Source organism: Girardinichthys multiradiatus, chromosome Y (assembly GCF_021462225.1).
Source record: "Girardinichthys multiradiatus isolate DD_20200921_A chromosome Y, DD_fGirMul_XY1, whole genome shotgun sequence".
NCBI classification, from domain to species: Eukaryota; Metazoa; Chordata; class Actinopteri; order Cyprinodontiformes; family Goodeidae; genus Girardinichthys; species Girardinichthys multiradiatus.
In genome coordinates, this window is record NC_061818.1 from 10,991,577 (window position 1) to 11,052,524 (window position 60,948).

Consider the following 60,948-nt stretch of genomic DNA (forward strand, 5'->3'; position numbering starts at 1 on the left):
AGTAGGATGTTATTGCTATTGTAGCAATGTGGAACCTCAAATATCTGACCTTTTTCACTCAGTCATGTGAAAACATTTCACTCGATGATTAAACTATCACATTGTGATTAATGATTAATCATGATGTTAAATTTAGCTGAAACAATCTTTTCCTAAAGCATGCAAGATATAATGTTTTTATAACCTTGCTATCCTGTTATATTTAAATCTGTATATTTAGATGCTGGTCAATACATGTCAAATGATCCTCCTTGAAGTATTGATTCTTTTTACTAGTTTAAAATTCAGGTAGCTTTTAATGTGAAAGCATTCTTGTGAGAGATGCTTCTTAGACCTTGAATAGACCGCAGCTCCAGCCAGTGATGTTCTCTTTATGTATTTTGGAACAATCTGTCCATGAAAACACGTACAATAGTGTTTGAAATAGATAGATCAAGTTTTCTTAAAAGCCATCTAGTGCAACAGGGCTCACTTTCCTAAATTCTTCTGGTGGGACCTGAAAGACCTTTCTCCTTTTGAATTTTCTTCTTTCCTCTTCAAATGTTTTAATAAATAAATCAGGAAAGAGAAATTAAAATCACTTCATCTTAAGTTTACTTTACAAATAGAGACAGAGATAAAGTTATGCCTTTAACTGGCTAATAATAACCTTAACATATATTCCCCTTTCTCTGGAGTTTTCCTTTAAATAGTCAGAATTAGTGTTCATGTGTTCTTTTGTTTACTGAATGAATCATTCAAAAATATATCAGTGTGATTAGTAATAATTTTCTATAAATGATTAGTTCAGTGTCAATATTGTAATTCTCAAAATCTACTTATTTTTATATCATCTAAAATTTAAAGTTTGTAATAAAATGGCTCCTTGATTAATGAAAATAACTTCAGTATGATTATTGATTGATTTGAGACTGATAAGGAAAAATACATTTTATAATTGAGACATGATTAGAATTTTTGGATCAGATGTAACTGGACACACACTCTCCAAAAAAATTCCAAGTTAGTTTCTGTACATCAGCTAGAAACAGCTCACTAACTCCAGACTGATAAAACGTTTGTTGTCTAGTCTAGTCTTGTCTAGTTTGTCTAGTTTGAACGCCTTTAGATGGCATGATGTTGCATTCACGATCTTTTAGCCTGTTTCATGTTGTCTGGCATGTTCTGTTTTAGTTATTCTACAGGTCGGGCAGTAATCATTCTGTACAGATCTAGAGCAATTCAAAATGCTGCCCTGACTAGCTTACAATTCAATTTCATGTTTCGTAATAAATCATCCTACACTTGTTCCAAAAAGCCCATCCTGGTCAAAATGACAATCAAATCACAGGTTCTGGTGACATATCTGCAGGAACGTCTCATGGGTTTCTCAAGATTTTCAATGACAGTAACTTTATCACCGCAACCATTTCAAAAGTCTGCACCAACTTTGGTCGTTCATCATTTCAGTTTGTTGGTGCAGAATGCGCTGATGACTGTAAAGAAGCAAATGTAACATGACAAAATGTGAAAAGATTCAAAGGATGTTAATAATTTTGCAAGTCACTGTAGAGTCCACAGTCTACTTTATTTCAATCTGTTCAGAATTAGTACAGTCCACATTATTCCAGTTCAGGTTATTCTAAAACAGTGTCTTAAAAGATATAAACAGCCAGTTTGTGAAATAATAAAAAAGCCAAGCACCAAACTTCATTTAACTCCATAATCATTTGAACAGACCTGACAGATTCCTGGCTCTCCACAGGGGGCACCATTCTTCTAAAAGCCATACATCTCACATCCTGAGCATGCATTAGGCAACAGTACAGAGAAGAAAAAAATACTTTTGATAGGAACACTCCTCCAGGAGTACACAAAACGTGGCCGTCTACCTGGACAAGCTTGCTCTGGTCATACAGGAAGAGCTGCTTCCAGAAACATGGACAACCTCTCAGGAGTAGTGTTTCATCTCGTGCTGGATCAGACTAGTTAGGCTCAAGGTGAACCTTAAAAGTCATTATCTGAGCAAGGCACCAAGCTCTTTATGTGAATATCATCTAATGAAGTTTGAAGTTGTATTATTGTAAGCCCCACCCAAGCCTCCACACATTGACCCAATAATATTTCTCTACAAGATCAATAATTTGTCATCAAACAACCTCAGTCGCTCAGTTCAGATAAAGCATGAGGTCATGTCATTGGTAAGAGGACTAACAGTAATATTATTTAGGGGTGGCAGGGGTCAGCATGAGCTGGGTTATTGTGGTTATTCTTTAGTGTGTGTTCTGCAAATCTATTATCATTATGTTTAGGAGAACCAAAACCTGCTATGTCCATAAATTGCACAAACTGGAGATGCACAAGAAAGGTACTGGGATCTGTGGTGCATTGCACTGCTTCGTGCATCATCGCCTGCAGTGAAAATAGAAAATGGTGGGTTGATGTATTGAAGATTTGCCAAAGGACAGACATGTCAGCTTTTGTATGTGGTTAATCCATGTAGAAGTGCTGTTGCTCAATGAGGATAATCCATAATATTTTCCCAGGCATCCATATCTGCCTCTAGTATGATCATCTAGGTTAGAATGCAAGCAGTTTGGTTGCTTTTAAACTCTCTACTGTGCTCTGCTGACCCATATGTTGAGCACTGATGAGGCTTTCTGCATAGAGATGTTCAGTTGTATCATGTAGAGTGAAATGCAATATTTCACTTTATATATTATAGGTGGAATTTATTTTTTTAAAGATTAAATGATTTTATTTTCTATGTCCCACTGGGATATGATGCAGCTGAGCCAATCATTATTTCAAATGCAGACTCGGAATCAGGGAAGTCTAATATTGTTAAAGGCTTGCAGGCTTGGGTTCTCCCTCCTCATGTCTGCTGTGCACCTATTGCTCAGATATGAGGCTCCGTGTTCTAAGAAAGGAGGCGTAAACGAAAGGGTACAAGGAACCAGAAAGGAGACCAGGTCTAGATGTGTCTCATTGTCCAACGCTTTTGTTACCCGGTGTTGTGTGGGGCTTCCCCATAACATCTCACTCTTTTTCCTACATCTCCAACCATTTGATCATTTTTACTTGGTGAGCAGTGTAAATGAACTTTTCCTGCTTCTTGGAAGCAGCAGAAAAGATTATATAAACAAAAGTGACATACCTAAAGGTTTTTTTTTTCTGCATCAGCATAATATGTATTTGCATTAGGATATATTGTTGTAAAAACAGTACCTAAAAGTACAGAAGTATCTTTATTCTTTTTGATTATCTCAAAAAACACCATACAAAAAACGTGTTATGTTTGCAGATGTGCTCTGTCCTCTGATTAGTCTGTTTCTGCTGTTACAACAAACTCCGTGATCTTCATCTGCTGTGACAACAGAGGGTGTTTTTCAAGAACCTGTGCTGAAAAACAGTCATATTTTCTGTTATTGCACAGCTACAAGAAAAGCATTTATACTTGAACAATTTTTTAAGTGACTTTCTTTATTCTTAATAACTTAAAAACAAACTTTATTAACCATTAACATGAGAGGTGGAATTATGTTTAAGTGGATGGTGATGTCTAAATGGGACCAGATCTCACTCTAATAGAGCATCTTTGGAATAAGGTGAAGTATCCTGGATGTGCAGCTGACAAATCTACATCAAATTTGTGATACTACTATGTCAATATAGAACAAAATCTCTGAGGAATGTTTCCAAAGCCTTTTTAGGTCTCTGACATTTAAGACATTTCTAAATGCAAAAGAGATCCAGCCTATTGAGGTAATATAGTTCTCTCATTGTGCTCACTGACATGGAATTATTAGTGTATTTTGCAATGGAGGACCCATTATAGACTGTAATATGAGACAGGATCACTACCAGTTGCTTCACAGCTGTCCTGGAAGTATTGCATTTTATGGAGAAGCGAGGAAAGATCTGGTTCATGAAGATCTTCATTAGGGAACTTGACACCAGCGCTGAAGGACTACAACTGGCCTCATTTTTTCCCCTTAGATGGTAAAGTTCAACTCTGACTTGCTCAGTGTACTCATCGCTCATAAACCCTCTCTCTTGTCCAAATCATTTCTCTCCCTCCCTGGCCTCGCTTTGTCACAGTCCCTCATCCTCTGCCTGTTTGACGTTTCTCATGTATAAATGAAAAGATATGGCCCTTCCATGTAGCTTCCGTCGCACCTCCCTCCTGTCTCTTGCCACCAGTGCGTCAGGAGATGTGGGTCACACAGGGGGCAAACTTCATTTCCGCAAATGAGGACAAAAAAAGAAATCTTGACACGCCGGTTAGTTAACAACCCCCTGCCCCTCTCTCACCCCAAACACACACACACATGCTGCAGGAGCAAGCTCAGACCTGTTTGTAGAGCTAATTAACATTAACTTGCTTTGTGTGCGGGTATGCGCACATGTGAGCCCATGCACGTGTATATATTTGCTTTCCTGTGCGCGTAGGTAGGCTCAGTGGCCTAGTTTTGGCTGAATAAGGGAGAATACTGTAGGCCGGATAAGGAGGCAGGGGTTACAAAGGACGGGTATAGATAGAAGTGAGGAAACGAGAGGGTGGGACGGCAGGAGCAGGGGGGAGGCAGCCAAGTAGGAGTCATTAGGAAATCAAGCGCTCGTGTCTCTGGTGGGTTTAATGTGTGTGTTTGTAGCTCGGTTTTTTTTCCTCTGAGGGTGTCATTACTGGTTGTCCCATTCTCAGAGGAGTCCGTGTTTACACAGCATGGTCTCTGAGCTATCAATGTGGGAGTCAAGCATACATAATCACCATGGCAACCAACAGATGCATTGTTTGCATTCACCTTGAGCCTGTTTAGATGGATGCTCAGGAGTTTGTTTTAGGCTGCAGTACTTTGAATGTTCAGGATTTGTTAATAAAATTCCCTGTTTAAGCTTTTGCATTACAAAGCTCCATTTGACACCCGGGATGTTGAACTTCTTAGTAGGACTAAAGCATGTTGCTGGTTGGCAGTAAATCAATTACAGTGCAGTAGCCAGTAAATCTGTATTCGTGCAGTACCCAATAATGTTATGATCCTGGTTTGTGAGTGTGGTTGGTGCATGTGTGAGTCTTCCCTTTGCACTATAGAACCCGGTTTGGGGCACGGCCGGCCGTTCGCAGATGGTGCACTGCAGTCTCCTTTATCAGGTGTTGGAGATTTAAGGAGCTGTAGGACGACTCCTAATGATCAGTTTTGATGGTATAGTCAAGCCTTTGAAAATGATTCTGTTTAACACAAAACCTTCAGGATCTCCTCTCCTTCCCTCAACTCCGTCCTCTCACAACAACTCAGCTGGCCTGAAGAAAGAAAATGTGTTTTTGGTGAGTTGTTCAGAAGGGTCCTACCAGTAACACCTATATTAGGTTCAATTCAATTCAATTCAATTCAATTCAAAAATACTTTATTAATCCCAAAGGGAAATTAAATGTTGTTGTAGCTCAGTATGAAGGTTGGTTACATTACCCCAGTATCATGAGAAAACAACCCAATAGGATTGTTGCTTAGAAATCAGTGGTTCCTGACTTTCATCCATTTTCAAGTATCTCCATGTGGTTGCTGTTGAGCAAAACTGCATTAAAGTTGAATGAGAAACAACATTTTGTAGCCAATAGAGGATAGATCATGTATTTCACAAGTTGGACCTTAATCCCAACCCCTTATGTCCTGCCTTTATATGCAGTACAAACAAAGATATTCGAGCCTAAACATGTAGATACTGAATGAAAAATGTTGTATAAGACAACAGCTGAGAGTAACTGCTTTCTAAAGATATTTTTTCAGCACTAGTGGCCTTTATTTTTATTTTTTGACAGTAGGCAGACAGGAAAGAGGGGCAGAGAGAGGGTGAAACATTTGGCAAATGTCGCCGGGTTCAGGACTCAAACCCGGGACGACCACTTCAAGGACTGTAGCCTCTGCATATGGTCGCGCGCTTAACCCCTACACCATCAGCACCGCGCCAGAGTAACTGCTTTCTGAGTTTAAAAAACCAATAATCTTTCCCCAGGCAAAAATCACAGTATCACAAAAGAACAGAATTTTGCAATAAATAAATAAGTTTTTCATTTTCCTTACAAAATCTCGTTAAGATATTTTTAGTGAAGACCGACGATCTCAATTTCAGTGGATCTATGATCCCTCTAACTGTTTATCATAGCCTTGAAAAAAACCAGGAAAGTTAATGTTTAGAAAATTTAATGGTGTTAGATTATTACTTTCAACAAGCAAAACATTCAGTTGCAAATAAAATACACGAGATTAGATTTAAAATTACTTTGACTGAAATAAGTTTATTTCTGATTGGAAATCACACTCTCTCAAATGAAAAGCAAAGCATGGTAAAATTATTTGATCTTACTTACATTTCATTACATCAATCAAACCCTTCTTATAATTGCTCACCAGTTTTTTACATGTTTCCACTGATGATTTATCTTTGGTAAAGAGCTCCAAGTCTTTGAAGTTGGAAGGCCCTCTTTACCATCACCCTAATCTTATGCTACCTCCACAGATTCAAGTTGGGATTCTGCCCCCAAAACGTTACCTCCACTCAGAAGAAGCATGTTAGTAAAATTTACATACTATTTTAAACCAGGTGTATGAATCATTTTCAGCTTTTATGAGATTGACAGATTCTAACCAGTTACATGTTGTTAGTGTGTGCCTGTGTGTTGGGGGCGAAGGCTTTAGGGACCTCAAATTCTCACATAAAGAAATAGAATCCCTTCGAGGTTGCATAGATGATTCACTCCTTGTACCACCAGCGACACCATCAACATGCAAGCATCCACACAGAGCAGTGTGCCATATCATAGCTATGCAGATGATGGCATGCTGTGTGGGTGTACCTGCAAAAGAATAGAAGGATTTCTCTCAGAGGACACAGACACAAAGGAAAAGAGGAGAAGGAATGACACAGTTAGTAGCTCCTCTGCCAGTTACTCCCCACTTAAACATTTTGTTAAACACAGGCTTTATGTTTCTCCTCCTTGGAACATTTTTGTCTGTCTACTTCTCCCCAATATTTAAATGAATATATCAAAGCTTTCATTTTCACTGGTAACGTTTCATCTTATATCGCTAATGTTGAACATAGTCATAGTTTCAACTTATTGACCAGAATTCTAATTGAATTTCCTCTTTCCAGTTTCCTCCTTCAGCTCATGCAAGAGAAGACCAAGATATTTCAAGCAAGCCATCAGATACAATCTCTCTTGCACAGGGTGGTCTTTCCTGAGGCCTCCTCCCTTGTGGGTCCAATGAGTAAAATAAGTACTAAACATGAATTCACATGACATGTTGGTAATAACCCCAGTACTCCAAGCATACGCAGAAATCAAAATAAATTAGTCCAAAAAATTATGTGTAAGTATTGAAAATGTGAAGAAAATCAGTTGAGAAAAGCACCTTGTGAGAGGTCATAAACATTCCTCGCCAACCAATTTTAGAAGTTCGTCATTCCCTGCGATGTCTGGTTAACAACTATTAAGAATTCTTATTTTTCAATGATTATTGATTTATAATAATGTTTTCTTAAATGTCATTGTATTAAAATAACAATGGCTGTTTGAAGAAATTAAGAATTAATTTCTCAAAACCTAATTGATTTCTAGTTTGGTGAATAATACTTTCAAAAAAATATTTTATTGAAGTAATATCCTATTAACCAATCTGATTTGTTGTTCCTAATTTGGCCTCACTCCAAGACAAGCCTTAGTTCCTACACGGACATATTCACACTGAACTGTGATATCACTGCATAATTTTACCGGATACATTTATTTTTCACTGTTCCTTTAATTTTTATATTTTAGTAGTTATCCTTATTCTTTCATTTTAGCTCAGTCGTTTTAGTTGAGTGTTACTCACCTAGTTAAGGTGTTTGTTGACTAAAATATTTTAAGTCTGAGTTGGATTATTTTTGTTTATACATTTATTTGCTTTGGAAAATCATTATTTGTGTTTATTCTACATTAGTGTGCAGAGCCTACTATTCTAGAGCACCTGAGGTCAAATGACCTATTGTTCTGTAATACCATGCCATACTGGGCGATACTCAAAGGACAACACCTGACAGACTGACTTATTGTTCAGCTAAGGGATTCTGATCAGGTGGTGCCCTGTTTTAACAGTCTGACTGAAAATGTTATATTCTAGCTTTATTAATAATTGTGTTCCTAATTGTTAATTAATAATTATAATTATTAATAGTTGCTAATAGCCAAACCAAACATATTTTTGCACAAAAGATGAGATATGTTGAAGTTGTAGATACCAAGAAAGGTTTTTCCACATATTATGGAATCATATCTGTTGTGAGGACGACAAGGAAGTTTAGCAGTGAGGCTGTGGAGAATCTCCAGGCGTGTTTAGGCTGTACAGACTGGGATGTGTTCAGGACTACTACCAACAGTCTGGACGAGTACACAGAGGCTGTGACTTCCTACATCAGCTTCTGTGAGGACAGCTGTGTACCATCATGCACCAGGGTGAGTTACAACAACGACAAACCCTGGTTCACAGCTAAACTCAGAAGGTTAAGACTGGATAAGGAAGAGGCCTTCAGGAGTGGGGACAAAGACATATACAGAGAGGCAAAGTACAAGTTTGGCAAGGCAGTGAAAGAGGCCAAACGACTGTACTCTGAGAAGCTCCAAAACCAGTTCTCAGCCAACGACTCTGCGTCTGTCTGGAAAGGGCTCAGGCAGATCACCAACTACAAGCCGAAAGCCCCCCACTCCATCAACGACCGACGCCTCGCCAACGACCTGAACGAGTTCTACTGGCGCTTTGAAAGACAAAGGGACAGTCCTGCAACCATCCCCCATGACACCCCCCAACAGCTGCAGCCACAATCCACCACCCCCACCTCCCCAACCTCAAGAGGGGCCTTGGCACCTCCAACCCCCACCCTGAAGTTCCCCCCCACCAGCCCCCTACCCACGCCGAGGACGGCTCTTTCCATCCAGGAGAGGGACGTCAACAAACTCTTCAGGAGACAGAACCCCCGGAAAGCTGATTCTGTCTCACCAGCCAGCCTGAAGCACTGCACTGATCAGCTGTCTCCAGTCTTCACAGACATTTTTAACACCTCACTGGAGACATGTCATGTGCCAGCCTGCTTCAAGTCCTCCACCATCGTCCCTGTTCCCAAGAAGCCAAGGACCACAGGGCTTAATGACTTCAGACCCGTCACCCTGACCTCTGTGGTGATGAAGTCCTTTGAGCGCCTTGTGCTCTCACACCTAAAAGACATCACCGACTCCCTCCTGGACCCCCTGCAGTTTGCCTACAGAGCCAACAGGTCTGTAGATGATGCAGTCAACCTAGCCCTTCACTTCATCCTCTGGCACCTGGACTCCACAGGAACCTACGCCAGGATCCTGTTTGTGGATTTCAGCTCTGCCTTCAACACCATCGTCCCAGTTCTGCTACAGGAGAAGCTCTCCAAGCTGAGTGTGCCCGACTCCACCTGCAGGTGGATCACTGACTTCCTGTCTGACAGGAAGCAGCGCGTGAGGCTGGGGAAGCATGTCTCTGACTCCCTGACCATCAGCACCGGTTCCCCCCAAGGCTGTGTTCTCTCTCCTCTGCTCTTCTCCCTGTACACCAACAGCTGCACCTCCAGTCACCAGTCTGTCAGGCTTCTGAAGTTTGCGGACGACACCACCCTGATCAGACTCATCTCTGATGGTGACGAGTCTGCGTACAGATGGGAGGTGGACCATCTGTTGGACTGGTGCAGCCAGAACAACCTTGAGCTCAACGCTCTAAAGACAGTAGAGATGGTTGTGGACTTCAGGCAGAACCCAGCCCCACCTGCCCCCATCACCCTCTGTGACTCCACAATTGACACTGTGGAATCTTTCCGCTTCCTGGGAACCATCATCTCCCAGGATCTCAAGTGGGAGCCAAACATCAGCTCCCTCATCAAGAAAGCCCAGCAGAGGATGTTCTTCCTGCGGCAGCTGAAGAAATTCAACCTGCCAAAGACTATGATGGTGCACTTCTACACAGCCATCATTGAGTCCATCCTCACCTCCTCCATCACCATCTGGTACGCCGCTGCTACAGCCAAGGATAAGGGCAGGCTGCAGCGTGTCATTCGGTCTGCTGAGAAGGTGATTGGCTGCAGTCTACTGTCGCTCCAGGAACTGTACACCTCCAGGACCCTGAAGCGGGCAGGGAAGATTCTGGCTGATCCCTCCCACCCTGGTCACAGACTCTTTGAAACTCTCCCCTCTGGCAGGAGGCTGCGGTCCATCCGGACCAAAACCTCACGCCACAAGAACAGTTTTTTCCCATCTGCCACCAGCCTGGTTAACAAAGCCCGGAAACCACCCTGACACTCTCCCTTTCCCCCACACCCCCCATTTTTTTGCTGACAGGACACCTGTAACTTGTAACTCTATGCGTTACATTAACGTTCAGCTTGGACTCCTGCTTTACTTGCACAATGATCACCTGCACTGTTGTATTGCTCTTGCATCTTATACTGCTCTATATTTACTCTCACTCACTTAAAACTGTGCACATATATTTATATTATATTGTAGATATGTTTATACTGTTTAATTTGTACTGTATTGCACCGACTACGCCAAAACAAATTCCTTGTATGTCCAAAAACGTACTTGGCAATAAAGCTTTTCTGATTCTGATTCTGATTCTGAAGTGTGTTGTACTGTACTTATTCCCTGTTCCAGTTACAATGTCCATTTATAAAACAGACTTTTGAAGCTAATGGAGCCTAACATAACATGTCTGATAAAGTGGATTGACATTTACTCACATGGACTATTTTACCTAAGTATCATATGCAAAAGCTGGTTGGATGTATAGGTATGCATACTGTGCAGTACATGTCATAATCCTGAAAGTGTTTCACATTACAGCCACAGACTTTAATTAATTTTATGGCAAACTTTTTTCCTAATAGAGTAGCACAACATGATACATAGTTTAAACGTAAAAGGACAGTTTTCAAGGATTTTCACAGATTAAGAACATTTGAAAAGTTAACAAGAGACTCAAATTTGTCTTTGCAAAACACTTTGCAGAACCACATTTTGCTGCATTTAAAGCCACAAGTGTTTTGGGGTACATCTCTAACAGGCTTCCCTGTCCCCTGCTGAAGAAAAGCACCTCCAAATCGTGATGCTGCCCCCGCCATGTTTTACAGTGTGGCCAGGGCAGTGTGCATTTTTGGCCACACAGTGTTTTGCACTTGATCAATTTTTGTCTCATCTGACCAGAGCATTGCCTTCTGCTTCATGTGTCCCATGCTTGTGGCTCGTGGCAAACTGCAAATTGGACTTCTTTTGGCTTCCTCCTTGCCACTTTTCCATACAGGCCAAATTTGTGGAGCCAGTCCTTCATTGTCTAATTGGATCTCTGCAGCTCCCATATAGTTACCATGGGCCTTTTGGCTTATTTTCTGATTAATGCTACATTTAGTGCTTTCCATTCTCAGATGATGTGGTGTGAAATCGGGATATTATTTATTAACCTAAATTTGCTTTAAACTCCTCCACAAGTTTCTCCCTGACTTGTCTGCTATGTTCCTTGGTCTTTCTTTGTGTTTGATCTCTAATGTTGTCAAATAAACCTCTAAAGTCTGCACATTTTCCTTCCACAGGACAATATGCACTACTTTGTGTTGGTCTCATAAAACCCTGTATATTATGTTATATTTACAACCCTTAGAGTATATGAAAGGCGATACACGTTTTATGTCTTTGATCATTTTTGGTACAAATAATTAAATATAGTCTTTACAATGTCTTGGAACAAGCAGCATTTTAAATCTTAGCAACACAAAGTATATTCAATATAATCCCAGGAACCCGCTTACAATCAGAACCAGAATCCAAAGGATCCACTGTGTGTCACTACCACACACTAAAGCACCCCCAGGGGTCCTGTGAGTCCACACATGCATATGTCAGAGCTTTTTTGTTTTGGCAGAGCAAGTGGGTTGCAAACAACATTAAGCATTTAGTTTTAATTTTCCTTATAGCTGTTTGGACCTTTGACAATACTGTAGCTCCTGTTTTTTGTTAGCTTCTGGTTTGTTCCAAAAAATGCATTAGTACCTTTTTGTTTAATATGCGCTGATTCTAAGACAATAGACTAACAGTGTCAAATCCAGGTGTAAATAAACGACTTAAAAAGGCCACTTTTATTAAAGATAGATTTCAGAATTGCAACTCTAGCAAAAAGCAATTTCTACAGCCAGTATGTTGGTTTTGAAAGAAAATAGGTTCTTTTTGCCAGGCCGAAATAAACCCTACGCACAAGAGTATATTTAAGTACGTCTTTGTTTTGAGCCATATGCCTGTGAATGTGGCTTGTCTTAATAAAACATGGTGGTGTGTTGTTAATCTTTAATAGTTCTGTCGTTTAGAATTAACCCAGATGAACACACATTTAGGGCAACATCCTCACTCTTGCTCATATTCTGCAGTTTCCCAGAAAAACTAGATTATCAACAGCAGTTCGGTGGAAAAAGGTATTTATCCTCCTTACAGATTTCCTTTAATTTTGCTTTTTTTTTTTTATGTTTCAGATCCCCAATAAATGCCTTACAAAGATATCCTGAGCTAGTAGAAAATGCAATTTCAATGTTTTCATGTGTAAAAGTAAAAAAGCAATCCAACACATCCTAATTTAATTTGAAAATATAATTGGTGCCTCTTGTTAAATCATAATTAACTTTAATTAACCACATTTTGTTTTTCAGGTTCACTAGCCACACCCAGGCCTGATTACTGCCTGACCAATGGAATCCATAACTTAAACAGAACCTGTCAACATGAAGTAGGTTAAATGATCTCAAACAACAACACATCAAATGTTGCCAGACAACCAAAATTACCACAATTAAGAGTGCATCAACAATTCATCCAAGAGGTCACAAAACGACCCAGGACAACATCTACAGCACTGCAGGCCTCACTTACCTCAGTTGTAATCGGTGTTCGTGATTCAAGACTGGGGGAAATGGGATCAATGGAAGAGTTACAAGGCAAATAACACTGCTGTCCAAAAGGAGCACAAAGACCGGTCCCATTTGCAAACAACATTTTGATGATCAAATTAAGAATTTGGGGAATATATTCTGTGGAATAATGAGACGGTGTGGGTCCTGTTACATCTGACATAAAACTAATCCAGTGTTTCATAAGAAGAACATCATACTAACAGTCTCACATGGTGGTGATAAGTGAAGGGCTGGGTCTGCGTTAGGACTTGGGAAACTTTACGTAATTGATCAAAAGCATGATTTCTGCTCCCATGCAGAAAATCCTCATTGAGAATTTCCGGCCATCAGTACATGACCTTAAGCTCAAGCGCGCTTGGGTTATGCAGTAGGATAATGATCCAAAGCACACCAGAATATCCACCTATGAATGGCTCACAAAGCAAAATGTTTTAGAGTGGCCTAGTCAAAGTCCAGACTTATTTTCTATTGAGATGCTTTTAAAGACCTTACACAGACAGTCTAGGCTGGAAAACCCTCCAGTATAGCTGACTAAAACAATTTTGCAAAAAAATGTGGGCCAATATCCCTCCACGGTGACGGTAAGCAGTCATTGCTAGCTATTGCAAATGCTTCCTGGCAGCTGTTGCTGTTACTTTTTTACACAGGGCCAGGCTGGTTTGGATAGCTCCTTCCTCTTGTATATAAAATCATAATTTACAATTGTATTTATTTAGGTAATATTTGTTTGACACTAACATTGATCTGATTATGTGAAACATTTAAATGGAAAACAAAGAAAAAAATATAAAATAACTGTAAGGTGAAAAATACTTTATTATAAAGAGGGCTAGCTGAACTTGGAGGTGTAACAACAATGACCCAGTAGAAATTAGGAAACCTTCTAGATAAGACATAAAATAACTGAAACAAAATTAGCTGCAGGAAGAAAAGAACCAGCATGGAGGGAGGTTGCAAACCTGGCAACTAGTGATGGATCAGGGGGTGATTCAATGAAACACGTTTGGCTTGGGAGGTTTGACTTGTGTTAACAGAAGGCACAGTGCGTGCGTTAGACATTGTGTGAGAGTAAGCATGAATATGTAGTTTACGAGAGGCTGAACGAAATCATGCAAATAGATTGTTTACTTGGAGTAAATCAGATTATTGTGGCACTCACGCAGCACCTTTTCTATAAGGTTTTAAATCATATATATATATATCTATATATATATAGATATATATATATACAGGTCCTTCTCAAAATATTAGCATATTGTGATAAAGTTCATTATTTTCCATAATGTAATGATGAAAATTTAACATTCATATATTTTAGATTCATTGCACACTAACTGATATATTTCAGGTCTTTTATTGTCTTAATACGGATGATTTTGGCATACAGCTCATGAAAACCCAAAATTCCTATCTCACAAAATTTGCATATCATTAAAAGGGTCTCTAAACGAGCTATGAACCTAATCATCTGAATCAACGAGTTAACTCTAAACACCTGCAAAAGATTCCTGAGGCCTTTAAAACTCCCAGCCTGGTTCATCACTCAAAACCCCAATCATGGGTAAGACTGCCGACCTGACTGCTGTCCAGAAGGCCACTATTGACACCCTCAAGCAAGAGGGTAAGACACAGAAAGAAATTTCTGAACGAATAGGCTGTTCCCAGAGTGCTGTATCAAGGCACCTCAGTGGGAAGTCTGTGGGAAGGAAAAAGTGCGGCAGAAAACGCTGCACAACGAGAAGAGGTGACCGGACCCTGAGGAAGATTGTGGAGAAGGGCCGATTCCAGACCTTGGGGGACCTGCGGAAGCAGTGGACTGAGTCTGGAGTAGAAACATCCAGAGCCACCGTGCACAGGCGTGTACAGGAAATGGGCTACAGGTGCCGCATTCCCAGGTCAAGCCACTTTTGAACCAGAAACAGCAGCAGAAGCGCCTGACCTTGGCTACAGAGAAGCAGTACTGGACTGTTGCTCAGTGGTCCAAAGTACTTTTTTCGGATGAAAGCAAATTCTGCATGTCATTCGGAAATCAAGGTGCCAGAGTCTGGAGGAAGACTGGGGAGAAGGAAATGCCAAAATGCCAGAAGTCCAGTGTCAAGTACCCACTGTCAGTGATGGTCTGGGGTGCCGTGTCAGCTGCTGGTGTTGGTCCACTGTGTTTTATCAAGGGCAGGGTCAATGCAGCTAGCTATCAGGAGATTTTGGAGCACTTCATGCTTCCATTTGCTGAAAAGCTTTATGGAGATGAAGATTTAATTTTTCAGCACGACCTGGCACCTGCTCACAGTGCCAAAACCACTGGTAAATGGTTTACTGACCATGGTATCACTGTGCTCAATTGGCCTGCCAACTCTCCTGACCTGAACCCCATAGAGAATCTGTGGGATATTGTGAAGAGAACGTTGAGAGACTCAAGACCCAACACTCTGGATGAGCTAAAGGCCGCTATCGAAGCATCCTGGGCCTCCATAAGACCTCAGCAGAGCCACAGGCTGATTGCCTCCATGCCACGCCGCATTGAAGCAGTCATTTCTGCCAAAGGATTCCCGACCAAGTATTGAGTGCATAACTGTACATGATTATTTGAAGGTTGTCATTTTTTGTATTAAAAACACTTTTCTTTTATTGGTCTGATGAAATATGCTAATTTTGTGAGATAGGAATTTTGGGTTTTCATGAGCTGTATGCCAAAATCATCCGTATTAAGACAATAAAAGACCTGAAATATTTCAGTTAGTGTGCAATGAATCTAAAATATATGAATGTTAAATTTTCATCATTACATTATGGAAAATAATGAACTTTATCACAATATGCTAATATTTTGAGAAGGACCTGTATATGAGATCTATTTCCTGTCCATGTGTCTCAGTAGGCAAAGTTGCATAAGTTTCATTGAGTCCACCCACTCTCTGATAGAGTTTCCCAGTGTATCCAGTCACATAGTTCTTTACTTTTGAAAAGCTCCATATAAACAACTGAAGTGCTGACACAGACAAACAAGTGGCTTTCATCACTGGAAAATATAAATCATTTTCCACTGTCCCTTCCACCCTGTCTCACTCTCTGTGCATAGTGCAACTCTGCCCCCTGTTGATAGCATTAGAAAGCTGCACTAATTAGGAGAGCTATTGCCATTTATTAATAAAGTTTTCACATTTTCATTATCTTTTTTTCAAGCAAATAGCAACAACAGCTGAGTCCATGTTTGTTTTTAGTTCATATTATCTTGACTTGTTCACAGAATGTATATTATACAGTACATTGCCTTGTAAATATTTAAGATACTTCATCTTTTGGCAGATTACAGCCACTGACTTCAGTATATTTTGTTGGGAGTTTTTGTGACTGACTAACACAGTAGGAGATAAGATGGAAGGCTCAACACTAGAATTATAAAACACATATGGCTACAATAATAACTTCAAGTCTTTTGGAGTATGTCTCTACCACCTTTGCAGATCTAGATTTTCAGATGCATTTAGGTCTGGACTTTGACAGGGCCATTCAAACACAGGAACTTTCTAGAATTGCGCCACTCAAGGTGGCAGCAGGTTGGAGTAGCTCTGTTACTTTTTATTCTTATTGATTCTTTTTAAGAACTCAAATTCCTCTTGCGGTGGATAAAATAGATGTTTTGTGGACGATTATCCTCTCTGGTATCGGATGCTGTACAGCTGGAAGGATTTTTTGCCGATGCTTTTTTTACTTTTGGACATTTGTTATGATGTGTCACCATGGCAACGGGGTTGTTTTTTTTTACAACAGGGAACAGCAAACTCATATCTCAAAAGCTCAAATAATACTTCAACTGCAATCCCAAATCCCTCATGAGTTGAAAAGGAGACGCCATGGATGCAGAGCAGGAGCAAAGAGAAGAGAGAGAAGAAGTTCAAACCATCTCTTCCATCGATTATGGGAAACTTGGGAAACAAGTTGGATGAACTCCAAGCCCTACAAAGGACCCAGCCAGAGTATCGGGAATGCAGTATCATGTGTTTTACTGAGACATGGCTGCAGGATCATATCCCTGACTCCAATGTCTCTCTGCCAGGCTTTCTAACCGTACGAGCAGACAGAGATTTAAAGAGGAGCAGCAAACGTAAAGGAGGTGGACTGGCAGTACTTGTTAACAACAGATGGTGCAATCCAGGACATGTTACTGTGAAGTGTCGTCTCTGCAGTCCAGATATTGAACTGTTAGCAGCACATTTTTGTCCATATTATTTACCCAGAGAGTTCACCAGTGTTATTTTGGCAACAGTATACGTTCCACCTTTAGTTGTTGCCGACACTGCATGTGATGCCATCAGCTCAGTTGTTGCTAAGCTACAGACACAACACCCCAATGCATTTGTGGCAATTTCTGGTGATTTTAACCATGCTTCACTCTCTGCTACACTTCCAATGTTTCAACAGTTTGTCAGCTGCTCTACCAGAGAAAACAAAACATTGGATATGTTTCATGCAAATGTCAAGGACTCATACATCTCTACAGCAAGACCTCCTCTAGCCAAATCAGATCACAATCTTGTTTTTCTCTGCTCGAAATATAAGCACCTTGTTCAGAGGCAACCTGTAATAAAGTAAACTGTGAGAAAATGGTCACAGGAAGCTGAAGAAGCTCTGCGAAGTTACTTTGAGGCTACAGACTGGGATCCACTGTGCCAGCCACATGGAGAGGACATCAGTGTCATGATTGAGTGTGTGACTGACTATATAAACTTCTGTGTGGATAACATCATCCCCACCAGAACGGTGAGATGCTTCCCCAATAAAAAAACCCTGGATCACCGGTGACCTGAAGGACCTGCTTAACAAGAAAAAAAGAGCCTTCTGAGAGGGAGGCTGAGAATTATTGAGGAGTTTACAGAAGCAACTTAAAGTCAAGATAAGAGACAGCAACAAAGCTGCAGGTCCAGATTGTGTCAGCCTTAGAGTCCTGAAGGCCTGTGCAGCGCATCTATCTTGGATTCTGCAGCACCTCTTCAACCTTAGCCTGACCCAGAAGAATGTTCCAGTGTTGTGGAAGATCTCCTGTCTTGTTCCGGTACCAAAGAAAACTCATCCATCAGTCCTCAATGACTATAGACCTGTTGCCCTGACATCCCACATCATGAAGGTCCTAGAGAGACTCCTGTTGGCCCACCTTCAGTTTGCTTATCTCTGTGGAGTTGGAGTTGAAGATACCATCATACACCTGCTTCAACAAACCCACTGTCATCTGGACAAAGCCAGCAGCACTGTGAGGATCATGCTCTTTGATTTCTCAACATGCATTTAACACAATCCAACCTGATTTGCTTTGTCAGAAACTCCAGAAGACTCAGGTGGAGGCCTCAACAATCTCCTGGATCAAAGACTACCTGACAAACAGACCACAGTTTGTGAGACTGAAGGGTTGTGAGTCTAACCAGGTAGTCAGCAGCACAGGAGCACCACAGGGGACTGTACTCTCACCATTCTTTTTCAATCTGTACACACACACATGGTGACTATGATAAGTAACTGTGTCTGTCAGGGAAGGCCACACCAACATGCTGAACTCAGATATTAAAGAGATGCACCGATGAGACAAAGATCAGAACTGCCCATATTTCAATTGATTGATTTTGATCAGCAGACTAAATATGAAGAAATTGAATTTTCTCCTTCTAAATTCAGTAAAACTAAGACCACACACATTTTTTTCAGCCTATAAACAAAAAATCTATCAGCATTGTTATGACTTTTTTAAGTTTCATGCAATAATTTCACCTGATGATAAGATGTGTTCTTCGTTTGACATAAAATGCTTTGTTGCATTAATTGCATTCTCTCTTTTTAGTAAAGCTGTTGCAATTTTCTGTGTTTGGTCTAAGAATTACTTTCTAAAGGAGCAATCCTTAGAAACAGCAGCACATTACATTACATTTGCCCTCAGGAAAAGAAATACTAAGATGTTCATGTTTTACTAAAAACTTTACATGCAGTCTAACATCTTAGCAAGAGTGATATTTCTTAAAGGTAACTACAATGTCTCGTAAATTGGGTTACCTAAGAGGAGCCTGCTTCATTCTGCATAGCGGGAGGTAGAAAGCGCAGCAGTCACTTGCTGCAAATTGAATAAAACACTGGGCTCATTGCTTTCAAAATAAAACATAATTTCTAAACTTAAAGCAGCACATCGAGATTTGCATGTGACTGGGCCACTTAAGGACATTCACATCTGCTCCTGATGCCTGCTTGGTTGTCTTTGCCTTGTGCTTTGGGTGCCTTTCTTTTCCAGTGTAATAAATGGACATGGATAAAGCTGACATACAATGCATGAGTAGCATCAATGTGTAAGTAACTGATAAGCCTCAAAATGATGGCTGATTAACGGAAGCAAGTGACTGACTACTTAATTATATTTATGTATTAGATCTAGTCACTGAAAGAATTAATAGTTAACCTGTTAGTAATAACATTAATATAATAATGAAATAATCATGCAGGATATAAATGAAAATACATGAAATGTAACTATTTGAAAGGACATTCTGGGGGAAATATAAAGAAAGGTTCAGATCATTTCTGTGAATAAAGATTTAACTTTATTAAAAAGTCCCCCTGTCTGAAAGGTAACCATGGCTTCCTTGCATGATTTGGATTTTCCAAATTCCTGTCTTTGGGGAATTCAGGAAGTTTGGGGAATTCAGAAGAGAAGTTTAAACAGAGGACGGCTAGATGTTGGGTAAGTCCTGAAAACAGGACATAGGATGGGAAAGGGTCACCAACCGGTTGGGTGAGATGTTTTTTACTTTTTTGGGAACGGTTTGGGCCTCTGGTCCGGGTTCTGTTAGCCCTCTCTCTTTCTCTCACTTGACTGGAAAGGAATGTCAGCCTTGGCTCACAGCTGCTGTCTGTCCAGGGGGGTTGTTCTGAGGCCTGAAGACTGTGGGACGCTTGGTCAAAACACAATCCTCTATCAATTCCAAAGGAGAATTTGTATTCTTTTCGACCTGTTCCTTTACATTTTAAAGAGAGAGATTCTGATAACATTTAGATATTACTCTCTGGAAGAGAATGTCACTGTTTTTTATTATTATTTTTTCTTTATCACATTATATATTTTTTTGTCTTTGAAAACTGGGATTGTACCAGATCATTTAAAAGTGGCTAAAGTTATTCCTCTATTCAAGGCTAACGTTCCACATTGTTTTAACAACTATTGACCTATATCTATTCTGCCATGTTTTTCAAAAATACTAGAAAAAAGTGTGTACAAAAGTATTCTCTATTACTTAGATTATAATTCAGTTCTTTACAAACACCAATAAGGTTTTAAGAAGGATCACTCAACGCACATGGCTTTGTTTCATCTGGCTGACAATGTTACCTCTGCACTTGAAAATAATGAATTCACTTGTAGTATTTTCATTGATTTAGCGAAAGCATTTGATACCGTGAATCATCATATCTGCAGAAACTTTATAAGTATGAATTTCATGGTATTGTGTACAAAAGGTTAAATAGTTATATTTGTAACAGGCAGCAATTTGTTAGCTTTAAGGCTTACAATTCTAACAGAGTCAAGATACTTTGTGGAGAACGCTAATCTTGGTATGAGTGCCTATGCTTCATGGTTTAAATTAAATAGTTATCTTTAAATAAATAAAAAATGATTTCATGATATTTAGAGGTAAAATGTCATATTCTGGAAAATGTACAAACATTTTTATTAATGGCATTACAATACAACAATAACTCCAGGAAACAACATTTCTTGGAGTTATTGTTGATGAGAGCTTAAGGTGGAAAGATCATACGGATTGGATTTGCTGAAAAATGCATAAATTGGTATAATCTATTGGTATAATAAAGAGAGTTAGTCACTACATCAATGCAGAATGTTTGCTTACATTTTATTATAGACTGATATACCCATATCTATCTTATTGTAATATGGTTTGGGGAAGTACTTTTCCCGTAACTCTGTATAAAATTTTGGCTCTTTAAAAATGCTTTGTTAGAATTGTAAGTCAATCATATTATTATTGTCCTTCTGCTCCTTAAGAATCTACAGATTCTTACTATCTATAACATAAACATTTTTCAAATTAGTATTTTTGTTTATAAGATTTATGAATGTCAAGAGGACATACCAAGGCATTTCACTCATTACTTTGAATCAAATATGCAGTCTCATTCTTATTTAACTCGTCAGAATTCAACACTTCATCTTCCTAAATATCAGACCAGTAGAGGTCAGTTTTCTCTTCTCTTGGTTAAAGGCAGGCCTTCTGTAAGAGAGTTCAAACATTATTTAAAATTGTATTTAATTAAAGAGTTAAGATTGTCATTTCTTTCATTGATATTTTATCTAAATTTCCATTAATTACTTTGTAGGTGTGATCTTTGTTTTTATTTCTCATATGATTGCATTTCACATACTTATGATCAGCTGATGAAGGATGTATTGTTAAATTGTTATTAAATTTTTTTTATACTATTTGGGTGGAGGCTTTATTTAAGCCCTTTGGGCTTTTGCCTCTTCCTGCACCGTTATCATTAATATTTTTCTCTTAATATCTTTGTTCTGTATTTCAATTTTGCAAAATGAACTAAACTAAACTAAACTGTCTGGAGCAACATATTCCTTCAAGGTCTATTACATGCACTTGGAAGAGATACCTTAGATACCTTTAATCTGGTTTTATTAGACCTGTACATTTTGTTTCTTGGCAAAAGGGTGACGGAGGTTTAGGCACTAGGGGTTTGTCCTGTAATCGGTGGTTGCCGGCCTGAACCCCGACTCCGTCTCAGTCGTTGTGTATTCGGGCGAGACACTTCACCCACCTTGTCTGCTGACGGTGGTCAGAGGTGGTACCACTGTATGGCAGCCCTGCTTCTGTCAATCTGCCCTACACAGCAAATTCATCAGTGTTAAAATGCTGGTGTTAGGCTTTTTCAGAGTGAAGTGTTGATGTATTGGTGTTGATTTTGGTAGTATCAACTCTCCACTAATGGAGTTTTTTGTTAACTTTAAGCAGACCTGCCCGAACGTTAGCGTTTATTTCATGTCATGTTAAGACATTGTGGGTTAACGTTAAACTAAATTCCTCTCTAAAATATAGTTTTGAACAATTTAGGTTAAGTAGCCAATTAATTTTAAATGTTTGTTCTAAACGTCCTCGGTCGTGTAGCGGGTGTTAGGGTTAGGGGTTAGGGGTTAGGGTTAGGGGGTTAGGGTTAATATTTAACACTGTAAGAGCTTATTAGATAACACTGTCACAGTGTTAATAATTTTAAGTCATCCTGTAGTGTTAATATTTAACACTGTAAGAGTTTGTTAAGCAACACTGCCTAGTGTTAATAATTTTAACTAAATAAAAAGTGTTAATTTAACACTTTGCCAGTGGTTCCCATATAAACCCTGGGAAAGTGTTCATTTTAACTCTGAGGGTGTTAAATTTGCGATTTCAGATTTGCTGTGTAGGGCAGCTATGGCTACATTATAGCTCACCACTGTCAATGTGTGAATTTGTATGAATGACTAATTGTAGTGTAAAGCGCTTTGGAGTCCTTTGACTTGAAAAAGCGCTACACAAGTGCAGGCCATTTACCAAAATTCAAACAGTCTGCCATGTGGCTTTTAGGAACAGTGGATTCCATCAGGCCAATATACCATAAAAAGCCTGATTAGTGGAGTACATTAGCAATGGTGGTTCTTATCAGTACAACTAAAGACTGGAGCTATGCTTTAGTGACCATTGGGTTAATTGTCACCTCTCTGACCAAGGCCTTTCTTTAATCACTCACTTGCACCAGATTAATGGATGGTCTGTGTGGTTTCCAACTTCTTTCATTTCCAAATAATGGAGACCACAAAGCTATTCAGAACATTCAGGGTGAATTTGTCTGACATCCTTCCCAAAATTTACTTTGACACAATCAGTTATCAGTGGTCTAATATGAACGGTCAACTACGAGGTATTAAATAAGGTCTGCTCCATTCCAAATAATGTCCAATCAACTGACTTTATCACAGGTGGACTTTGGTCAAGTTACGGAAACATGACCATGTTTGGCCACTTTTTGCAGCAAAGAAGGCTTCAGGACATCAAAGAGTGACCAGCAAACTCCCGGACCATGTCCTGTTAAGAAGAACTCAGTCAACACTAGTATGGAGATTGCTTAACACTGGTGGCATGTGCATGTGAGTGCATGAGGACAAGACCTTTGTGATAAGAGAGACAGCAAAGAAGTTGCTTCTCCCCAATGAAATCATCAAGGACAGACTAGAATTATGCAGAAACAAGGATGGACAGACTGTTGTTTTTCTCTATTATGAATCCTCCTTACGAGTGTTTTTTTGAGACATCCAGAAAATCTTTTGTGAGTTAAAAAACAGCCGAGAGCAGCCATAATTCAAGTGTTGTTCCAGTTAAAAAGCATTTTGATACAGTGCATGGGTTGTTTCTCATGCAAAAGAGTTGGCTTCCTGATGATTCTTCCCAAAAACACTGACATGAAGAAAGAAAGGGGCCAATATATCCTCCAAGAGCAACTTCTTACAACAATCCAGGCACAATTTGTTGACGATCTGCACTCTTAACCCAAATACTAATTGTGATTAAACATTTTAGTGATCATTAATTATTATTTTATGTTTAGTTGCAATGCTGTCTCATTGCTAAATCAAATTAGTTGATCGTACTTTTTTACTAAAATATAGAGCGTAATGATTTTGTTAAGCAGAGATAACTAGGATATTTTGATTTTGAAGAGAGGGGGTGGAACCTATTCAAACAGCCCTGCAGCAACATGCACCTGTTCAACCGTGGCTCCTGTGCGGTTTGCGTTTGAAACCACCTAGACTGGTAAGTGTGAGAAACAACTATTTCAAATAGTTGTCGACATTTTTCTACCTAAAAGATAGGTGAGTTCCACATGTAGATGTAACTTAACATTACGGTTACAGCCGATGGCGGCCGTTATCGTTATTTTGGTGAAGAGTTGAGGATTTTGGAAGCGAAGCACCAAGTGGAGATGAGCGCGAATGTTAAAAGAGCGGTTTGCTAGGCTTTAGCATGCTAACCTTTCTCAGTTTCCACTCAGTTTAAAATGGCAAGTTACTTTGGCAGAAATGTAGGTTGCTGAAAACCACCTTTATTATATCAAGTTCATGCCACTTGTATTGTGTCTGTGCGGGGAAATGTATTTTTTAATCGAAAAGGCCGCTCTTATAGAAGACGATGAGCTTTGTGGTTCACATTGTTCGTAACAGCAGGTGCTTGTGTTAACTTAGTTCTCGTTTGTTCTATACGGTTAGGGATTGACTGAAAATGTAAGAGATTAGTTAGCCATAGCTGTAGATAGTTGTTCTTCCCTTCCCATGATCTCCAGACTTTTAAAAATAACGAATTAACAATAACAAGTTCTAAGTTATTAACTCTGTTAATTGTCTGTAGAAAGAAAGGTAAGCCGTTGTTGAAGCCGTCTCTGCTTCCCCGGGTCCGTTGATTTGGGTACAGGTTTCAAAGAGTGAAATAAACACAAGTACAATCTACTTATGTTCGCCTCTGCAGAGTGAGAGATGGAGACTCCAGCCAAGTATCTGTGAGCCCAACTCTGCTCAACTCTTGCTTCCAGCTAGTTTTATTCAGTCTCAAGGGTGTGTTCAACATATACATATATCATGTCCCACATGTATAACATAACATAACAGTCCCTTAGGTCCAAATAAGGAATACTTCTGATTGTAACATGCAACTCATCCTTCGCTGTCTCTGGCCTTCCCTATCCTCTTCTAATTTATGACCTTGCACTCTCTATGCTTCTCACTCCCTAGGCCCCTTCTATGCTTCACTCCTTAAGGTTGACCCCCCCTATTTCCACACATTGCAGTTACACACATAGATAGTTTAAATTTTACAATTCCCCCTTTTGAACTCTTATAAAAGAGTTCACAATCTAAAATGTCCTTCTAAAGATAAGTAGAAATAATATAAAAATATTACTGTACCACCTGTAAAAGAGAAAATCATTAAACAACATGCATGCATTATATTATGTGTCCATGAATTCACACTCTGAGTCCTCATCCTGGTTATAGTCAATATGCAACAGTGGCATCGTTATCTTTGGATCCCTCTGCTCAATTGCAGAGGTGATGAGGCGCACCATCAGAGAACGAATGCATGGGACACAGCAACATCCACAGGTTACCATTATAGCTACAAATACTGTAATAGAAATCATCAAAGACATTATCAAACCCTTCCAGTGTCCAAATATGCCTGTCATCCACTCATCCAGGGGATTATCAATTCCAGAATGTTCATGCATGGTGGCGGAGAGGGGGTCTTAAGTCCCTCTAAGGCCCTTGACACTGAACCGTCCGGTGCAGTGTTATTAGGAATAAAGGTACAACACATATCTCCAAACATGGCACACACGCCCCCTTTTCAGCTAACAACATATCCAATGCCATCCTATTTTGTACTGCCATGAGAGAAGTTGGGGCCAATTGTTCAGATAAACCTTTTACAGCATCTCGAGTTAGATTTGCCAGCCGCAAAACATTATAATGAATATAATTAATGTGGTCTACATTTTTATTGGGAGTTACTGGGAACAAGGCAGCTATAATAGGGATGTTTTCAAATCCAGCTGATATTTGATCTGCAAGTTTATACTCATTTGGGACTCCTCGAGGAACTCCAATTGCATCTATATAGGTGTGGGAACCCTGACTCAGGTCAAAAGTGGTTGAAGTGCTTCTTTTCATAATATGTCTTATCCTCCTGCGAGTGAGTGCCAGTGCCTTATCTTGTTGATATGTCACAGAGGTAATATTAGGGCCAATTAAAATCAACGGGGCCTGCAACCTGACCATTGCACATACTCCTATGGTGTTATTTGGTATATTAGTGAGAAGTCTATATCCTCCACAGTAGTAATATAATCTTGATCGTGCCCAAAGTCCAATCACTTTTCCAGACGTGGTGATATTACACCAGTCCGAGGGAATTTGTCCTACATTCACCTTTGGGGTGTTTGAGGTGAACTCGAAACAAAAATATGTCCCATTCAGCCTTTGAGGAGTGAATGGTCCTGTCTTAGTATTGTTTGGAATGTGTGGAAAGATGCTAGCTAGCGTGGTACAGTTGGCTGGGGTGGCTTCTTTAGTTAGTTGTAACATGCAACTGTAACCCCAAGCATCTTCCGGATATAAAGGGGCTGGGTCAGTGGTTAAGTGTGGCCTTGCAGATGCACATGCAATGCAGTCAGACCTACTTTGTTCCTTTGCGGTTTGTGTCATCCATTGCAGCCAAAGATTATCATCTGCATAACCTGTGGCCATCTGGATTATTTCTAGAGGCTGCAGGGTGGAGTAATCTATTTTCATCACCCCTTCTAGTTGGTCTTCTGGTTCTGGAACTGTAGGAGTGCTGGTGGCCTGCACCTGGGGAGTTGGTTTATTTAAATTGACTTTGATTAGTACCTGGGGGTCGGTCCCTGTTACCTCTACCCCTAGAGTGAAATACATCACCTCGTCCCACTTGTGAGAGGTGCGATGCAAACCTTCTTGTAACGATTTTATGGACAAAAATAGTGTATTGACAACCCCAAGTGTGCTATGCGTCAACGCCCGTACCAGGCTGATTTGTTTGGCTTATTCTTTATTCCGTAAATTTATATATGTCAGGGTGGGTGTCCACATACCCATATACCCCACTGCGTGACCCCAATTTCCGCAAAGCACGTTTCCCCCATTTAAACTCATGGTCCTGCCTGCAGCGCATTGGGTGGACATGTCGACATTGGCACACAAATACACATTATACCCCAACCAGGCAGTCGGATTCTTCCCACACTTTATAACATCACACAGGTCAAACCGAAAAGTGGTAGTTGCTCCTAACATGTAATTGAATTCTAATCCCCCATAACGCTTAAGGCATACGTCCTCGGATGGAGTTACCCTAGACCTTTTGGACACCTTCCCGGAGTGGTTTTCAGAACATATCTGGAATGGAAGTTCACAAAAATACCATAAGATAAACGTAACAATGAATACTGAGATTAACACTCCACCTATGGTAAAACTCCTAGAGAGTCTAATTCCCTTTCTTTGGGTACTCCCTTTCATGTCCTACTCCGTGCGCTTCTTCTAGAGCTACTTTGGTAAGACCTGGTGGCAAGATGGGACGTCCATCTGGGCTTCTCCAGAGACCATTCTGGTCTTGTGAGCCCCCTCGTGCCTTCCAAACTGATTTTTCCTCAGGAGAGGCCCCCTTTTGTAATTTCATTACTTCTTCCAGGGTGGGTCCTGGTGTCCACCCTGCTTCTGAACACAGCATTATGTGCCTGGGCTGATATCCTGCACACTGTTTAGATGCCCGGTCAGTGGCCTGATTACCTTGTGCTACTCTGGTGTTACTGCTGTCATGTCCTCTGCATTTAATGACGGCTACTTCTTGAGGGAGCAACAAAGCTTCACCCAGCCTTTTCATTTCCTGTTCATGCTTAATGGGTTTCTGTCCTGCTGTCCTGAACCCTGTTCTCAACCATTGCTTTAGTTCAACGTGCACTGCCCTTGTAGCATATGCTGAGTCTGTGTAAATGTTTACTTTCTGTCCTTCTCCTAATTCTAGAGCAGCTTTTACTGCCAAAACTTCTGCTCTCTGCGCTGATTGTGCATCTGTCAGTTCTTCTGCCTGTACTGTGACAAAATCTGTCCCTGTGTCTTCCACAACCACGTATGCTGCCTTAAGTCCTTCTGTGTCATGTCTGAAACAGCAACCATCTGTATACAGATTTCTAGCATCTGTCAGAGATGTACTTTGTAGATCTGGTCTGATTTTTTCATTAAACTCCACTTTTTCTGCACAGACATGTGGTTCTCCTGATGTCATTCTGTCTGCCATGTTTATTCCTTCATGTGTGTATGTGATGTTTGGGGCCTCCAGCACCTTTCTCAGCCTCTGTTGTCTCAGTGGTGAGAGTGTGAAAGCCTGAGAGTTCACAAAAGCCACCACGCCATGTGATGTTAATAAAGGTCCTTCTCAAAATATTAGCATATTGTGATAAAGTTTATTATTTTCCATAATGTCATGATGAAAATTTAACATTCATATATTTTAGATTCATTGCACACTAACTGAAATATTTCAGGTCTTTTATTGTCTTAATACGGATGATTTTGGCATACAACTCATGAAAACCCAAAATTCCTATCTCACAAAATTAGCATATTTCATCCGACCAATAAAAGAAAAGTGTTTTTAATACAAAAAACGTCAACCTTCAAATAATCATGTACAGTTATGCACTCAATACTTGGTCGGGAATCCTTTGGCAGAAATGACTGCTTCAATGCGGCGTGGCATGGAGGCAATAAGCCTGTGGCACTGCTGAGGTCTTATGGAGGCCCAGGATGCTTCGATAGCGGCCTTTAGCTCATCCAGAGTGTTGGGTCTTGAGTCTCTCAACGTTCTCTTCACAATATCCCACAGATTCTCTATGGGGTTCAGGTCAGGAGAGTTGGCAGGCAAATTGAGCACAGTGATACCATGGTCAGTAAACCATTTACCAGTGGTTTTGGCACTGTGAGCAGGTGCCAGGTCGTGCTGAAAAATGAAATCTTCATCTCCATAAAGCTTTTCAGCAGATGGAAGCATGAAGTGCTCCAAAATCTCCTGATAGCTAGCTGCATTGACCCTGCCCTTGATAAAACACAGTGGACCAACACCAGCAGTTGACACGGCACCCCAGACCATCACTGACTGTGGGTACTTGACACTGGACTTCTGGCATTTTGGCATTTCCTTCTCCCCAGTCTTCCTCCAGACTCTGGCACCTTGATTTCTGAATGACATGCAGAATTTGCTTTCATCCGAAAAAAGTACTTTGGACCACTGAGCAACAGTCCAGTGCTGCTTCTCTGTAGCCCAGGTCTGTGGAATGCAGCACCTGTAGCCCATTTCCTGCACACGCCTGTGCACGGTGGCTCTGGATATTTCTACTCCAGACTCAGTCCACTGCTTCCGCAGGTCCCCCAAGGTCTGGAATCGGCCCTTCTCCACAATCTTCCTCAGGGTCCGGTCACCTCTTCTCGTTGTGCAGCGTTTTCTGCCACACTTTTTCCTTCCCACAGACTTCCCACTGAGGTGCCTTGATACAGCACTCTGGGAACAGCCTATTTGTACAGAAATTTCTTTCTGTGTCTTACCCTCTTGCTTGAGGGTGTCAATAGTGGCCTTCTGGACAGCAGTCAGGTCGGCAGTCTTACCCATGATTGGGGTTTTGAGTGATGAACCAGGCTGGGAGTTTTAAAGGCCCCAGAAATCTTTTGCAGGTGTTTAGAGTTAACTCGTTGATTCAGATGATTAGGTTCATAGCTCGTTTAGAGACCCTTTTAATGATATGCTAATTTTGTGAGATAGGAATTTTGGGTTTTCATGAGCTGTATGCCAAAATCATCCGTATTAAGACAATAAAAGACCTGAAATATTTCAGTTAGTGTGCAATGAATCTAAAATATATGAATGTTAAATTTTCATCATGACATTATGGAAAATAATGAACTTTATCACAATATGCTAATATTTTGAGAAGGACCAGTATGTTAAGAGGGTGTCCCATCACTACATGAGCTGTTTTTTGGATTATTTTAGCCATCCCTGCTGCATGTCGGGTGCACTCATGATGTCTTTGTTCCATGTTGTCCAACATTACACTTATATACATGAGGACTGTCCTAACCCCCCCCCCCCCCCCCCCCCCCCTTTTTTTTTTTTTGGAACAGCACACCATTGGCTGTGTGTGCTGTGACAGAAACATCCAAGTGGAAGGGCAACATGTAATCTGGATGTGCCAAATGTGTAGCTTGCGAGAGGCTGGTTTTTAAGTTAATGAACGCTTCTTCAGCTTCTCTGGTCCATTCAAGCGGGGCAGTGAGGTTTCTCATGCCCTGTCTTTTGACAAGCTCTCTAAGGGGTGCAGTGAGGTCGGTGTAGCCGGGCACAAAAGATCTGCTATACCCTGTGAATCCTAGGAAAGACAACATGTCCTTAACCAGGAGTGGTTTTGGGTGGGACAAAACTGCAGATTGGTGAGCTGGGGACATCCCCGTGCCAGGCTGGGAAACAACTCTGCCCAAAAAATCAACCTGGCGTCTGCAGATCTGGAGTTTGGCTTTGCTAACCTTGTAGCCTTTTTTAGCCAAATGTGACAGGACAATTGCTGTTGCCTCAAGGCATTCAGCCACAGTGGGCGTTGCGAGGAGAATGTCATCCACGTACTGAATCAGAGTGGTGTTTGGTGGTAATAGGCAATCTTGGAGAGAGTCTTTTAGAACCTGATTGAAAATCCCTGGAGAAAGCGCGAATCCCTGCGGCAAACGAGTGTATCTATACCTATGAGATTTATAGGTAAATGCAAAAATGTCCCTGCGTTCCTCAGCTAACGGAAGGCAGAAAAATGCGTTGGCCAGATCAATGCAGGTAAACCAGCAATGGTCAAGGTTCAGATTTGTCAGAGCCACATAGGGATTGGGCACGGGAACGGTAGGGGTGGCCAAAGCTGCATTTATGGCCCGTAAATCATGTGCCATGCGCCATTTACCTGTCCCTTTTTTCTCCACCGGCAAAATGGGTGTGTTCCATGAAGAGGAATGTACAGACTCTAAAACACCCGAGTTCCAGAGGCCTTCCACTGTATCTTTAATGCCTAGTTCTGCTGCTGGCTTGTGAGGGTATTGGGGCTTCCATATTGGTTGGTCGGTGGTCAACTGAAAAGTAATGGGGGAACATTTAATCAGACCTACATCCGTGGGCCCCTCTGCCCAGAGGGTGGAAGGCATTTTTTCCACAACAGCAGCTGCCAGTGGATGCTCTGTTTTTTCCCTGCCATGGTGTCTGTCTAACTGAACATGCTCCAGTGTGCCCACATCCGTGGAGTGGTTGAATATGCGATAAGTGTTCCCTGAGGGCGAATAAAAAAGGCTAGGGGTTGCCAAAGGCTGCCAATCCTGTAGATTCAGGGAGCGTTTTAACACACCTCCAAGTTCACGTGCTTCATGACCTGGGTGCAGAGCCAAAGAAACATGAGGCACGCCATCAGACCACATCCTAAACCACACTTCCTGCTCTCTAGTCAAATGAACCTCGGCCACCACTCCTTCTGGTGCTACATAAATGTCTGTGGTGGCAATGTCCCAGTGTGTACCCTCTAACTCGTCAGCAAAGCTTTCCTGGTAGCATTCACAATTATTTCTATCATAAAACAAGGTGTCAGGAGGAGGTACATAGGGCGCCAGAGTGGAGACCCAGGATTTCCACCGATGGAAAGCCGAGAGAATGCCTCTGTGCGCGGTGGTTTCAGGTTGCAGCAAAACCCAGTATATATCAGCTATTGAGTCCTGCAGTGGCTGGAGGAGGTACTGTCCATGAGAAAAAGAAGTGTTATTGTCACAAAATAACTGAATGCCATTGGGCAGGTGAACCTGCAGTCCATCAGTCCCACATAAAATGGTTGCTCCCAGTTTTATTAACATGTCTCTACCCAGTACATTTACTGGTGTGTCAGTGGAGACTAGATAACTGTGATTCAGTATTTGTCCACCAATTTCAGTCTTTAAAGGCTTGGTATATGGCAGGACCTGCTTTGCCCCCGAGAACCCCATGACAGTTGTAGTCCTGGTGGAGAGTGTGTTTGGAGGAGCCTGTTTGATGGTTGAAGATGTGGCCACAATGTCCACCAGAAAAGGAAGGCTATTTCCGGACACAGTCACAGACAGCAGGGGGTCCGCAGTCCCGCTGTCTTCTGGGGTCGGTGGGGACCTTCAGTGGTGCTCAGGCCAGCGACTAGGCTCGTCCCAGGCTGGTAATTGGAGTTATGGTCCGTATGCACCGCGTGCTGGGCCACCTCTGCTTCTGTATGGATGGGCCGGAGGAGCTATGGCGGGACCATAACACCCATACCCTCCGGGTGGACCATTCTTATGGGGGCAATCTTGGGCCCAGTGTCCAGGCTCATTGCAGTAATAACACACATCAGCATTACCCAGCCTCCTCTGTGGTCCTCTCTGAAATCCCCTTGCTCTTGGCCCTCCACGTCCCCCAAAACGACCAGCATGTCCCTGATATGGGACCGAGGCCTGATGCCACGGTCCTGCTGTTTCTTGATTTCCAGGAAATGGAGGAGCCTGAGGGGGCTGAGACACTGCACCTTCATACATAATTTTAGATGTTTTACCCTCCTTCTTCTTTTCCCCGACCTTCAGTTTAGCTTCTGCTAATTGCATTTTCTGGAGCTGAGTTTGTAACGTTTTTAATTCACTCTCCTCATCTTGTTTTGCCTCTTTGAGTTAAAATAAATTATGTATCAGGTGGCGATCCCATACTGCAATTTCTGATCCAGGCAGATCTGGGTTATCCTCCATGTTAGTTTTAACCTGCAGCGGTAACTCTCTTAAAACAGCATCACGGAACCAGTCCCTTTGGGGACCAGCTCCGTCTGGATTACTTCCTGTCTGTGTTTGCCACACGGATTTGCACTGATCTAAATATTCTCTAGGATTTGTGTTTGCGTTCCACTCAAATTTTGGAATGGTACGTCCTCTGGATACTGGATACATTTGTCTAAGAGCTGTGCCTATATGAGTGGAATATACAGTAAGTAGGACCTCATCTGGTACTGTTGTTGTACCTGCAGCAAGCTCTATGTCCCGACAGCTGTGTGGCTTCATGCATCGTCCAGCAATGGCCCGATAGTCACCTAGAGCTAACGTGGTACCTGCTGTCAGGGAATCTAGAGTCTGTAACCATATAGACGCTCCTTCTGAGATGGGAGGCAATTTGTCACACAAAGTGGTAAGATCTCCCAGTGCAAAAGGTTTGTATCTATTTGCTCCAAATTGTTGTTGGAACAGTGGACCCATATAAGAAGATTTGGATTGAGTTCGGGGTCTCATGTTATAGCCATGTCCAGCAGGGGGAGGCATAGCCTCAGGTACTAGTGGCATTGGGGTTGAGGAAGATAACATAGCTTCCTCATTTTCAATTGGTGTCTGATTCTGTACTGTAATAGGTGGTGCCTGCATATGATAAGTTACTGCAGTCGGTGGTTCGTCTCTTATCCATTTCCCTGACACTGACATATTAACTGAGCCCTCAATTACATCGGCTTTCAGAGGTGTGACCAATTCCATATCAGTAGGTGAATGGGAAATATACGGGGTGGAACACTTTATTGGGCCAGAAACTGGCCGCAGTTTGTCCCGTAATACCCGGTCAGCAAATGGATCAGTTTGTGGGGCCTGTGATATGAATGATAATACAGACCCATCAGTAGAATGTGAGGAGAGAAGAGAGGCAGGGGCCGAGCAGGGGGGTGAGGAGGAGGCTGAGGAGGAGGCTGAGCAGTTACTGGCGGTAAATCACACATGCTTATTTGTCCCCCAGTTACTTTCAGTGTAGGATATGAGCCAGTAAGAGGAGAGGTGGGGGCCTTGTGGTGTGATAAAGCGGGCTGATCTGCTAAAAGTTCATATGATGGCAGCATTTCAACTGTACTGCTATCCTTAATCTGTTTACTCTTCCAGTCTCTGTTCTCAGTCATAGCATGATCACTACTCTGCCACAAGAATCTCATTTGTAACCAAAACTTTTCGTCTTTTTCTGCTTTATTTGCCAGGTCCTTCCATTTTCCTCTGCTCAAACAACTGCTGTCTCTACACATTTTTTCAGCCAAATCTCTCTCTTTTCTTGCATTTTTTTTCTTCAAACTAAACCACTTGCCCACCGCAATGAGAGAGCTGCTCTCCACAGCTGCTTCTCCACAAATTTTCACTCACTCCTAACAAGCCTGTAACACAGATTATTTCCTCTGCGCACAGCTCATGAGTTTTTTACCAAAAAGCCTGGTCTTGCTGAATTTTATGTCAGCTCACAGTTCATCACTTCACAGGACTTATTCTCAGACTATGTGTTTGTGCTTTTATTACGTCTGTAATCCGATTTTACTGAGGCAGAACTCACGTAAAACACGGCATTCACACCCACGTGTTTGTGCCTGATCTCAGTGTATTTACTTCTCTATAGAATTTGAGGTCTCTCAATTCCTTAGGCCTCAAACCTAGCTAACAGTAGACCTCCGTCGAGGACGTACTCTGAACTGCCACGTTCGAGAAACTACTATATTTTTCCACACAATACCACCACTAAGTCTTGTAATTCTCTTAAAACAACATCTTATTCACCAGTTTAAAACAACCTCCTATTCACCAGTTTAAATCCTAGTCAACATTTATGACACTCTTTTTCTTACGTTTTGGCAGACTCAGACTTACTTAGACATCAGACACAATATTAATTTAGCCTATCGAAAATCCAAAAGCAGAGTTTTGATTAAACAAGTTCTGCTTACCTGTTTTGTAGTTTTGGCTAGCCCGTGTCTGATGCCTGTTGGTCCTCGTCAGTGGTCCGAATTTCTTTCGCCTGTTGTTCCAAATCCCGGACGAGCCACCAATTGTTGAAGCCGTCTCTGCTTCCCCGGGTCCGTTGATTTGGGTACAGGTTTCAAAGAGTGAAATAAACACAAGTGCAATCTACTTATGTTCGCCTCTGCAGAGTGAGAGATGGAGACTCCAGCCATGTATCTGTGAGCCCAACTCTGCTCAACTCTTGCTTCCAGCTAGTTTTATTCAGTCTCAAGGGTGTGTTCAACATATACATATATCATGTCCCACATGTATAACATAACATAACATAACAGTCCCTTAGGTCCAAATAAGGAATACTTCTGATTGTAACATGCAACTCATCCTCCACTGTCTCTGGCCTTCCCTATCCTCTTCTAATTTATGACCTTGCACTCTCTATGCTTCACTCCTTAAGGTTGACCCCCCCTATTTCCACACATTGCAGTTACACACATAGATAGTTTATATTCTACACCGTACTTATTCTGATTTATTCTTTTTTGGGAACTATTCCTCTTGTGGTGGATACAGTTGATATTTTTATTTTTTATTTTTTTGGACAACTGTCCTGTCCGGTGTCAGATGCTGTGCAGCCTGGAGGATTTTTCTTAATACTTTCTATTTTTGGACATTTCTTATGATGCATTGCCATGGCAACGGGGTTGTTTCTTACAACCGGGAGCAGCTGATTAATATCTCAAAAGCTCAAATAATACTTCAACTACAACCCCAAATCCTTGATGAGTTGAAAAGGAGACGCCGTGGATGTAGAGCAGGAGCTAAGAGAACAGAGAGAAGGAGGAAGTTCAAACCATCTCTTCCGTCGATTATGATGGGCAATGTGAGATCGTTGGGAAACAAGTTGGATGAACTCCAAGCCCTACAAAGGACCCGGCCAGAGTACCGGGCATGCAGTATTATGTGTTTTACTGAGACATGGCTGCAGGATCATATCCCCAACTCCAGCGTCTCTCTGCTGGGCTTTTTAACCATACGAGCAGACAGAGATTTAAAGAGGAGCGGCAAATGTAAAGGAGATGGACTGGCAGTACTTGTGAACAACAGATGGTGCAATCCAGGACATGTTACTGTGAAGTGTCGTCTCTGCAGTCCAGATATTGAACTGTTAGCAGCACATTCTCATCCATATCATTTACCCAGAAAGTTCACCAGTGTTATTTTGGCAACAATATACGTTCCACCTTTAGCTGTTGCCGACACTGCATTTGATGCCATCAGCTCAGTTGTTAAGCTACAGACACAACACCCCAATGCATTTGTGGCAATGTCTGGTGATTTTAACCATGCTTCACTTTCTGCTACACTTCCAACGTTTCAACAGTTTGTCAGCTGCTTTACCAGAGAAAACAAAACATTGAATTTGTTTCATGCAAATGTCAAGGACTCATACATCTCTACAGCAAGACCTCCTCTAGGCAAAACAGATCACAATCTTATTTTTCTCTGCTCGAAATATAAGCCCCTTGTTCAGAGACAGCCTGTAATAAAGAGGACTGTGAGAAAATGGTCACAGGAAACTGAAGAAGCCCTGCAAGGTTGCTTTGAGGCTACAAACTGGGACGCACTGTGCCAGCCACATGGAGAGGACATCAATGCCATGACTGAGTGTGTAACCGACTATATAAACTTCTGTGTGGATAACATCATCCCCACCCGAACCGTGAGATGCTTCCCCAATAACAAACCCTGGATCCCCAGTGACCCGAAGGACCTGCTTAATAAGAACAAAAGAGCCTTCAGAGAGGGAGACAGAGAATTATTGAGGAGTATACAGAAGCAACTTAAAGTCAAGATAAGAGACAGCAAGGAGGTGTACAAGAAGAAGCTGGAAAGCAAGCTCCGGCAAAAAAATATCAGAGATGTGTGGACATGGATGAAGAAGATCACAGGCTTCAAGCAGAAGGATGATCAGACCAATGAAGGTCTGGACAGAGCCAATGAACTGAACACATTCTTCAATAGGTTCAGTTCAGAAACAAGCTTTGCATCCTCCTCTCCTGCTCACAGCCAAACAGACATTCCACCCTCCTTTGACCCACAGCTGTCCAGTAACATCTCAAATTTTTTATCTTCCACCTCAGCCCTACACCCTTCTGCTTCTACATGTTTGCCTTCAACCATATCAGAAGATGCTGATGCTTCCTTTGCCTCCACCTTCCACCTGTGTGTCTCAAGAAGTCAGGTGAAGATGCAACTGGAGAGACTGAATCAGAATAAGGCTGCAGGTCCAGATCATGTCAGCCCTAGAGTCCTGAAGGCCTGCGCAGAGCAGCTCTGTGGGATTCTGCATCACCTCTTCAACCTTAGCCTGGCCCAGAAGAATGTTCCGGTTTTGTGGAAGACCTCCTGTCTTGTTCCGGTACCAAAGAAAACTCACCCATCAGTCCTCAATGACTATAGACCTGTTGCCCTGACATCCCACATCATGAAGGTCCCAGAGAGACTCATGTTGGCCCACCTGAGTAAGCAAACAGTAAACCATCAGGACCCCCTTCAGTTTGCTTATCACTGTGGAGTTGGAGTTGAAGATGCCATCATACACCTGCTTCAACAAACCCACTGTCATCTGGACAAAGCCAGCAGCACTGTGAGGATCATGTTCTTTGATTTCTCCAGAACATTTAACACAATCCAACCTGATTTGCTTTGTCAGAAACTCCAGAAGACTCAGGTGGAGGCCTCAACAATCTCCTGGATTAAAGACTACCTGACAAACAGACCGCAGTTTGTGAGACTGAAGGGTTGTGAGTCTAACCAGGTAGTCAGCAGCACAGGAGCAACACAGGGGACTGTACTCTCACCATTCCTTTTTACTCTGTACACCTCAGACTTCCAGTACAAGACAGACTCCTGTCATCTGCAGAAATACTCCAATGACTCTGCAGTCGTGGGGTGGATCAGAGATGGACAAGAACCTGAGTACAGGAAGGTGGTGGACCGCTTTGTGGCATGGTGTGGAAACAATCATCTCATCTTGAACGTGACTAAAACAAAGGAGATGATTGTAGATTTTAAGAGAAACAGGAATAAGTCAAAAACTATTTCTATCATGGGAGAAGAAGTGGAGGTGGTGGAGGAGTATAAATACCTCGGTGTTCACCTGGACAACAGACTAGAGTGGAGATGCAACTGTGAAGCCAGAAATTGCAGAGGCAGACAATATTTCAAAATACCATATTTTTTTTATCTCTGACATAATGATTTTCTTATTTTTTGTTTTTACAGGTCCGTGTGAGGATGCATTGGAAGTGCAAATACTGTGAGTTTATATCAGAGAAAAGGGGTTACGTTTTTACCCAACCAGACTGTCTGCAAAAACAGTCATTTTACCTTGCAGGACATGGGAGTTGCTGCCCACAACTGTCTCTGTATGTTAGGCAAGGGATATTGCAAAGTGAGTTGGTCATTATTGCAAAATTAACCCTTTGCAGGACTTTTCAGTAATGCCCTGTTCACTGTACACTATCCTGCTTCTTAAAAAGTTACTTCCCAACAAATATCCATAGAAGTAACAGACTTTAGAATCATGGAATTGACAATTCAGAATTGAGTAGCAAAGCTATTAATAATGTATAACTAATAATAATGTATAACATGGAATTTCAGTGTTTAAAGTGTCCAATTGGATTCACAGAGGTCACACAATATCACAAAAAAAAATCAAGGCAGTAGACAAGCAACTCCTGTGTTGTGCGAGGTAAAATAACTGCTTTTGTCAAAGAAGTTTGACTTGAAAAATCTAAATTACCCCAGATTTAAATTGATTAAACCATGCCCCTGACTGCACCTGTGCAATTTTTATTGCTGGCCTCACAATGGCACTTCCAGTTTTGGTTATTATTAGCTGTTGAGATGTAATATTGAAGCGTACTCTGTACTTTGCAGGTATACATGAAGTTCAACAGGATTGTTGGCAAGAACCTCAAGCAGGAAATCTATGAGAGCATCGATCGCCACAGTCCTCGTCTTATAAGAGAGGGAATGTTGGCCAAAAGCTGACACAGCTTTTGGCTAACAGACCAAGGTTGGTCCTGTTATGCATTATGGCTTTTAATAGCTCGTGTAATGACATGCTATTTAAGTGCAGCTGTATTCATTTTCATGCTTCCCATAGATTCTTCAAATGTTTGAAAGATTTTGGAATTTAAGGATGGGAAAAACAAGCCTGTGAGCTTTTGCACTCCAGTAAAGCGGTTGGAGACCTTTAGTAAAGCCTGCTAGCTCTTCTCAATGTTGCAACAGTTGGTTATTTAACCATAATGCATGTGTTCTTAAATGTTAGGGAATGTGCATTCAAAGGTCTTTGGTTATGATGCTTAAAAATGTGTAGGAACCTCTAATTGTGTAATGCAATCAACTGTGTTTGGTTGCTCACTTGTCTGTCATTTTACTGTCCAAGAAGACTGCAGAGCCAACTGCTATTGGGACACTAGTTCTCAGAGTGCTTCCTCTTATCCTTGGAGACAACCCCTCAGACATCTACAAACAAGGCTCTGTGAGTATTTTTACTCTCTATAAGACTACCTAAAGGAACAATGATATGGAAGCAAATCGTTACCATATTTCAAATGAAAAAGCATTTTCAGAAATGCTTTTTCATTTTAAGAATGTGGCTGCATTATTTGACCCATAAATAAAATTAGTAATCAATCATCCTATTTGCATTTGCATTTTCTTCTTCACGACTGCACATTTTATGCCATAATCAAAAAGAAAACAAAGCGGACATTGCTTTTTCGTTTTCGTGGTCTGCCCGCAAAGTACTGCCCAGAATTCGAAAACAAAAAAGCATTCCGAGCGGCGGGCGCAGCAGAGTGACGTCAGCAGCCGCTCTTCCTCAGCTCCCTGCTGTCTGAGCTACCCATATTGTTCGGTAGGGGGCGCTGTGCACGTCTGCATTGCATTACATTGCAAACGTGCCGAGAAATTGATTGAATTGCAGCAGGGCCGAACTCAATTTGTGGCAGTGGCAGGCAGAATTGGCAGTTCCGGTGGCAGGCTGTGGCACCCTTGTGGCAGCCTTAGGACCTGGGACATCCAGCGTGTTTTTAAGCATTTATTTATAATTTTCTGTGAGTGACAATTCAGAATAGCTGCTCGTGCTCTATAATAAACAGGCTGTTTGTGCAATAAATCTTCGTCATCCTTTCAACACGTCACACAAACACATAGTGCTATTTAGTTTTCATGTCAAGTAAATACAATCACCTTATGTTATGGGACTAAAGCTGTTTATTAAATAATAATCAATAATGAAATCATTATGTAAAGGTAACAGGCTATAACAACAATGACATCCCGTTTGCCGATAATCAGCATTGGCATCACTTCCGGTGGCCACAAATTGAGCTCGGCCTTGCTGCAATTCAATCAATTTCTTGGCACGTTTGCAATGTAATGCAATGCAGACGTGCACAGCGCCCCCTACCGAACAAGATGGGTAGCTCGGTCAGCAGGGAGCTGAGGAAGAGCGGCTGCTGACGTCACTCAGCTGCGCCCGCAGCTCGGAATGCTTTTTCGTTTTCGCGTTCTGAGCAGTACTTTACGGGCAGACCATGAAAACGAAAAAGCAATGTCTGCTTTGTTTTCTTTTTGATAATGGCATAAAATGTGCAGTCGTGAAGAAGAAAATTAAAATGCAATAGGATGATTGATCACTAATTTCATTTATGAGTCAAATAATGCAGCCACATTCTTAAAATGAAAAAGCATTTCTGGAAATGCTTTTTCATTTGAAATATGGTAACGATTTGCTTCCATACAATGACAGCTCAATCTTGAATTTGTCACTCTTAAACGTTGTTCTCTCCTTGAAAGTCTTTAAGGTTTGTGAGTTTGGGGTGTAGGGGATGATTGCCTTGAAAATTTGAAAATTTTTGAAAATACACATGGATCATTTGAAGTACCTAAATTCATTTTTTGCAGAATGATATTTATTTTGTAATAATTTATTGTTTATATGAGCTATTTATCCAAAGTCGGTGTATTACTTGCAATAAGTGGCATTCGACATATCCCCAGTTTGTAGAAGCAGCAATGGTACTGGTGTAGGAAATAAAGCGATACGCTGCTGTGGACAGTGTCTGCAACAACATTATTTTAGTCACCTAAAAAAATCTATCAGTGAAGTGTACATACCAATATATATATTTATATAAAATCTCAGTTATATTAGCTATATAAATATCGTTTCTGCCAAAACACCCAAACTGCAAAGGCAAAATCAGTCGCTTTACTTTGCTGAACACAGGAGCTGCTCTTCTACTGCTGCCTCAATCTGTTTGCTTATTAATGTTATTTGAATGGTTTAGATTCACAGAAATCACAAAACAGCACAAACTTAACAGTTCAAGGACATTATAGAAAAGCAAACCTTGTGTTCTGAGGTAAAATGACTAAACTTGCCTGTGGTATTTGGTTTCTGTGAAGAGAGCGCTATAACTTAAAATTCTAGTCAGAAATGTCTGATGGACAACGATGTAAAGCACTGAAAAAAATATTAATTATGCGACAACAAAAACCTAAATAGATTTTTTGAGGTTTCTAAAAATGCAAATTGATGCTGACCATGCCCACAAAAGTACATGGCAACACTGATCCTCCTGCTGCTTCTTCAAAGTGGGGAAAGGCTGACCACCATCTACTGTAGGTAACATACTGACCATCTGTAAGCACCTCAAACAACCCCACTTTAAAAAATCCAAACTATCCCTTTAATCCTAATTTATATCTTATTCTATGTTGGATTCATGTCAGGATTTGGGCCTAGACAGTCAGGTGTGGGAACCCTGATGACAGTTTCTATATATGAAGAAATCCTGTGAGCATAGTTTTAAACAATTGAAATAATGAAGTATTGTTGGACTTATCAGTAGCAGCTAATGATGCTGGAAAGGTGGTTTTTTTTGTGGAGCTCAAACTCATTCATAATTTACACCAGGAAACAAGGGCTGCATGGTATGATAAAACACATGATATGACAGATATTGCAATTGGATTGTGGTAATTATTATTTTTGTTCAATTATTGATGGTCACTTAATGAGAAATATCACTGTTGTGGTCTTTATAAAGGACTCGGATGATGATGACTCATTCCGCAACATTGACATTGGGATCTTCCTCATTGAACCTGAAGGTGCTGTCCCATCATCCTCCCTGCATCTCAGTCCATCTTCATTGAAGATCATCAATGAAGGAGAAGTGGTGATGGACCACATTCAAGACTTGCCAAAAGCTATGTGCATTCTCTTTGGACTTTCATACACAAAGCATCTCAACTACCCCAGGTCTATGAAGCTCACGTTCCAGTTTATCCAACAGGTACTTCTAGAGCTGGGCCACGGTGAAATTAAACCAAAGTTACAAACATTGAAAAACCAGCTTGCGATGTAAAGCCATGTTGTCTTGTGTGTTGTGTTACACCTGCAAGTTCTGCCACAGCTTTTACTGTTTAGGAAAGTTTATAATGTTAAGTTTACAATGTTATGAGAGACATGAATGTCCAGCCATTTGTGCTCTATACAGTACCAGATGTAGAGGCGTATGCTCAGGACTACGTAGTAATACTCAGTTGATATAATACAGTTAAAGGAAAATTTTGTACTTTTCATGTAAATGTCCATTGAGTTGAAGCTGTAAATTTGACTGTGTGCTCGATTGACCAAAACATTTTCCTGCTCATTGGGCTGTGCAGTAGTGCCTTCATAAATCCACATCTGTGGCAGAGGGCAATCTAGAAATGTATGTTGAAATAACATGTAGTCATGTTTCCTTAACAGAAACACAACTATATATTTTGCAAAATAAGTTTTCTCAAACAATTTAGCAGCACAGGGATTTATTGCTTGTTGACTACATTTACTAAGACTATATATTCACATAGAACGTGCAAAATCTTCCCTTTAACACAGTTCATTTGTCCTTTTTCAAGTTGAAAATTTAGAAGATTGCGTCGAATTTTAATGTGTAGTTTTTCACAAGCATACATATATTGTTGAATTGATGTCAAGCACTTTTAATGCCTATATTTCTTGCCTTTTAGATAGCAAGCTTTTTTTTTTGTTTTTGGCTACTGTTTCAATGCCATTTTTGTACTTGTGACAAACCTGATTACAAGTTACACCTAAAATGTTCTTTTGCAGAAACTTTCTGTGAAAAATAAATATATTGTAACATTAATGTATTCTTTAATTCTTTCCATTCTGTACAATTTGAAGATTAACGATCTAAAGGGTAATTTAATTAGAGGAAATGTCTTTACTTATATTAACTAAATATTATAAGTAGCTTTAAATAATATTATATTGGTTATTTGCTTCATTTGGCTATGTAAAATTAGCTTAAAATAGTTATTTTATACAACTAGGAAGACATTTTTTGAGCTAATCCGTTTTAGTAAAGACTGCTAAATGTGTTTGTTACATTGTACTATAGTTAGATGTTAACATAACTAAACCTGTTTAGTTTAATCTTTGTGTTAAAACTAGAATGGTTTTAGGCAATGGGTTTCCACGCAATTTTCTTGTAAAATCAACTTATTCGGGTTAAGAGTGTGAGGATTTTCCAGGAAGATGAAGAACCATCTCATAATTCAAAAATGATAACCTTGACCTTTGGTGCATACATCATATCTGAGATTATCTATGAATTTCATTAGGTACTTGTTTTAATCTGTTTGTATATCTCTATGTTAGGAATTTGTTGAGGAGTATTATTGGGTGGTTAATAGCTAAAACTGTATGTGGTTTTGTCTGGTGAACTGGAATAACGTCTTGCTTCATAACAATTAATAGTACATAGTTACAGTTAACCAAGTATTATTAATACTCCTGGCAGACAGAGGATTACAGTAATCTTCTAATCTTACCAACATGTTTCCTTCTTGCTGGAAGTAATGTTAATGTTTAGGATTGGCACCGTCAGACTCCTGGCAAGAATCTAATAGATAATCTGTGAAAAGTAGCTAAAGATTAGGGTGATGGCAAGGAGGTCTTGCAACCTCAAATACTTTGAAGTTCATTACCAAAGATAAATCATCAAAAAATACCAGTGAAAACATGCATTAAAGTGGTGAGCAATTAAAAAGATTTTTAAATTTTTTCCACCGATTATTGAAAGGTCTATAGTTTTCTATATGACATTTTTAATAAAAGGTAAATAAAATGAGAAAATATTTTTTTTTTAAACTGATACTCCTTTAACATGGTTTCATTACTTTTTGAGAGATGCCTGTCTCATTTCATATGAAAAATAAACTCGGAGGCTGAACAAAACCTATTTTAAATACAAATCGGCCAGGGGTATGAATAATTTTGGACTTAGCTGTAGGTGTAATGTGTTTGACAAACTAAAAAAGAAGATCCCAAGGTTAAGGCCACAATTGTTGTAGAGAACTTTGCTGCCAGTCCAATCTGGGTCAGGGGATTTATCTTTTTTCTGGTGAATTACTGCGTTGTCCATTTCTTTCAAACTGAAATATTTTCCACCTTTTTCTTTAAAATTGTTGTCCATTGTAGGAATGTAATGGCTGCTTTTGTTATGGAGGGTGTCACAAGGACTTGGTTAGAAACAATGAATTAAGATTTTTATAATAAGAACTCATTTCATTAATGAGCCCAGATGGATTTTAGCATTTCAGACCATTTATCATTAGGGTTAATACATTTCCTTCTGTCTCCTTTTTATAAATCTTTAGAAATATGCATGTTTTGTTTTTTTCTCATTCTTCTTCTTAACTTAGATCTAGACCCAACATAGGCGCTTTTTCATGTAACATGTCAAGATTGCGTTGTAGAGATAAAAATTACATTTAGTCTGTTTATGATAAATTGGATTTGATTGTAATACGGTTTATTTCTTTTATTTGAATTTCCATAGGAAATATAGAGGTTACAGTTTTACTGTGTGGTAGTTTAAAATCTAAAATTAGTAGAGGTCAAAGTTGAGCAAGTTTATTCTACGTCGTTATTCTAGGTTATTCATTTTATTTCTGAAAACACTCGTGTTTTGATGCTTTTCTATGGAATTGGGACAACCTTAGATGAGGCATGAAACTGCCATACTGTATCAACAAGGGCTAAATTATTTTAATTTAAATTACATATTGTCTAAAACACAGTTTCGATTTAGGAAATCTAAACCCAATTATTAAAATAGTGCCCTATTTTTGTGAATCCAGTGTTGTGTATTGGATTGGTGTTTACAGGACACATACAATGGCCAATGTTTACATGTTTTAATTGTTCAAATCTAATTAATAAATGACTGTTGTTTTATATATTCAGTATATTTCGTTCTGCATGTGTTGTGTCTTCTCCAACTTCATATATACAGGTCCTTCTCAAAATATTAGCATATTGTGATAAAGTTCATTATTTTCCATAATGTCATGATGAAAATTTAACATTCATATATTTTAGATTCATTGCACACTAACTGAAATATTTCAGGTCTTTTATTGTCTTAATACGGATGATTTTGGCATACAGCTCATGAAAACCCAAAATTCCTATCTCACAAAATTAGCATATCATTAAAAGGGTCTCTAAACGAGCTATGAACCTAATCATCTGAATCAACAAGTTAACTCTAAACACCTGCAAAAGATTCCTGAGGCCTTTAAAACTCCCAGCCTGGTTCATCACTCAAAACCCCAATCATGGGTAAGACTGCTGACCTGACTGCTGTCCAGAAGGCCACTATTGACACCCTCAAGCAAGAGGGTAAGACACAGAAAGAAATTTCTGAACGAATAGGCTGTTCCCAGAGTGCTGTATCAAGGCACCTCAGTGGGAAGTCTGTGGGAAGGAAAAAGTGTGGCAGAAAACGCTGCACAACGAGAAGAGGTGACCGGACCCTGAGGAAGATTGTGGAGAAGGGCCGATTCCAGACCTTGGGGGACCTGCGGAAGCAGTGGACTGAGTCTAGAGTAGAAACATCCAGAGCCACCGTGCACAGGCGTGTGCAGGAAATGGGCTACAGGTGCCGCATTCCCCAGACCTGGGTTACAGAGAAGCAGCACTGGACTGTTGCTCAGTGGTCCAAAGTACTTTTTTCGGATGAAAGCAAATTCTGCATGTCATTCGGAAATCAAGGTGCCAGAGTCTGGAGGAAGACTGGGGAGAAGGAAATGCCAAAATGCCAGAAGTCCAGTGTCAAGTACCCACAGTCAGTGATGGTCTGGGGTGCCGTGTCAGCTGCTGGTATTGGTCCACTGTGTTTTATCAAGGGCAATGTCAATGCAGCTAGCTATCAGGAGATTTTGGAGCACTTCATGCTTCCATCTGCTGAAAAGCTTTATGGAGATGAAGATTTCATTTTTCATCACGACCTGGCACCTGCTCACAGTGCCAAAACCACTGGTAAATGGTTTACTGACCATGGTATCACTGTGCTCAATTGGCCTGCAAACTCTCCTGACCTGAACCCCATAGAGAATCTGTGGGATATTGTGAAGAGAACGTTGAGAGACTCAAGACCCAACACTCTGGATGAGCTAAAGGTCGCTATCGAAGCATCCTGGGCCTCCATAAGACCTCATCAGTGCCACAGGCTGATTGCCTCCATGCCACGCCACATTGAAGCAGTCATTTCTGCAAAAGGATTCCTGACCAAGTATTGAGTGCATAACTGTACATGATTATTTGAAGGTTGACGTTTTTTGTATTAAAAACACTTTTCTTTTATTGGTCGGATGAAATATGCTAATTTTGTGAGATAGGAATTTTGGGTTTTCATGAGCTGTATGCCAAAATCATCCGTATTAAGACAATAAAAGACCTGAAATATTTCAGTTAGTGTGCAATGAATCTAAAATATATGAATGTTAAATTTTCATCATGACATAATGGAAAATAATGAACTTTATCACAATATGCTAATTTTTTGAGAAGGACCTGTAATTCCAATACTGAAGCGTTGCCTTCAAAGTCCTGTTTCATAGTCGCGTCGTTCCGCACGAGATCTCGTAGCTTCCAGCACTGCCTCTCTCGCCGCTCCACCAACTTGTCACCAAAGATGGCGATTTGCTGAGTGCTCATGGATACACACATTTGTCGGCTAGCTCTTATCTTACCCGAAACGCCAACTTTAAAAACAAACTAACTGCTAAGCGAGAGCAACTATTTCTCCATTGGAAGGAAATCTGACAGAACGTCAGCCATCGCTACCATGCAGATCACGCTGAAAACACTGCAGCAGCAGACTATTCAGATTGAGATAGACCCCGAACAAACGGTGAGATGCTATTTGCTAACTAGCGCAACTAACATTACTAGCTGCAGGACTTATGTTTTAGTTTTTTGGCGTGAACCCTACAGGTTTGCGTGATGTTTGTAGTTTCGGGGAAAATGGGGCGTATTTACCGCACATTGGCAAAATTCCGAAACAACGCGACACCTCCAATGTATTACGAGCTAACTTTAGCAGGCTAATGCTATCGTTAGCTTAACAGCCCACCAACAAAGTCCCACCGACGCAACTGTAAACTGGTCATTTGACATTCTAACTTTGTCACTCGGGTAGAAGGTGGTTCTTTGTCTTTTATGCCACGACTCGACACAATTAATTACCCTAAAAACCCAAAACTTAAAACACGAACAAGGGGAATGCTAATGCTAATGCTTATGACTCTGCCAATTACGATTAGCTGTGCTGCTAGCACAGTGGGAAGCTGGCTCAGTTTGTTAACATGCTCTCCTATGTGGGGTGTATCATGTGAGCTAAATGTTAAAAGAGCAGTAGGCTTCTTTACTGCAGTATTGCTGACAGATATTCCTAACGAGTCGAAGGGAAATATTCATGCAGAGTTGGAACTCAAACTTCAGCTGTTATTCAATTAAAGCTCAGTCACTGCTTAATCATTTCAGAAATGTAGCTGAGCTGCTTTGAATGAGGAAGACCCCCACGGTAAATCTGGAGGAGCAGCAGAGATCCAAAGCTCAGGCTGGAGAATCTGTTGACAGGACCATTAATCTTGGACCACCTTTCTGTAAGGGTGTGAAGACAAAAGCCATGAGAAGTCCCTTTTGCAAGTTGTCATGAGCTATGTAGGGGACACATAAAACACAGGGAAGATCAGATGAGACTGAAATTAAATGTTTTGGCCTACATGAAAAACATTGTGTGGCAGAAAACTAACAGTGCACCCCACCTTATACCACTTCTGTTTGAGACCCCTCCTAAACCCAAATCCTCACAGGCCAGCGTGGTGCAAAATTAAATGGTTGAATTCCCTTTTCAGCATGCGGTCAAGTTCTACAGTCCTGTGAATGACCTAATTATTTGGTTCAGGTGTGTTGAAGCAAAGAAGCATCTGAAAGTACAGGACTCTAGAGCTGGAGTTTAAGACCCTTGCCCTAAACAACTAATGGTGAGACATGGTGGTGACAGGGTCATGCTGTGGGTCAGGACACAGGATAATAAATGGAGCCCAAGTACAAGGCAGTCTGTCAGAAGCTGCAAAGGACTTGAGATGGCGCAGAGGTTCACCTTCCAGAATGACGGCACATTTTTTGTGTTAGAATGGCTCTAAGTTCAGACCTAAATTACAAGTGAGAAAGTATTGATTAAAGGGGCTGAATACAAATAATGCATCATTTTCCTTTCACTACAGTTATGCATAACCTTCTGTTGGTCAATCACATAAAATCCCAATAAAATACATTAAAGACTGTGTTGAACATGACAAACTATGACAACAAAAAATGGTTTAAACACTTACAGGACACTGTAGAAAAAACAGATTAGATGGTCTGAGAGACCACAGAACTAAAGCGCTAGGAGAACATTTCAAATTTCTGTATACAGCTACACATGATGTCTTCTTCTCCCTTTATCAGGTTAAGGCCTTGAAGGAGAAGATCGAGGCTGAACGGGGAAAGGACAACTTCCCTGTTTCTGGGCAGAAGCTGATTTATGCTGGAAAAATCTTGCAAGATGACACACCCATTAAAGACTACAAAATCGACGAGAAGAATTTTGTTGTAGTGATGGTGTCCAAGGTCAGATTAGGCTTTACTTTGAGGCTAGTCATTTATTATATGCTCCATAGGATGATTAGATATGAACATGGATTTTCTGAAATAATAACTTAAAAGCTGTCAGTTTGGATGTGCTGTGGTATTGCAAAGCCTGGGGGATGAACAGCTGTTTTAACACAGGGTTTCTACACAGTCTTGAAAAGTATGGAATTAGCCTTAATCATTTTCCAGGTCTGGATGAGTATGGGAATATGGAAATTGGCTTTTGGAAGAATGTTAGAATTTTCAGACTTTTTTTCCTTCCTTCTTATTAGACAATAGTCTGATGCAGTAGTTTTTTTTAATCTATGTGATGTTGCATCACACCTTGATTTTTAACACTTGTGTTTTCTTTGATTTACCGACTGGGTGTTTGCTTATGCAAAAATCTGATTTGGGCAATTTCATTACTGTTTGGTCTCTAGGCAACTTTACATTTTAAATTTATAAACCAGTGAACCACTCTGAAAATAAAAAAAAACAACACTAGCGATCTGTCCTCTGATTTGGGGAACCTAAAGGCAAGAAACCAACAAAGATTCAAGGTAGTGTAGGAACCAGTTAGCAGACTACTATTGGTATACTGAGATGTTATTTTCTTTTGTTTTCATTTTAAATAATAATCATTATTTATTTTCTTTACTATTTTTGAATTGATGAAAGGCTAAGGCTGCAGCTCCAGCCTCACCACCAGTCTCAGAAGCCCCCAAGCCCCCTGTACAAGACTCTGGCTCCACTTCAACACCCGCCCCAGCTACAAACCCTGCTCCAGCCCCGGCCTTAGTCCCGGCCCCTGCAGCTGTCCCCATTTCCTCAGAGGAGGCCAAACCGGAGCCAAATACCGCTGCCACAGAACCACAACAGCCAGCCAGGTATAACCTGTTCCAGCATTAGTCATGACTGGTCGCAATTGTAAGAGAGAAAATTGAACCATATCACATTTAATTTTGTTATGAAGAGAAGAACTAATTCAGTTATGTTATAGCTCGGACAACAATATTTCTTCTTTATTATGGTTCCATCAGGTTTGATTATTTTAAAAGGGTCCATTGCAGAAGTTCAGTTCACTGTGTTGCTCAGCTTTGTTTTGGAAGCAGCTGCTAAATTGGTCTGAAATCCAGGAGCAGACCCTCGTCATTGCCAATGGTTTAAATCAGCAAAGTCTTCTGTTGCAGGGAATCCTGTATTTAGTCTGTGCTATATAGAGGTGAACCAGTCTTGTTTTTGTGAATGTGAATAATCTGTGTGAGCGAGGCTCTACAGTAAACATTATTTCCTCATTTAAACCTTGCTTTGCTGCCATTTGAAGCATTTAGAGCAGTTGACTCCTGGTAAATGCAAACTGCCTTGGGTCAGTGTTTTCTTGACCCTGGTTTAGTCTGTAGTTTTGTCTAAGCTTTGTAAAATCTGTTGAAATACTTAGACTGCTTTTTAAAAATACCACTATTTCTTGGTTTTTACACGGACACCATTGCAGTTCAAATTATTTCAACTATAACATGTTTAGTAGGCTATTGTACAAGTACTTATTGCACAGAATATTCTCAGTTTGTCTGCTGTTCTGCTCTGTATAGAGTAACACAAGTCTAACAAGCTGACATGAGCTGGGTATCTGCTCGGTTAGCCAGCCTGCAGTCAGCTGCTCTACAGACGTGCTTCTCATAGCTGGCCATGAGCAGTTTTAAAGCAGCATTGCTTTAAGTAGAGTCCTGGGTGGCTCTTTGGTTTCCATGCCACACCTGTCCCTAGTTTTTTTTAACAGACAGCTGAATTTATCTTCATTGTAAGCAAGGGAAAACTGTGTAAGGGTTCTTTCAGCCAGCTGACGGGCGGTGCACAATAGCAAGTGCAGAAGTGGTGACTTTGTTACGATATTGCTGAACAAGCCATAGAAAACTCATGTCACTTTGTCTGGGATCTAATCAAAAGGTTTTTTTAAGCATAGGATGCTGATACCGGTGGGGCCCCCACTCCTAACTGGGGACCCCTATTCAAAACTTCTGGTAGGACTGGGAGATCCCAAGCTGTAGCCTTAAACTTTGATGCAAGTTTGCAGCCAAAATTATTGCTACAGATTCATCACACCAGATAAAGGCTTTCTATAAATCTCAGTCACTTAGGTCCAACAACTGGAATTGGAAGTGAGGCCAGATCCTGTTCCTGGATCGTGACTTTGCTATTTTGGTTTGAAATCGAGTGAGACACTAGTGAGTGTTTTGAACGCCGTCTCGATCTTCTCTGATCTTCCCAAAGACATCTGGAAGTTTGTGTTTAACGTGTTACTTTCCTGCTGGTCTAAAAATAGCCTGCCATCTCATTCTGGTGTTCTACAGTTATGATCTAAATATGTTCTGGAGTTAGCAAAACCTGAAAGTAAAACAGGCTGCTATCGTTCGCCAAAAATATTCCATGTTCTTTTCTATTGACCTCTGATTTATTGGGGTTAATTTAAATGGTAAACAATATTTACCATCAGTAAATATATGTATTTCAGTGTTAAAGCTTAGAGTAAGTATTAAATAAGTTTAAGTCTTTGTTTTTTAGATGCCACGGTTTCACAGCATTTACACAAAACATTTGAAATAGTATCTGGACTATAATCTAACTGCTACACATACATGATGAGAAGATAGTCATTCCAAGTTTTTCCCAACCAAAAAGCAGGTGAAATATTTACAAAAGCACAATTTGTCCTGAAAGCAAGGCAGTCAACTGACCTGCAGTGTGCAGCAATAGGAAGGGCCGTGTTGTTTAACTGTTATTGCTGCACTTTCATCCTGGTAACCACCCCGTGTCTGTGCTCATTCATCTCATTGTGTTCTGTGAGTAGCAGTACAATAATTCAGTCCAAACAGGAATATTTAGGTTATTTTGTTAACCTGTAGGTTATCATTTGATTTGGTCATATCTGAGTTGATATTGTCTGCTGCCTCCAAACTCAACAGCTTCACCTTTAAAATCAGTCCTGCGATGTAATGTTGTTTCACCTTCATGTTTTGTAGCTCCAGTGGTGGGAGCCAAGGCCTGGATGCCTCCTCAACGCTCGGTAGGTAGTTTACTGGTTTCTTCTCTAGTTTTAGCACTTTTCAGACCTTCTTATTGAAGGTATTGTCACAATGGTTCGTTTTATTTTTACATTGTTAGCCAGCAGCTGTTTCTGCTGTCAGTCGGGGACTTTACAAGCTGCGGCGTGCTGCATACCACTTCAATGTTTAGAGGCTGACAAAGCGAGCCCTTCCTCGTTGTGACGTCTGAGAGTGATGAGGGGGATTCCCATTTCATCCTCTGATAGTATGCACTCAGCTAGTAAAATCTGTCACACTGCTGTTAGGGAAGACTGTCTGTATGACTTAAATTGAATTTGTCACTTTTAGAATCTGCATCCTCAGAGATCTACTGATAAAAACCCTAAGATACGCACAATTCTTATCTACTTTGAACATTTCTGTGTATAATGGTCTATTTAAAGCAATGATAAACTTAGCTTCAGACTAACAGTTGTTCCTAAAGCATCTTTGCTGTGAACAACCTTCCTAACACAGCATTTGTAGCTTTTGATTGACATCTAACCTATTGCTGCTTTCATATATTGCACGGCGGTCTGAAAGCAAATGGCATCCCTGAAAAGTGCCTGGATGTCTGCAGTAAAACATCTGGCTTTGCTGAAACTCCTTTTCTTCTACCTGTCTGGTAACCAATGCAGTCAGTAACAGGCCTTCTGTTTGTTGAACTTATAAAACATCAAATATGTTTCCCCTGTTCAGCATTCAGCTTCGTATGGTTATACCATTGTTAAACATTGGTAGTTTTTTGCTGACTTCGAATGAAGTCAAGTCTGTCATCAGAGTTTCCAGTTCTTATGAATGTTATCCTTGAGACAGCTGTACGGTACCTTGCTAAAGTATTTATTTAGTCATGTGTTTTTAATTGGAACTACATGTGAAAGACCAACTCGGTAGTCTAGTTGCGAAGTGGAAGGAAAAGAAAACATGGTTTATAGCAGGAAGTCTTGTGGGATGTTTCTCTACCAGCTTTTCACACCTAGTGACTGAAATGTTTTTAAGTGTTACCACAAATGCTCAATTGGACCTAGGCTTGAACGTTGACTAGGCCATTCCTACACATGAATAATAATCACATGAAGAAAGTCTGAAGTCTTTTGCAGCGTCTAACAGGTTTTGTTCGAGGATCACCCTTTATTTAGCTCCATTCAACTCCCCAGCATGATGCAGCCACCACCATGTTTCATAATGAGAATGGTGATTCCTTCAACTTTTAAGTTCTGGTGGTTTATATATCCCCATTTCACAAAAAAAGTATCCAAAGGTAACACAAGACAAACAGATCCAATTTGTATATAGAATGTGATGAAATCACAAATTTAAAATAGTTTGTGTTGTTCCATCAAAGAAAACTCCAATAAATACTTTAAAGTGTGTGGTGGAACTGTGGTATGTAAAGAAAACAAAGTTCACAAGAATTAATATGTGTGTAAGGCATTGTATTCAACAGTTCATTTGTTATATTTCAGATAATAATATAACAGTGCAGCTCTGTCCATCTGGCCCTGTGTTTACAGTGACTGGAGCCGAGTATGAGGCCATGCTGACGGAGATCATGTCTATGGGCTATGAAAGGGAGCGGGTTGTAGCTGCACTACGGGCCAGTTTTAACAACCCTCACAGAGCTGTGGAGTACCTCCTTACTGTACGTCACACACACACTACACACTGAACTACTCGTACCTTCTTAGGAAAAACTCCCAATTGTTTTGAATGTGGAAGCTTTTCTGACCTTGCAAGTAGTTCAAAGGCCAGAACTGATCCAGCTGGGCTCTTGTTTTTGTCTCTGTTTTGGATTAGGAGACTTGGACTGTGGAACAACATAAAGCCTTCTAAAATTCGCAGAAATCCAACAGTTTTTTTAATTTAACTTTTAAAATATATTCTCTCAACGGTAACATGTTGGTCTTCCAGTGTTTGTAACCAATATACAAGAAGTGTGTAGCCATGTGTGTGATTGAATGCATTGTTCCATTACCAGGGTATCCCCAGCAGCCCAGTTCAGGAGAGTAATCCACCGGCCCAGGCTCCCACATCTGGCCCCACAGAATCTCCATCTCTAGCAGAAGGTAGGATACAGCCTTGTTTGTCTTCTCACTGGGAAATTAAACACTTTTCTGCTAGTTTGACTACATGGTTGTATTTCAGATGGGTCTTAGAATAAAAAAAAAACCTATTTCAAAAGAATTTGAATCATATCAGTGTTGAAATCCTACAATTTTGCAGAAAATTAACGCACAGACCTAATAGGAAGACACCAGAACCTTTATAGGCCTGTACTGACAGTGCTCAACATTTGTGGTTGGTCCACTAGTCTGAGGAGCTGATGTCCACCTTTCTGTCCTTAGGGTGTTTTCACACCTCTAGTTCTTTTACTTTAGTTCGAATCAGCTGATGAGGTTGTTAACTTGAAACTTTTGTATGTGGTAGTTTTACACAGAGAAACTCGGACTGAACCAAACCCTGTCTCTACGAACCACATGAAAACATTGGGTCTGTTTATTGGTCTGATGAGACCAGTGGAGGAGAACCAAATGTAAATACAGGAAGCAGATGCTGTGTTCTGAGCTAGCAGAAAGAAAACAGAATTTAATCATATCATCAGTTTGTTTCTCAGCACTGTCAGGGAAAATTATCCATCAAGTTTACAGAAGGATTTTGAGATTTCTTGAAAATTGCAAAGGGCTTTATACTCTTGGGAGAAGATGCGCCACCATTGTTTATTAGCTTCTTTACTCTTCTGCATCCCACAATGAAACGCAGACCTGGCTCAAGGTTGCCGCATTTACCTGGTACCTGTCTCGGATCGGGGTCAGATCATGTTCACTCCTCAAATAATCTGCTCTCTAATTCGCTTGGAAGCGTACCGAGACCACCTGTTCAGATCTACGTAAAAAAGAACCACACAAATGGGGGGAACGACCCGCTTTGTTTTAAATGGACTAAACAATTGTGTGAAAACACCCTTAGTCAACTCTTCTCAGCTTAGAAACATCTGCAGATTTGTTAATAAAACCTTCTTATGTGAGAAGTTGACAGTTTTCCAGAAAATCCCTAAGACCTCTCAGCTTGCTTTAAATGCTGGATGACGTCACAGTCATCGCATGCTTGTGTGTTTGCATAATACGGCGGATGAAAACGTTGGGTTTCAAGAAACCCTGCTGGGAAATGTTCAAGATGTTGTGTGTTTCTTCAGTGGGTCAATAAGAGATGGTTGAGTTGATCAGCTAAGCACATTGATCACTGATTCATCAGAAACATCTTAAAGTAATGGTACAATACAGGGAATTCTGGGATTTTTGGGAACTTTAGAAGACGTCAGTGTGGGGGTGTGTTTGTTTGGAAGATTTAATGGGATGCAAATAGTTTAAAGTGCAATTTTTTATTTATTTTTTTTCTTGGTGCTCTTCCCAGGTTTTAGATAAAATGCAGTCATATTGGATTTTCAGGTCCTGGTTCCTCATACACCTCTGACTTTTCCAACTTGAATTATAACTTCAAGGAAACTTTCGGTTTTTCCATCATTAAAGAAGGAAACTTCAACTTTTGAGGTAAAATGAAAGACATAGGTCCTGTCCCAATTCCCACACTACACCCTACGCCCCTCTATGAAGTGTTTACTTTGTACAAGTGCATGTAAGGGTTGAAGTGCGCAGGTTACAAGCGTGCAAAATTGGAGAATTGGAACAGTAGGGGTTACGTCATCGACTTGCACCTCTGCACCGTACCTGCAACATCAAAAAGGGCGAGAACCAGCGCTGTTTTCACAGTCTTGCTGCTAAAACAACTATTTAAAACTGCAACAAGCAATTGTTTTGAGGAGAAAGTGCAGGAAGCGAAGGAGGCTTATACACCAGACTCTCGCTGCGCCAGTGTTTGTTTGAAAGGTAACTTTAGTTTTATGGGGTACTGACTGCCCAGACTCACTCTGAACCCAGTGGTATCTTACAATGTTGAGCCTGGAAAACTAGTATTTGTCGGCTTGCTGTCTAACGTTTATGCAGTTCTTATTATTCTGATTTGATGGCTGGTTACGTTGATGGTTGTGATTGGTTTTTGCTCAGAACGTCATCTGCAGCAGTGAATTGTGGGTAATATACTTCGGCGAAGTCGGCTTAGATGCGGGCTTTGCCGAAGGGCGGATGTGGGGCACAAATGGGGCGGGGCTAAGGACGACTCTGGAGAATTGGGACACACTACGGACTCAAACCCATCAACGGGAACAATTCAGGGACACAAGGGTGGAAGTGCGAGTATTGGGACAGGGCCATAATCGAACGTCCCTCAGCCAAGCATCCATCCCTTGTTTATGCAGGGGGCTGGTACCTGTCTTCAGTGGTTATAGGGTGAGAGTTGGGGTACCCACTGGACAGGTTGCCAGTCCATCACTGGGCAACTATGCAAGCACACACTTATACCTAAGAGTAATTTAGAGAGATCTGTGAACAGTCATGTTTTTGGACTGTGGAAGGAAGCTTGAGAACCTGGAGAAAACCCATACATGCACGGGGAGAACATGCAAACTCCATGCAGAAAGACCCCTGGCTGGGACTCCATTTGAACTGGATTTAAAACTAGTGATGGGACACAAAATGAAATGAAGTAGAGGCTTGGTACCTAATTAATCATGACTTCTTGTCATTTTTTGTCAAATAACTATAGTTTACACAAAAGGAAATTCATAACTGAATTAATAGACACATGATTTGTGTCATGATGAAGTGCAGCAGTTTCTGCTCTGACTCAGTGTCGTACCTCCATGCTGTAGTTTATCTAACCATACTGATCTGGAAGCAGTTGCATGTCTGTGTCTACGCCAGCAGCTTCAGGAATCATACTGTTGTAAATACTGCAGTTGTTAGGGAAACAGTCCAGTGTTTCTACATGTTACAGAAGAGGGTTCCTGCCATGTAAATCTATATCTAAACATGTTACATTCTCACCCATACCTCAGAACAGCGATGCTGCTGCTCTGCTCTCCCCTACCTGACAACACTTGATTCCGATTTTTTTTTCATCTTCAAATTAAAGAAAGAATACGTAATATTTCAGGATCGTTTAATTTAGTTTTATTCCTTTGCCCATCTCTACTGGTCAGCCTTGATTAGAAAGCTTGTTGGCATGGCAACACTGACAGGTTGTAATCACATGTTCAGCCGTTTGTTCCCTCACCTCATTGGGACGTCTGATGTCACCACAGGTATTTTCTTGCGTTAGTGTAGTAGTAATCACCTTTTAAAGTTTCCACTTAAAAACGCTGTTCCAGTCTGCTTATGCTTGTTATCCAGTGCTGTTTATTCCTATAGCAGGATGAAACACGGTGCTGCACATGTTTGATGCGCCCCATTCACACAAACAAGGGAGGGGGGTAGGTGACGCAGCATGCAGATCATTCCGTGCTGCATTTACTCACACTTGGACATCTGATACTTAGTCACCTAAACACCAGTTAACAAGTCATATGTGGTTACATCCACCATACACACACATACACATCACCACTACCCTGGGTGTGATTGGTTTTTGTTAACCAGCTGCACTCCTGTGTTTACGTTTTCAGTTGATGCAATGGTGCGCATTTGACAGGTTTTACAAAAATTGCTTTAGTTGACTTTAAAGCAGTTTTCATTTCTTCGTTTTGTGGCCCACCAGGAGAGAACCCCCTTGCATTCCTGAGAACCCAGCCCCAGTTCCTGCACATGAGACAGGCGATCCAGCAGAACCCTGCTCTGCTCCCAGCCCTGCTCCAGCAACTAGGTCGGGAGAATCCCCAACTTTTACAGGTAACTCTAATCTAGAGTTTTAGGGTTTTAAAGTGCTTTCTAAAAGTATTCATACCCCTTGAGCTTACGACCTTTAGACCTCAGAGTGTTTTATTGAAATGTTATTTCCATTAATCAATTATTGTCAAAAGCATTTCCCGCCCACTTTATAGTTCTTGTAGGTCTGTCACATAAAATCTAGTGAAGTGGTTGGATAGTGCAAGCATCCAAATTAAATGATGAATAATTCCCTCTTCCTGTTGTGTTTCCAGCAAATCAGCCAACATCAGGAGCTGTTCATCCAGATGTTGAATGAGCCAGTGGGAGAAGGGGGAGACCCCCCAGAGGTTGGGGAGATGGGGGCAGCAGGTGAGGAGGGAGCACCTGTCAACTATATCCAGGTTACACCACAAGAGAAGGAAGCCATAGAACGGGTGAGCTTGCAGTAAAAAAACTGGATCACGGATTGGATTTCCGCTTGCTGTTTTTAATGACATCTTTTCCATCTCCTTTGTGTTTCTGTGCGCTGCTCCACCCGAGCAGTTAAAAGCGTTGGGCTTCCCTGAGGCCCTGGTGATCCAGGCCTACTTCGCCTGCGAGAAGAATGAGAATCTGGCAGCCAACTTTCTTCTCAACCAGGGACTGGAAGACGACTGAACGGGAGCAGAGCACTGCCCACCCCCTTGCCCCACCCATCCCACCGCTCCCCCTTCCTCAGCTCAACATAAAGACTGCACCCCCGAATTTTACTGTACAACCTCAACTCAAGCAGACAGTGGCAGGGGGGGGATGCTCGGGGCGGGGGAGTACCTGGGGTTGCATTGGGATGGAGTGAAAGGTTGTGTGCAGGAAGGTCAGATTATGGGAGTTGGGGGGGGTGGGGGATGAAGGAAGTGTGGACAAATAATGAAATCCACGTGAATTCCAATGGAATAAGTGGGGTGAGTTTAGGGGAGATCTATAATTTGATTTTAGATGCGCTTTGTGAACATTAGGGAGGGGAGAGAGAGAGAGAGAGAGGTGGGGGGGACGGGTGTGCGTGCTCGTGTCTGCGTGTGTGAGAGTACGTGTCTGTGTATGCCTGTGCAAGATGGATGCAATTCACTTAGGCTGAAAAAAAAAAAAAGTAATCGATCTCGCATTCTCTAAGTTTGTTAATGCTGTAGCGCGGCCATATGGAAGCACGTTCCCCTCACTGCACTGCGACAACATCATCAGCGTGTGTAAACTGCTTTGCGTGTACCTCTGTAAGCCTCATGTGCATATGTCCATGAATGAAATTAGAAGTGATGGACTGGACTGTGCTGCAGCCTTTTTGATTTTTTCCTGTCTCTGACATGATGTCCTCGTGGTCTTTAAGTCAAAATAGAAACCAAACGTCCAGAACAGAATCTTAATAATCAGCTTAATGTTCTGCTCCAATCACCTGAGCTGGTTGCAAAGAGTCCACACAAGCTGCGCCTGCCTCTCAATCAAACATAAAGCTATTGTTTTTGTTCATCACATGTGGTTCCCAATGACACTACATATTAAATACTGATTACAGGAGTTCCTGTTCTACTTACCTACGACAGCTATGGTTTAACTCTGAGCAGATGTTCATGAAGGCAGCCATCCAACTTTCACCTCAGAATATTTAATCAGAAATTCCCTGTAAACAAAACCATTCACTGTGTCTCAACTGGGCATGGGTCGGTATCAGATTCTCCGGGTATAATGGTGGCGATCATCATGATCGACACCATTATAAAAAAAAAAACCTGAAAGCAAAATATGACCTAATTTTTAAAATAAAAATAGATGCAAAAAAACACATTTTTGATGTTGCTGAGAAGAATAAAACATGTAGTTTATTACAGATAAAATGTTACTGTGAACTTTTTAGTTTGATTTTAATACATAAAAATAATGATTAAAAGCTTGGTAAATCTTACTGTTTAATATGTTTGGGATCTGTTAGAGATGTTCCACTCAGGCCTTTCCTGGCCTATTTAAGGTCTGAAATGCCGATTTTCTTATTTCTCTTAAGTATAGCACACATATAACAGAAAGCAATGGGCTCCAGGCTGTTTGATAGGATGGAGGTTTTGAATCCAGCAGTTAAGGAACTGCAAGACTACCCGTATTTATGCCTCCATTTATCTGACCTTTACCTAAAGGACTTGATATTGGAGATCTTTGTTGTGATGAAATTATACAGCGTTCAACCTGCTGATCAAGGAAAAACCATGATCTCAGCCCAATTTATTTCATTTAATAACAAACGTGCCCATAGTAGCTGGGCAGTTAGCCAGGCTATCTCAGGGGCTAGCCAGCCTGAAATAAGCTGATCTTAGTCTGCAACTGTAGTTATAAAATAGCGTTGCCTTAACAAGAGGGATGGGTGGCACCGTTTATGATTCCATGCCATCATCTTCTCAAGCAGCCATCCTTGATTCTGTTAACTGGCCCATGCCCATTCAGCACACATTTCTGTATACATCTAAATTATGAACTGTATAGTCCACATAAGAAAGGTTAAGTCTTGTGGCTCATAATGCTTTCTCTGCACAGTTTGATTAAATTGTTTACAGGACAGTCTTCAGTTGGCAGCTGCTTTATGGTGATTATCATGATGATCTGGGGGAAAACTCTTAAAAATGAGTTGATCAATCAGACTAATTAAACGATCTCAGCGCTAATCAATGTAAGATGGTCCTGTTCTAAACTTAACCTTCCTTCAGTATGTAGACTCTGACGATTCAAGGTTTAGGACTAACTTCCTTGTGGAATCTGATTGGCTGTTTCATCACTACTGTTTAAATGCTGTGGTTTAATGTTTGACCCAGTCCATTAATAAGACTGGAACTGTCACCTTGATCTGGGATAAATGCAGCAACATAGCTTTAGCTCCAACTGGACACAAAGCTAACCCTGTGAAGATCTCATTTAATTTTGTGTACACGAGTTAGTTATCCTCCAGCGTTTGTTGAATGAAGGTTTAGATAACTACAAGATGACCTGGACCCGATTCTTCCATTAAATGTTAAGGTCTTTATTGTCTGTGAGAAATGCAGACCTTCATTTCTGAAAACTAGCCTATTTATGGTATTTCCACTTTGAAATCACAATCTGGTCCTGACCTAGCGGTCAGTGAGTCTGGACTTGGAACAAATGCCTTTTCATTTTCAAAACCTGAAATATTCAAGCTAACGTAAACTTCTGATTGAAGATTTCTAAGCATGAAGGATGAGGCCCTGGTTTACCTGTGAGGCAACTGTTTTTTAGTTTTATTGGGTTCATGAATAGAGGCTAACTGTTTAAGGTAACACAAGTGGATTCTCTCTGTGGGTGTGTGTGTGTGTGTGTGTGTGTGAAGGCAGTCTTTACTGATTGTTGTCCTACAGCATCAACATGATCTTAGACTATGCTGTGCTACATTAAATATCAGCAGTCTTTCAGCTCCCTGACTCTGTGTGCCTTCACATCATTGTCGTACCCGCCTCACTCTTAATATACAGGTCATCTCAACAAGTTAGAATGTCATCGAAGTTCGTTTTTCTCAGTACTTCAGTTCTGAAAGTGGAACTACATTCATCCCATGGTGAAATATTTCAATTTGTGTTCATTTTGGTGATTGTCTTACAGTTATTAAAAACCCAA

General features: G+C 40.9%; 1 protein-coding gene and 1 long non-coding RNA gene across 2 annotated transcripts; both read left to right on the plus strand.

Moving 5' to 3' along the window:
* The first annotated feature begins 37,554 nt into the window (after positions 1 to 37,554).
* LOC124864135 lies at positions 37,555 to 38,957 on the plus strand. Its single transcript, XR_007037270.1, has 3 exons — positions 37,555 to 37,721; positions 38,348 to 38,486; positions 38,865 to 38,957. It is a non-coding gene; the product is annotated as an uncharacterized LOC124864135 (long non-coding RNA).
* A 7,473-nt stretch (positions 38,958 to 46,430) lies between these two features.
* On the plus strand, positions 46,431 to 58,870 carry LOC124864737 (UV excision repair protein RAD23 homolog A-like). Its single transcript, XM_047359628.1, has 9 exons — positions 46,431 to 46,698; positions 48,303 to 48,464; positions 49,146 to 49,354; positions 51,485 to 51,528; positions 53,062 to 53,189; positions 53,526 to 53,613; positions 57,197 to 57,327; positions 57,579 to 57,740; positions 57,850 to 58,870. The coding sequence occupies exons 1-9, from the start codon at positions 46,633 to 46,635 to the stop codon at positions 57,961 to 57,963; spliced, it is 1,104 nt and encodes a 367-aa protein (XP_047215584.1). The 5' UTR covers positions 46,431 to 46,632; the 3' UTR covers positions 57,964 to 58,870.
* Positions 58,871 to 60,948: the final 2,078 nt, after the last annotated feature.

Coding starts and splice junctions, on each gene's coding strand:
- LOC124864737 (XM_047359628.1), top strand. CDS start 46,633: ATGCAGATCACGCTGAAAACACTGCAGCAGCAGACTATTCAGATTGAG. Junction 51,529..53,061: donor GGATGCCTCCTCAACGCTCG/GTAGGTAGTTTA, acceptor CTGTGTTTACAG/TGACTGGAGCCGAGTATGAG. Junction 57,328..57,578: donor AGAATCCCCAACTTTTACAG/GTAACTCTAATC, acceptor TTGTGTTTCCAG/CAAATCAGCCAACATCAGGA.